The 52,216-nt window shown below is 43.5% G+C and overlaps 2 protein-coding genes across 4 annotated transcripts; both read left to right on the top strand.

The window, feature by feature from the left end:
• Positions 1-1,991: 1,991 nt before the first annotated feature.
• notch1a (notch receptor 1a) lies at positions 1,992-25,565 on the top strand. Of its 2 annotated transcripts, XM_085792972.1 has the most exons (34): positions 1,992-2,271; positions 3,513-3,594; positions 10,838-11,100; positions 11,201-11,539; positions 12,551-12,673; positions 12,762-12,995; positions 13,107-13,262; positions 13,375-13,560; positions 13,691-13,804; positions 14,394-14,507; positions 14,596-14,829; positions 14,929-15,039; positions 16,303-16,495; positions 16,582-16,727; positions 16,849-16,962; positions 17,512-17,631; positions 17,733-17,885; positions 17,981-18,209; positions 18,329-18,530; positions 18,647-18,800; positions 18,925-19,109; positions 19,227-19,359; positions 19,466-19,723; positions 19,824-19,936; positions 20,026-20,597; positions 20,681-21,121; positions 21,230-21,375; positions 21,494-21,707; positions 21,790-21,874; positions 21,978-22,140; positions 22,252-22,550; positions 22,660-22,807; positions 22,921-23,018; positions 23,132-25,565. In XM_085792972.1, exons 1-34 carry the CDS (start codon positions 2,214-2,216, stop codon positions 24,392-24,394), a joined length of 7,443 nt encoding a protein of 2,480 aa, XP_085649098.1. In that variant the 5' UTR covers positions 1,992-2,213; the 3' UTR covers positions 24,395-25,565. The 2 variants fall into 2 exon arrangements, with proteins under 2 accessions (XP_085649098.1, XP_085649099.1); XM_085792973.1 differs by lacking the exon at positions 16,849-16,962 and having other exon boundaries at positions 1,994-2,271.
• Positions 25,566-26,880: 1,315 nt separating this feature from the next.
• On the top strand, positions 26,881-50,974 carry camsap1a (calmodulin regulated spectrin-associated protein 1a). Of its 2 annotated transcripts, XM_085792997.1 has the most exons (20): positions 26,881-27,253; positions 27,757-27,971; positions 34,586-34,848; positions 37,694-37,855; positions 38,529-38,609; positions 39,534-39,566; positions 41,278-41,419; positions 42,114-42,253; positions 42,345-42,441; positions 42,546-42,672; positions 42,820-42,905; positions 43,570-43,654; positions 43,806-46,179; positions 46,288-46,424; positions 47,014-47,222; positions 47,435-47,497; positions 47,788-47,875; positions 47,960-48,081; positions 48,749-48,867; positions 49,234-50,969. In XM_085792997.1, the coding sequence occupies exons 2-20, from the start codon at positions 27,758-27,760 to the stop codon at positions 49,522-49,524; spliced, it is 4,833 nt and encodes a 1,610-aa protein (XP_085649123.1). In that variant the 5' UTR covers positions 26,881-27,253; position 27,757; the 3' UTR covers positions 49,525-50,969. The 2 variants fall into 2 exon arrangements, with proteins under 2 accessions (XP_085649123.1, XP_085649124.1); XM_085792998.1 differs by lacking the exon at positions 47,435-47,497 and having other exon boundaries at positions 49,234-50,974.
• The last annotated feature ends 1,242 nt before the right edge of the window (positions 50,975-52,216 follow it).

Consider the following 52,216-nt stretch of genomic DNA (forward strand, 5'->3'; position numbering starts at 1 on the left):
CACTGCAGAGGGCAGTCGTATTTATATTTAATCTCAAAGAAATTATGCTGTTTTCTTGCACTTTGCGTCGACCTCCTTGAGTTTTGTTTCTATATTAAGCCCCCTGATATAGTTTGTTTTCCTAGCTTTGGGTCTTCCCCTCTCCTCTCTTCAACCTTGTGAATCCATTGCAGAGCGTTTTCTCAGGGCCTTCAATTTTGGCCCTAAACAAACAAAGTATCTCACGTCAAAGAGAGCCTTGCAAGCAAAAACACAGGCTCCGATTTCATGACAGATAAAAAGACAACGCTCTGTGCCAGCAGCGCGAGTGAAGAATCAGCACTTTGTGATTCAGAGACCGGGCCACACCTTACTACAAGTGGTGAGGATGCAGGGCATGTGTTGACAGTGCGCCGGGGCTTGAGCTGAGCGTGTGCCTGACAGTTACTACATTTCTCACGGTGGGGTCAGGTGCTTTCCTACTATCACACTGCATGCCCGTACACATTTTTACTTCATACACCCAACACTTACGCAATAAATATTGTAGCTGATTGATCACACTCTCACTTTTTTTTTTTCCTCCTCTGGTTTTCCCAGTGTTTCCCACACTGCATATGCACCTCAAGAGACACATAGCCCCTTTTGGCGTTGCTCCATTTGGCAGTCACACCAACAGAAGGACCAGCATGTGCGTGGGCTTCATAATAAAATAATCTTTGCCCTGGGGCGCTGAAACTCTGCAGCTACTCCCTGACAGTTTCACTCGCCCCGAGAGAGGGAGAAAGGGAATAACAGGAATTTGGCCCAGACATGTGCTCTGAGTGTCAGTACTACTGTTGTACATGGTGGCCGAGACGTTATTGAAATATAAATCACGCGCTGCTTGTTGAAAGGCTTACAAGCTGCTGTGAGTTTCGGGATCCATAAAGTGAGTTGTGGATGACATAATGAAACTGTAACAGGAACTGAAATGTATCCTCATTTCATGAAAAAAAGGACTTTGAGGTTTTAGTACCAGAAATATCGAGTTTCAGGCGGATTTTTGGAGAACGGGCCGCTCAGAACAGAAATACAAATGTGAAGTGACAGTGATCTGACCTCTCTGGTTGTACAGTAAATATCATGTTTTAGTGGAGGAAGAACTATTCAGAACTTTCACTCTAATAAAAGCAGCACTGGTGTAAGGTACAAAAGTTCAAGTCCTTCATTCAAAACTATATTAAAGTAAATATTCTCAGCAAAATAGTTGTTATACAGCTGCTGTCAGAACTGCATTATTACATTATCTTTATTATAGTAGCTGATTCACAAATATGTCAGGGGAGAGGCTCAGTCATGGCTGAGCTGATTCTAACAACATGTTGTTTGATTGGATCAGTGAAAACAGATCATATCTTAGATTAGGATTTACCTTGTAATGTAAGCTTTAATAAATGTAGTAAGATATGTGGAAATGTCACTAATCACTAGATTGTGGTTAAGTGTGCTGGTTACTTTCAGTGGGGGAGAAAGTAAAGAGGTTGTACCAATAGCCTAGATTTCTTCACAGGTGCATGCATTTTTCAATAGACTTTTCTACTATTTATCCAGTTTAAGCTATTCAGTATGATATTTAGTGAGTACATGTATAAGAATTCATCATATCTTATAAATTACCAATATGTGCAGTCTTAAACTCTAAATTTAAGATACATTTATATCCCTCTCTGGTGTCTTTTAAAGCAGACAGTGGACCAAATGGAGTCAAGTGTCTCTAAATTTTACCAAAGTAACTGGATCACTTGAGTAAATGTGTTTATTTTCTACCAAGGTCTAGTGTTAATAATCTTTCCACACTCTTAAGTTGGACAGTGAGAGGGCAGTGAGTGTTTGTTCCTATGACTGCAGGAGGAGAGAGAGAGAGGCAGCTTTTATCTGGCCTGAGGGGGAGGATAGAGGGGGGAGGAACGGAGGGGGGGTGGGGGTGGGAGGAGGAGGAGGAGGAACTTGTAGAGTTGCCTCTAGATTTCATTGAGAACTCAGAAAGCACCAGGTTAACATCTACGAGCTGATTCCCCCTTGATGACTGGAGACTTTTTTCTTCCTCTCTTTCTCTCCTCTCCTTCTCTGGTGGATTTACCTTTCCTGACAAGGGATATTTATTTCAAGCAAACATCTGGAGTACACCCCACTGTGGATCTATGAGAACCCTACGTGGGATTCAGCGGCATTTGTGAAGTTGAAGAGGAGGAATGTATCGTTTCTTTGTGAGACTAACATTTCTGATTCCTGCAATCGTCATCTCACAAGGTAAAGTGTCTCAATTTGTATTTAGTTGCATGGTGGTGCAGGCTGCAGATGCATGAACGAGAGTCAGGGGAGGGAAAGTCGATCAGTTAAAAAAAAACAAAAAACTCCGAAGTTGGTGAAAGATCAATGGATGCACAAACTGTGTCTGTTTGATCAGCGCGTAAACTGAGCAGAAGATCAGACTCTTCCTGAATGAATTCCAGCGAATCCTTTTGAAATCTTTATTGACTCACTCGTTTTTAGGAGCTTTTTCTTGGTCGTGGGAATGAATTCACTTCAAGTGCAGTGCAGGAGCCAAGAGCTGCGGTGCGGTGCGCGTGTCTGCTGACTTCACGGAGCTCGCTTGTGAAAGTTAACTGTTTATTTTGTCTGAACGGGCACAACACCATGCAGTCACAGTCACAGTGGTGTAATCTCCCACATACTTTGAATGCAACATTTAATTACTCCAAAACGTATTTAGTATAAGGAGTTCAACTCGTATTTTAAAAAAAAAAACACCTTCTAGTTTTGCTTTTTATTCCCATAAAGTCACTTTTTGGTTTCATTTCACTGCATAAAAATGTTCTTAAAGGTTTAAATGTCCACTTTTTAAGAACCGGTTTTAAATAACATGGGAGATAATAGAGGCTGGTGCGTGTGTTGGGGCAGGGGGACGCTAGTGGGTGGGGGGTGGAGGAGGAGGGATACCTTTTGTCTGCATGTGTGGGAGAGTGTTGTGAGTGCCGGGTGGAGGGTGGGGGGGATGGAGGAGGAGGAGGAGGTGCTGTTATTCCCGTCTGCCGGTAAACAATGCCTCGAGGAGAGTGTTTTATGGCTCGTGCTGGACTCTGATTTCTTTTGTTCCGCATCTGAGCCCCGCAGCTGCTGCGCTTTCCCCCGCAAAAAAAAAAAAAGCCACGCACCACACACTCCGTGGCCTCACCGGTGTCCTGTCCACAACAGGCTTCCCGATAGGCTATCCCCCACGGACAACTGTGTAACAAATCAATTAAAAGATCAGGATGTGCAAGCAAGCGCGTGTGCATTAAAAAAAATCCCTGTGAATAAAGTTGTATTAAAAATCTCACTGATGAATAATTTCCCGCTAATAATTTCAACTCTGGCTAATCCCTGTTAATCCCAACAGCTACTGTAACAGTATACATTTCACATATTACTCTGATGAGTGTGTGAGTGTGAGTTCATGTTGGGTAACAGATGTGTTTTAATGTTTTTGTGTGTGTGTGTGCACTCAACAGGTCTAAAATGCTCCCTACCCACTGAATCTTGCCTGAATGGAGGAAGATGTGAAGCCACCTCCAATGGAAATGGAGAATGCAAGTAAGTGATGAAGAAAAAGCAGCAACATGTGAAGCCCCAGATGTTGCAGAGCAGAGCAGAGTAGACCACTATTTTCTCTTGTGCCATTTGTTGGGGTGTTTTGGAATTTGTGCCGTTTTTGGAGGTGCAGCGTAGCGTAGTGTAGTGTAATTTTGCCACTTGAAAGGGCTTTTTTTTTTTGGGTTGGAAAGAAAAGGGGCCACATATTCCCCCCTTTTCATTCCAGCCTTTGAGCGGGGCCCTGTGCCCGGCAACCAGAGGAGGCCCTTGAGTTTCCTCCTCTGGGCCGGTGTGCTTCTATGTGTAGGCCTAACCCTCCATGCAGGAGCCACATCGCTCCGTGAGGCTGCACACATTCCCCAAAAAGAAAGGAGTTGAAGAAGTGAAGAAATGAAAAGAGAGTGCAATTCCAGAGTGATGCAGAGGTGAGAGAGGGGGGCTCTAGACAAAAGCTGCCCACCGCCCCCCTCTCCATCAGTACTAGGCCCGTTAATGAATGCAAGACCCCTTCGCCAGCAAAGTGAGAGGACGCGTCCAGTCTTAAATCTTGTTTTTCTGCTCTTTCATGGGCGACAGCTGGGGCTCGCCTGCCGCCCGTCACCTATTGTCCTGCAGTCAGAATAATGCTGTGTGACTAATCTGAGTGGGCCTTCCCATCATGCCACAGCCACCCCAAACACCACAACACACACCAAACCCCTGCCACAACCCCCACTAACCTTAAAAATCCCCCTCCCGCTTTTTGAATGGATAACCCCCCCCCCACCACCAGCCTCCAACTCCACTGCAACCCCTCCCCACCTCACCCACCGGCTTGTGATCTCTACTAGATAGCCAGATGGCTGTGAAATGTAATTGGATTGGATGTCGAGAGAGTGAGATTAATTGGAATAAAGTGCAGAAATTTGATGGCAAACAAGTGGGAACAGACAAAGGGGCAGATTGCGGGCTGTTTGTTTAGACTACGGACTGATATTAGCAGTTTGTGGGGTGTGATACTTAATACGCTGACGCTCCCTTAAGCTGACCTGGATGTTCATCTGTGTGTTTGGCTGATTCAGTCTTGAATTTTCTTGTGCAAGAATACAAAAGATAAGGCGAATAGACTGAGGATGTCAGTTTTGAGGTTTAACGCATGGATAGTCCTGAAAGAGACAAAGAAGTTTTTTTGTTTTTTTTTTAACTTTATTGAAAAAGTGTGTGATTTTCACTTATGGATGCTCAAGGGGTGGCCTGGTTTACCCCCAGGACATGTGGTCATGGCAGGCGCTTCTCTGGTCTGCTGGGACAAGGAAGAATTATTGAATAGCCCACGCTGCTAGCCCAGGGCCACCAATTTACAATATCTAATCTGCACACTCCATACACACACACACACACGCGTGCACACACACACGCGCAGACCACTGCACGTGTGCCCAGAGAAGCGCTCCCTCCACCCTCCGCCTCCACAAAGCTGTTATTGTGGTCCCCATCTCTGCCCGGTCCAATTAAAAACAGACAGGATAAGAGCATCACTTTATCCACCCGCACTCTCTCTTCCTCCTAGCTTTTCCTCTCATTAATCATTCATCCCTGCTGAGCCGAGCAGCCCCCGGTCACGGGGGTGCACGGGGAGATTCAGCGTCAGTACTCCGGGGTCAGAGTGTAGCGTCTCTATGGGAGTGTGTGTGTGTCTCTGTGAAGGGGGGGGGGGGGCTTCCAATAATGGCACATCTTGTGTTCTTTATCATCTTCATTTGAATTTTGTGCCACACACTGGCTGGCAATTCTTTTTGATTACTGTAGTTGATGACATTTGGAAAGTCCACAAAAGGAAAGTGATCTCTGACACAGTGATTGAAGAGAAGACGAGCCTGGCACAGTGACGACTGCTCCCTATTCAAAGTAGTTTTGGTTGCGTGAGGTTGAAATGTGCTTTCCAACGATCAAATGGTAAAAGCAAGGTTAAAGGTTCAAATGTTCAAAAACGCTTGAAACCCACACAACCCTGGAAGTGAGTCATCTTATGCGATGTGGTTTTTTGCAGCAGTGTGTATAAGCATATGGTGACACAGATTTGAGTGGTAGGACAGAATTAAATCCTCTTTTATCACAGTTCCCACGAATGTGAGAATAGCGATTGAAATCACATGGTGGCATAGAAACTGTGGTAATCACATGTCTCAAGGGTTTAGTGGATTTGCACCGGTGTTGGGACAAAATTGATATCCCATTTCCCTATTTCACACAGAGAGGATGTTTTCTGTCCTTCCTGGTTTTAAAAATAGCTTCCTTTTAATTTAAATCTTTTCATGACGTATATCAACCCCCAAATAGGCCCTGGCTCGTTTTCCTGTTTATCTGAGTGTTGTGTATTTACTACTCATTTGTGTGGGAGTACCATTGTTAGATGTATCTGCCTAAAAAGGCAGACTGTTTTTTTTTTTTTAAAGAATTATAGCCACAACAAACCACTAGTGTTAGATTCTGAGATTGGAAGTCACCATTGCTTTTATAAGCTAGGCTAGTTATCTTTTAGCACAGGAAGCTTTGGTTTTCTGAATTACTGAACTACTGGCTCATTTATTAGCATTTTTATTGATCAGAAACTATTTAACTATATTGCTAACATTAGTTTTAGCCATTGCTAGCTTTAACAGTCTCACTGGCTACTTTCAAAGAAATGTAATACACAAACTTTACCAAATTTCGTGATTCAGTTATGAAATACATTTTGACTTTGTTGGAGTGCTTTCATTTGTAGAAGTTGAGACTTGTGACTCAAAGAAGACCACATATTCAATCAATCATGAAACTTGCTCAAAATCATATACCCACTACACAGATTAATTCATTATGAGAAAAGCTTTAAGTTCAGAGAAAATCTGCCGTATAAAAGTGTGTTTCATTTTGCGGTGGTACATGACACGCGGAAACAAAAACAAGCCACTGCAATGGGGAAGCACTCAGTCGTGATTCTGAAAAGAAGAGGTTATCTGAAGGTCTTCAGCTTCCTGTTTCCCATGGAGCTAGTCGTCGTGCTGTATGCCGCTCAAAACATGTAGGGGCACTGTGTCGTTTGAGTCAAATTTAGTTTTCCATTTGCGAGACAGTAATGAGGGCATGGCGAGGTTGAAAGGTTGTTGCCCTCCACCCCTCCCTTTTGCGTGTCTGACTGACTGTCAATGCTGCTTTGCTGAAATAGACACTGTTTTGGTCTGAGGTGACTGTTAATAATAAACACAGAAAACATCTCAACTGCCTCGCTACATGTCTCAAATACTGCAAAAGTCTGACAGAAATAGACACGAGACTGAAAATTGACTGAAAGTCTGCTGGGGTTGGTGTGATCACACCTCCCCGACCTTGCATAGAGCTGCCTGGTGTTGCATATTGATGATAAAATGTCTCACCCATAAAGACTGTCTAGAGTGAGTCCAGGACCACTACAGAGAGAGATGTTCCACTCTCTCTTAAGGAATGCATGCTCTTCATTTGTCCTCCTATAGGATTACCCAGCAGGTCTCTGTTAAAGCTCAGCTCCATGTGGGCTTAAATGAATAAGGAGCATGTAAGTGCATGGCTGGGTCAAGTGTGCCTGCTGGTGTTAGAGGGTAAAGCCCAATAAAAGCCAAAGACGGCCACTCCCCTGGTTGGGCCCATTCCCTAGATGCCATCCTCCTCTGATACAGCAGTGAATGAGGTTGATGGTTGATGGGTCACTGTGGGAAAGTGGTCCAATCTCATTTACCCCATGTAGAAACAACTTCAGTGCTTTATAGCAATGGGGAACTAATGACCAACAACACTCCATATTTAGTGTTTAGAGTTGACATGGCCACAGTGAAACACATTGAGACTGGGTAGTGATCAGGATCCTGGGAGTCTGGAGATCCTCAGAGCGGGGTGATCAAAGCTGTGCTGTCAGGGCACAGAGATAAGAAGCTATTTGACTCTAGTGGGTGCTGAAAGTTCCCATGCACCAGCAAAGGTTGACAAATGTAGAAACACGAATTCTTCTGGCAGGTCAGTGTCACACCCTACAAGGGGAGCAAACAGGTTAAATGCCAACATGTTTGTGTGTACATGTTTCTTTATCAGCATTTTAACTGAATGCATCAACAGAAATGATAGCAGTTAGGAGAGTCAGTTACTCCACATTGTAGCCTACTTAATGTTGCCATAGTAGAAATTGAAAAAAGTTGTCTAATATTGGCTCCAGATCAGTATTACACCCAGCATGTTGTGGTTTCATGTTGTGTATGCACCAGAGTCAAGGACTCCAGGCAAAATGTGCTTTAGCAGATGTGTTGTGACTGATAACCATCATAAGAGGTGGAGGGGCAGGCAGGTGTTTTTCCTTGTTGGACTGTGACAAGGGGCGCCTCTATGGTGTCGGGAGAGTAACTGAAATCAACCTGACATCACAGGCAGGCACTGTGGAGGATACTTCTGACCCCGCTGTTTGTTATCTGGTATTTTGTGCATGAAAGTGATTTAGCAGTCATTAGCCAGCAGGTGCTCAGTCTCCGCCAATGTGAGCGACCCCCATAAATCTCCCCACTTCCCTCCTTGTGGAGAGTGAGACAGGAAATAGCTTAATTACCGTCAAAATGATCTATTTATGGGCTTTTTTTAAATGACGCATTGTAACGTGTTGAAACCATTCGTGTTAACGTTGTTATTTCTTGCGGTTTCATTTGGCTCACTCTAAGTCTCAGTTTCAGTGTTGTTTTAAAGGAGGTGAACTTTGCAAGATCTTAATCTGTTTGGCCAGCATGATATTTGAAATTCAATCCAATTCCTCCCGAGGGTGTCTCAGTTTAATGGTGTTTTTGGAATTAGTTGTTTTATAAATTTCATATTGTTAGAGGAGCAGCTTCGGAAAGTCTGTGGTTTAATATGAGAGCTCTTAAAATCATTTGATTGAATAATTCCACTTATTGTATGTATAGCTTCCTCGCTGCAGTATTAAACTCAGTGATCCCAGTAGAGTGCAGATCATTCTCTGTGGTTGGAGTTCAGGTCTTTCCAAGCTGAGTACATTTCTCATTTCCTCTAACGATACATTGCGGTTCTGTTCTCAGTCTTACCAACAGATGTGAACCCCAAAGGTCAGACCATGGCTAATTATTAGACACATCCAAAGGGACATTAGCAAACTAGACAGAATGAATGGGGAGGATTAGGACAGAAACAAATGGTCACTCAGAGAGAACACGGGGGAGGTGAGAGTCGAGGAGAGCACAAAAAGAAAATATCATGATTGTGTAATACTTTCTTGAAGAGCTCTAAGGGAAACGACTACAGTGTATTCTCACAGACATGGTTACTGACTGTACAACCGCCCACAGTCATTTACATAACATTTTCCTCAGCGGTGGCATTTCCACCACACAGTGGGGCTGGTTTTTGTGTCTGAGGATAAAGTCACCCCCAGAGTGGCAGATGGTAGATCAGGCCCAGCGGGGTGAGAGGAGAGAGGGGAGAGAAGGCAAAGAGGCCATCCCACAGTCACAAAAGTGTTCGAGGTCAGAGGTCGGGGAAGCATCTGCTCCGGCCTGAGGGGACATTACATCGCTGGGAGAGACCTGTTGCCGTGGTGTGTGCTGCTGAGCTTTTCAGCATGTGGGTGGATCTTTATCTCAGACTGGACTGACTTCAGGACAAAGAGGATCTATTACAGTTAGTTAGCATGGGGTGACACACACACACGAGTTCACAGACACACACACACACACATGCACACACACACCATTAATTACATCTCAGTTTCATTATGCCTGACAATACTGAGTGAGGATTTTTATATTGAAACAGTGATTTCCCTAAGTGATGATCCCGTGTGTTTTTATGGTAAAGACAAACTTCAAAGCCACCCCCAAAAGCTTTTACGATCTTCTGCCAATTGTGACTGTCTGGACTCCTTGTGGGACACATGTGACTGTGAAAAACTCCCTGATTTGGTCTCACCTAACTAAGTCAACAGGGGAGTTTTCAGCAGTCCCGTGTGACAAAAGGGAAACGCTGTAAAAAGCAAACTGTGGGGAGCTGTAAAAAGTCCACACTGGAGAGAAATTAGAAAACAGGGCAATGAAAAGCATGAGTGCGAGTTGAAGCAGAGACACTGAAGACAAGAGGGACAGAGGAGTCAGTCCTGTGTAGAGAAAAAAAAGGAAACTAAAGGAGGAACAGGTAGGGAAGAGAGGAATTAAGAATGTGTGTGGTGGTTGAGAGATGGGGGGGGGGGGGGGTGTCGAAGAGACAGAAGTTGCAACAGCTGACTTCACATGGGTTCTTTATGTCCCTGGAGGAGAGGTTGGCTTGTCAGCACCCCCATCTGACAAGGGGACAGAGGGGAAGAACGGAGGGAGGAGGGGGGGTGGATAAGGGGAGAGGAGGAGGAGGAGGAGGAGAAAATGGGAGGGGGGAGGAGGAGGAGTCCTGTCCAACAGCTGCCTTCATTAACATGCGCACCTGCTCCCTGTGGAGATACTAGGAGGCCAACAGATGCCCTCCCTTGCACATAAACACTCATGCTCGTGTGCACAACTACACACTCTCACACAAGCCCCAATTCAAACAAAAACACTTTTTTTGCTGACTTTAAATGCTTCTACACGTGACCGACAGGACTTTACTGTTGTGTATAAGCTGCATATCAAATAATAATTTTTCAGTAAAAGTGAAATCTTGTTGATTTATCTTTTCTTTTGGTGAAGAATTAATTTCAACTTTCACTTTTCATTGCCAAAAAAGCTGGTCTGTCCTTGTCTTTGTCCAACGTTTCAAAATCTTCACTTCTCATAATCAGCCAGTTTGAGCTATGTGACTGTAGCAGCATCTGTCCTTGGTGTGGATGGGAGGGAAGCCACCCAGGGGCTTAGGGTGTGAATGCGGTGCTTCATATAGGACATCCAGAGCCGGCACAGTCCCCTTGATCTCTACGATCATTCAGGATGAGTGCGGACAGCGTGGGGGCGAAAGGTAGATGGGAACGGGCCATGAGGGCTTGGACTATTTTGTGGCGTCTGTTGTCCCAGCAGAATGTGTTTTCAAGGTTCTGAGGGAGTCTAATCCAGAGAGACACACTAGAACAACATGCTGTCCCTGTCCTACTGCAGTGGGACTACTGAGCGGGAAATTTTTTCTGCCTCCCCATTCCCCTTTTGTTTAGATAATTGTTCCCATGATTTGACAAAAAAAAAGAGATCTTCATTCTCTAATCATAACCGCTTCCTCTCTCACTCTCTGCTCTCAGGTGTCCCAGTGACTATGTAGGCAATCGGTGCCAGTACCCAAGCCCCTGCAGCCCATCGCCCTGCCGCAATGGTGGCGAATGTCGCCCCATTTCCCATGGCAACACATTTGATTTCCGCTGCATGTGCCGGCTGGGTTTCACCGACCGGTTATGCCTGACCCCGACCAACCATGCCTGCATGAGCTCCCCTTGTCGCAATGGAGGAACCTGTGATCTCATTACCCTGTCTGCCTACCGCTGCCGCTGCCCACCTGGGTGGTCAGGTATGGAGCTCAAATCTTCTTACCACAATAAGCCTTTTTATACTCTCCTTTTAAAGTAAACCATAATTACTAAAACTCTCCTTTGCTGTGTTTCCTCTAGGAAAATCGTGCCAGCTTGCCAACCCATGTGCTTCCAATCCATGCGCAAACGGCGGCCAGTGCTCGGCCTTTGATTCCACCTACATCTGCACCTGCCCCCCTGCTTTCCACGGTCAAACCTGTAAACAAGACGTCAATGAGTGCGCTCAGGCTCCCTCCCCGTGTCTTAATGGTGGTGTGTGCGTGAATGAGGTTGGCTCGTACCACTGCCGCTGTCCCCAGGAGTACACCGGCCAACACTGTGAGACCCCTTACATGCCATGCAGCCCCTCTCCGTGCCAGAATGGAGGGACCTGCGTGCAGAAGGGCGACACCATCTATGATTGCAGCTGCCTGCCAGGTACTGCACAAACAACATACATCTACACATTAATAGGCAGAACAATAGCAGTTAATTTTTTTTCTGTTGACATATAGAGTCATATCTGGCACACACACACTCTTGTTTTTCTATTACATCAGTTGACCTATAAACCAGTCTGTTGTTGTAGTAAAAATCTGATTGGGTGGAATGAGTGCCCCCCCTCCCCTCTCTCTGCCAGCCTTCACTGGCAGGATGCAGTCACACAGACGTTTCCTTCAGATAACCACCAACAAGCCCGACACAACACCAGGGGCCGCACATACAGATAAACGTATAGATATACACACCCTATTCATGAGGTCAAACACACACCCACACAAAAGTATCTTGTTTTTCAGCTAAAAACAGCCAGTCTAGTTGGTATCTTTATTGTGCTGGAACCCACAACCATTGCAGTCTGGCGCAAAACTTTGACTAATCTTGCATAGGTTGTAGTTACTACTGTTAAAGTCTAGACAGCAGCTTTCTCCTCCAAACCACCCCATACCCAGCACTGCTGTACTCTCTTGAAAGCTTTAATACTTTAGGCCTATACTTTATTGCCTGATGGTGCTCTTATGACCAGAGCAGAGCAAGTTGTTTAGATATGCAGATGAATGAGGGATATTGTGGGCTTGTGTGTTAAAGTTTAACCCATGCTGTGTGTCTCTCGCGGGTGTCCGTGCTGGAATGCGTTTAGATAGCGAAGCTGCACAGACACCTGCAGAGCTGTGGGTTGATAGTTACTCACTACTCAGGCTATCGTGGCTGTAAAACACCCACTCAAGCCTTTGATGTCTAAGGAGGAGAGGAGCTGCTCTGTCATCTACAGGGCATTAAAACAAATCTGCTATGAGGATACATGAGGCGTTATCTTTCACATAAGTCACAGTGATAGCAAGAGGAAGGAGTCATCTTGATTATTAACTAGGAGCAAATGTTTCCAGGTGTTTTTATGTGTCTCTTGACAAATCATTATTTTTCACATCATATCTTTCTGTTCACCAGGCTTCACAGGTCAGCACTGTGAGCATAACATCGACGACTGTCCAGGCCACAACTGCCAGAATAGTGGTGTGTGTGTAGATGGTGTGAACACCTACAACTGCCGGTGCCCACCTCATTACACAGGTAACCTTTTGCTAAAAGAAGTTCTTTTTCTTCCATCTATAATTAAATCATGAAAATATTTCTAACACTCTTACTCTCATCTTTTTAGGTCAGTACTGCACAGAAAATGTGGACGAGTGTGAGCTGATGCCCAATGCGTGCCAGAATGGAGGAACCTGCCATGACACTCATGGCAGCTATCACTGTGTCTGTGTCAACGGTTGGACGGGCGACGACTGTAGCGAGAACATCGACGACTGTGCCAGTGCGGCTTGTTACCATGGTGCAACCTGCCATGACCGCGTTGCTTCCTTCTTCTGCGAGTGTCCTCACGGGCGCACAGGTATGACTTCTTCAGACATAATGCACACACAGATCATGATTGCAGTGATGAGTGATTAAATCCTAATGTACAATCCATCATGATGAAAATTTATATTTTTTGTCCTCACAGGTTTGCTGTGCCACCTGGATGATGCCTGCATTAGCAACCCTTGTCAAAAGGGCTCGAACTGTGACACCAACCCAGTCAATGGCAAGGCAATCTGCACCTGCCCCCCTGGTTACGCTGGCTCAGCTTGCAACCTTGACATTGATGAGTGCTCCCTTGGTAAGCAACAAAGCCAACTGTTTCTCTCTCTTCTGGTTTGGTTTAGAAATCCAATCCTTTAGTTATTGTGCATAAATGACCTCATAAATGTCTTTTAACTTCGATGCTTTAGGTGCTAACCCTTGTGAACATGGTGGTCGCTGCCTCAACACCAAAGGCTCTTTCCAGTGCAAATGTCTTCAAGGATATGAAGGTCCTCGTTGTGAGATGGACGTCAATGAATGCATGTCTAATCCTTGCCACAATGATGCAACCTGTCTGGACCAGATTGGAGGGTTCCACTGCATCTGCATGCCAGGTGGGATAATTTTCTTACACCAATGCAAGAGGAGAAAAGAATCTTTTACATAGCTTTTTTGGAGCATTAATAAACACTTGGACAGTGCACAGGGTAAAAACAATTTCACTAATAACTTTATCACTTTCAGGATATGAGGGTGTGTTCTGCCACATCAACACCGATGAGTGTGCCAGCCAGCCATGTCTCAACAACGGAAAGTGCGTTGACAAGATCAACTCCTTCCACTGCGAGTGCCCCAAAGGTAAGAGCACATCAGGAAATGTGGAATAAGATGAAGTAAAAGAAATAGGTTCTTCAATCCTTTGGGGGCTCCTTTAACCCCCTTTTTAGTCAGACAATGGGAGCACTGAAGAGGCTATAACGGAGTGGATCATTAACGTATCTGTCAATGATTAGAGCTCGCGTGGTTCTCAGATTGAACGTAAATGATCTACCTCTTCTAATAGTGTCAAAGAAGGGTTTGTGGGTGAGCAGGGCAGAGTATATCAGATTGCAGAAACATTAGCATTTTTCGCGGGCATGAGAGTTTGTGTTAGAGCTTAGCGCCAAAATTGGGGGGCAGGGATTGGTTTATACCGGGTAAGCTGGAGGCTATTGTGTTGTGGTTTGAAAGAAAGATTTCACTGCACAGTAAGAGCTCAGGAGTGGAGGTGGGGAGGGGGAGGGGGTGGCAGTGGTGGCAGCAATGGTGGAGTGAGCGGTCAGGAATGGTTCATTAGGGCCTTCAGTGTCTTCCAAAACTACTTTGTAATTAGTTCTGGAAAATCCACACATTTGAAGCATAATCTGAAGAAAAGTTCAAATCTGTATTTTGTCCAATCCGCATGCAGGTTTTTCAGGGAGTCTTTGCCAAGTGGACACTGATGAATGTGCGAGTACCCCCTGCAAGAATGGAGCAAAATGCACAGATGGTCCTAACAAGTACACCTGTGAATGTGCTGAAGGTAAACCACACTGTTGTATATTTTTCAAATTTCATCATCATCCCCATTGTTCTCTTTGATTCTCACTTTTTTCTCTCGTCTTTTCCAGGTTACACAGGGCAGCATTGTGAGATTGACATCAATGAGTGCTACTCTGACCCCTGCCACTATGGTATCTGTAAGGATGGCCTGGCCTCCTTCACTTGCTACTGCCACCCTGGCTACACTGGCCGCCTGTGTGAGACCAACATAAACGAGTGTCTGAGCCAGCCATGCAAAAACGGTGGTACTTGCCAGGACAGGGAGAACACATATATCTGCTCATGCCCCAAAGGCACTACAGGTGAGACCAGAAACATCCATATTTAACTAAAACAAACTCTAGATGAAAAATGTCTAGACCCTCCTCATCATTTCTGCTCATTTGTGCCCTGATCTATAGGTTTCAACTGTGAGGTGAACCTGGATGACTGCAAGAGCAAACCCTGTGACTATGGGAGATGCATCGACAAAATCAACGGCTACGAGTGTGCGTGTGAGCCGGGTTACACAGGTGAGCGCTGGGTGTAGTTTACAGGTGCAGTGGGATGGTCCACTGAGCTTTGGGAGGGGCTGGTACGACAGGTGGCTGGCGGGTCCACTCCTGCAGAACAATGGTGTCAGATTTCCTGTGTGTGATTGGGGGGGTCGGGGGTAATAGAGAAAGGAACACAGTCTCCAACCTGATCCACACACAAACACACACACACACACACACACACACACACACAAAGCACTAACTTTGCCAACCATTTGAAAAGACAGTGACGCTGAGCCTGGAAAGGGTCTGTAAGGTGATACTTTAAAAGGAAAACAGCCTGGCCTTTAATCACACATGTGATGTTTAGTAGTGTGCAACTGCATTACAAATCCCACTGGTAACTCATATTCAAGTGTTTTCACTTAAATTACTATGGTACTCGACTCCCTGTAAGACGGGTACATAAAGTTTAGTGACAAATTCTCATCCCAGCAAGTGGACCACTCTTGTCTTCCTCCCTCTCATGACCCAAATGAGCCGGTTCTGACTGGTAATGGCTGTGTCATTGTGCTAAAAGGGGGGCAGGGAGGGACAAGTGTGTGTGTGCAGGCTGCTGTGCATCCCTCCTCCCGTTCATCTTTTTGTGATATGGGGTGAGTGTGGAGGGCACGGCGGGACTGAGACACAGAGGGACAGAGGACTATTGTAACTGAAGATCAGGCAGTTGGGCCCTCCCTTCCTGATTGATGAAGAACAGAAGAGGAGGGAGTTGGGTGGGGGATCAGAGGGGGGTTTAATTGTTACTCGGCCGTGTGTGAAATGGGTCTGGCCTTCTGTCCCTGTAAACAGCCCTGGGTGAGGTTACTTCTCCCTGGACAGGGGGGTTGTGTGTGTTTTTTGAATAGGGTGAGTAGCTACAACCCCCCCCACTCCTTTTCTGGCAGCACCTCCCCCGCTCAGATCCAGCTGAAACCCTCCTTCTGCCTATTCAACAGGCCCCCATTCAATCAATGAAGGAGATGCAAAAGGGCCTCCAGGGGCCGCCAGGCTAGGCACACATTGGAGCTGCTACAGCTTCTGCCTGTTGAATGTTGAGTCTTTAGTGTTAGTTCGCTCTATTGTCCAAAAGCCACACAATGCGCCTCAGCTAGCAGCTTCTGAAAGCTCAAAGAATACCACAACAGAGTGATGTCCATCTCCAAGGCCTTCAAAATGGCCAGTGGAGATATTTATCAGTTAACATGTCTGAAAAAGGTTCGCTACATTGTCCTTAATTTACACCTTGCTGTCTTTCAGGCACAATGTGCAACATCAACATCGATGAATGTGCCATCAACCCCTGTCACAACGGGGGCACATGCGTTGACGGCATCAACAGCTTCACTTGCCTTTGCCCAGAGGGGTACAACGACGCCACCTGTATGTCTCAGGTGGATGAGTGCGGCAGTAACCCATGCATCCATGGCCGATGCCAGGACCTCATCAATGGGTAAGCAAAGATCGAATGTTGAGATGAAAGTCAAAAACAGAAATCAAGCAAACAACATCGCTGACCTGTCTTTTCTTTGTTTTTAGCTATAAATGTACCTGTGACTCCGGATGGAGCGGGCCAAACTGTGACATCAATAACAATGAGTGCGAGTCCAACCCATGCATGAATGGGGGAACATGCAAGGACATGACCAGCGGATACCACTGCACATGCAGAGCTGGCTTCACTGGTCAGTTCTAATTCTTGTAACCTCTCGTTCTACCATTCTTTCCCTTTGCTCATTGAGACTCAGTGTGTGTCTTATTAGCCTATCTCTAACCCACATGCAATCTCTAATCCTGCCACTGTAGGACCTAACTGCCAAACTAACATCAACGAGTGTGCCTCCAACCCCTGCCTCAACCAGGGCACCTGCATCGATGATGTGGCTGGATACAAGTGCAACTGTTTGCTGCCCTACACTGGTAGGACACATAGCTGCTTGTTTTTATAATCCTATTTTATTTTGCTTATCTTTACCTTACTTATCTGCTGACTCGGCTGTTTGCACAGGTCTCAAAATGTAAAGGCAATTTCCCACTTTCCACATAGAAGGATAATCCTATCCTATCATATGTTGTTTTAGAAAACATCAGCCAGTGGCCAATAACAGGGATGTCTTTTTTTGGTGTCTCTGTGTGGAAAGTCCTGCTTGTCTGCTTTGTGAGGATAACAGTGTGTGTGTGTTTTGGAATAACATTCCGAAGTGGTTAATACAAGTTGAGAGTACTGGAGCCAGCTCCAAGCCCTATTCCCACTTCCACCCCGTCCTGTTTCCTGTCTGAGATCATACAATAGCAGGAAACAGGAAGTCCCTTCCTGTTTGGCAAAGTCGTCATGGAAATGGATAGGGAAATGGGATGGAAACTAGGATTTAGAAATTACACATTTAATAGTATCTGTTATAGATGTCTAAGTTTTTCTATATTCACAGTAAAAGGCAAACACTGATGTTATCTTCTCTCTGCCCCCAGGTGAAAACTGTGAGATCCTGCTGGCCCCCTGCAGCCCCAGACCGTGTAAAAATGGTGGTGTATGCAAGGAGTCTGAAGACTACCAGAGCTTCTCCTGCATCTGCCCTGAAGGATGGCAAGGTAACCATCCATCCATGTTACATTTACTGTCCACTAATCTTTCCATCTCCTGGACAATGAAACAAATATTCATTGAAACATCTTTTTTTTTTAATTTCAAGGTCAAACATGTGAAATCGACATCAATGAATGTGTGAAAAGCCCATGCCGTAATGGTGCTCTTTGCGTTAACACTATGGGTGGCTACCAGTGCAAGTGTCAGCCTGGTTACTCTGGACAGAAGTGTGAGACGGACAATGATGACTGCAGACCAAGTAAGGAAGAGATTTGCATCTTTGCAAGTTCCCACCGTGTTTACATTTTAAAACTAGGAAATGATAAACTCACATCCCCTTTTTCTGTCTTTCAGATCCGTGCAGTAATGGTGGTCTGTGCCACGATGGGATCAACAGTTTCACATGTACCTGTCTGCCTGGTTTCCGTGGTGGCAGATGTGAGCAGGACATAAACGAGTGTGAGAGCAACCCCTGTAAAAATGGAGCCAATTGCACGGATTGTGTCAACAGCTACACCTGCACCTGTCCGTCTGGCTTCAGTGGCATCAACTGCGAGATCAACACCAACGACTGCACTGACAGGTACTTCCCCTACTCAAAATATTGTCTGTTCTTATGTAAGATCGACAAGTGTCAAAACGTTGCTGCATTATTAGCCCATAGTGAGAATGGTAGTAACATTTTTTTAAATATTTCTACAGCTCCTGCTTTAATGGTGGCACTTGCGTGGATGGAATCAATGCATTCACCTGCCTGTGTCTCCCGGGATTCACTGGCAGCTACTGCCAGTACGATATCAACGAGTGTGACTCTAAACCCTGCCTTAACGGAGGAACCTGTCTTGACAGTTATGGGACGTACAAGTGTACATGTCCTCATGGCTACACAGGAGTCAACTGTCAGGTAGGGAAAAGTCTTCTTCGTCAGGATAACCATGTCCGGCTTTGTGTTGATTTAATGCAATGACTCAATGCATACATAATAATATGTAATATTTTCTCTCCTTGTTTGATTGTTAGAATCTTGTGCGCTGGTGTGACTCTTCCCCCTGTAAAAACGGAGGTTCCTGCTGGCAGCAGGGAGCCTCTTATACCTGCCAATGTCAGACTGGCTGGACTGGCCTCTACTGTGACATCCCCAGTGTGTCCTGCGAGGTAGCAGCCAAACAGCAAGGTATGATAGTCAGCCAAGACTTACTTCATATCATATCATAGAACCAACTGTCATTACATCTGTTGAACCTTCAAGTCCAGAGAGTGCTTTGGAAATTGTGTAACTCCGTCCTTGATTATTTCAGGTGTGGAGGTGAGTCACCTGTGTAGGAACTCAGGTCAGTGTCTGGATGCTGGAAACACACATTACTGCCGCTGCCAGGCTGGCTACACCGGGAGTTACTGCCAGGAGCAAGTTGATGAGTGCTCACCCAATCCATGCCAGAATGGAGCCGCCTGTACTGACTATCTGGGAGGCTACAGTTGTGAGGTAGGGAATATAGGAATGAGAAATAAAATAGCAAATAAACTGTTGGATTGTTTTAATATAATAAAAATCTGTTAAAATAATGCTTTACAATAATGCTTTTGTCATTTTCTTTCTCAGTGTGTCCCTGGCTACCACGGTGTAAACTGCTCCAAAGAGATCAATGAGTGTCAATCTCAGCCCTGTCAGAATGGAGGCACCTGCATTGACCTCATCAACACGTACAAGTGCTCCTGCCCCAGAGGAACACAGGGTAAATATTGCACATTCATATCCACACACTGAAAAAAACAACAAATAGATGCCCAGAAGAAATGAGAGTATGGATTCGTCCTCACCAAAGTTTCTGTTTCCCATAGGTGTCCACTGTGAGATCAATTTGGATGACTGCACCCCTTCCAGTGACCCACTGACCAACGAGCCCAAGTGCTTCAACAATGGAAAGTGTGTAGACCGCATTGGAGGTTACCAGTGCGTGTGCCCAGCAGGTTACGTAGGCGAGCGATGTGAAGGTGACGTCAACGAGTGTTTGTCTGACCCCTGTGACCCCAGAGGCTCCTACAATTGCATCCAGCTCACCAACAGCTATCGCTGCGAATGCCGCACCGGATATACAGGTACTGCCTATCTAATGGCTCATGACAAAAAATCAAAATACCCACAGTTGATGATTAAATGTATGTAACTAACACTTACATTTGGCCTTTCATTCTCCAGGTCAGCGTTGTGACAAAGTGTTTGATGGCTGCAAAGGAAGACCCTGCAGAAACGGGGGGACATGTGCTGTTGCCAGTAACACACCTCATGGTTTCATCTGTAAATGCCCACCTGTGAGTACAACTATGAGATCTACTGTGACCAGTGCTTTTATTACCCTTTTTTATAGTACAATAATCATTTACCATTTCTGTCCCTTCAGGGCTTCACTGGCTCTTCCTGTGAGTACGATTCTCGTTCCTGTGGGAGTCTGAATTGCAGGAATGGAGGTACTTGTGTGTCAGGCCATTTGGGCCCACGCTGCTTGTGTCCACCCGCCTTCACTGGACCAGAGTGCCAGACCCCCACCGACAGCCTCTGCATCTCCAACCCCTGCTACAATGGTGGAACGTGCCAGATCACCCCAGAGGCGCCTTTCTTCCAGTGCAGCTGCCCAAGCAACTTCAATGGCCTGCTGTGTCACATCCTGGACTATTCCTTTGTCGGAGGTTTCGGGCGGGACATCACGCCACCTCCGGAAGTGGAGGTGAGCTGTGAGATTCCTCAGTGCGACGAGTGGGCAGGCAACCACATCTGCGATTCCCTGTGCAACAACCATGCTTGTGGCTGGGATGGAGGAGACTGCTCTCTGAATTTTGATGATCCGTGGCAAAACTGCTCAGCTGCTCTGCAGTGCTGGCGATACTTCAATGATGGGAAGTGTGACGGCCAGTGCAACAGCCCTGGATGTCTTTATGATGGCTTTGATTGCCAAGGACAGGAAGGGCAATGCAAGTAAGTATAGAAGGCAGAAAAGGAAGCTCTGTGCTCTTGCAGAAATTTTTAGAATACTAACCTCATCTTGTTCTTTTTTTCAGTCCACTGTATGACCAGTACTGTAAAGACTACTACGCTGATGGACACTGTGACCAGGGCTGCAACAATGCAGAATGTGAATGGGACGGTCTGGACTGCGCTGACAACATGCCAGAGAAGCTGGCAGATGGGCACTTAGTTCTGGTGGTCCACATCCCCCCAGAACAACTTAAGAATCGCTCTTCAGCTTTTCTCAGAGAGCTCAGCAGTGTCCTCCACACCAATGTCGTGTTCCGCCGTGATGCCAAAGGAGAACCTATGATCTTCCCTTACTATGGCAACGAGCAGGACCTGGTCAAGCATAATGTGCTGAAGCGTTCTGCAGATGGCTGGCCCGAGTGGGCTTCAATGCCGGCCAATGTTTTGGGTCAGGTGAAGGAGCGTGTGTCCGCCATGGTCAGCCCACGGAAACGCAGAGAACTGGATAATGTGCAGGTCAAAGGGTGGGTACCACAAAAAACAAGTATAACATTTTAAGTAATAAAATTCCATGTATTTAATTTAATAAAAATTATATGTCTGTTAACATTTTCATCCATTTATGCGTGTAGGTCTGTGGTGTACTTGGAGATTGACAACCGCCAGTGTTACCAGCAGTCTACAGAATGTTTCCAGAGTGCCACAGATGTGGCTGCCTTCCTTGGAGCACTAGCTTCCAGTGGGAATCTCAATGTTCCCTACATTGAAGCTGTCACAAGTATGTTACCTGATTTCAGCCCTTAAATATACTATGGAGGAGGTGTGTTAAATTAAGTGTGGACTGATTTTAAATCATAAGTATCATAAGTAACACACCATGACTTTTATCTTTTCAGGTGTGAGACCCACTCCATCGTCTTCAGAGCTCTACCCCATGTACGTCGTCTTCCTGGGCCTGGCTGCTTTGGGTTTTGTGTGCCTGGGTGTTCTTGTGTCTCGAAAGAGGCGACGAGAGCACGGTCAGCTCTGGTTTCCAGAGGGATTCAAAGTGTCAGAGCCCAGCAAAAAGAAACGCAGAGAGCCGTTGGGAGAGGATTCTGTAGGACTAAAGTACGTAGACTTTAAAGGTTGAATATGAAGCGTTTTGTCTTTGGTTTGATGTATGTGGTCTAATCTGTCCCTTTTTCAACAGACCTATGAAGAACTCAGACATCAATCTTATGGATGACAATCAAAATGAATGGGGCGATGAGGATCCAGACTGCAGGCGCTTCCGGGTAAGATTAGCAATTTGATACAACATTCCTTGTCTAAATAAACTACATTTTGCCAAACTGTCTATACACTACCTACGAATGCTGACCATGTTATGTCCTTCAGTTTGAGGAGCAGGCTATGTTGGATTTAAGCGACAACACCGACCACAGAAAATGGACACAGCAGCACCTGGACGCAGCCGACCTACGTATTCCATCTATTGCTCCTACACCTCCTCAGGGAGAGATAGAAAATGACTGCATGGATGTCAATGTCAGAGGACCAGGTGCGTACAAAAAAGATTGAACATTGTGTATCATGAAATCTGCAAACTACTGTAAACAACAGAAGACACATGCTTGGGAACTCATTACAATCCTCGCTCTTCCTCTTTCAGATGGTTTCACTCCCCTCATGATCGCCTCCTGTAGCGGTGGAGGACTGGAGACTGGTATCAGTGAAGAGGAAGAAGATCCCTCAGCAGAAATCATCACTGACTTCATTTACCAGGGCGCAAACCTCCACAACCAGACTGACCGCACAGGCGAAACTGCCCTTCACCTCGCTGCTCGGTATGCCCGCTCCGATGCTGCCAAACGTCTCCTGGAATCCAGTGCTGATGCTAATGTTCAAGACAACATGGGGCGCACTCCTCTTCACGCTGCTGTGGCTGCAGATGCACAGGGAGTGTTCCAGGTAACCACTTCCTCCACAAAAGTCTCATGTCTCTCCAGGCCTTGATTTTTGATAAAGTTTGTCCAACAGCTTGGAAGCACTTAAACTAAACAAATCTATGTTCATGCAGATTTTGATCCGAAACCGCGCCACTGATCTTGATGCCCGCATGCATGATGGAACGACGCCGCTGATTCTGGCTGCCCGCTTGGCGGTTGATGGAATGGTGGACGAGCTTATCAACTGCCACGCCGATGCTAACGCCACAGATGATTCTGGTAGCTAACGTTTTATCAATCCATCATCTCCACAGTCAATAAAGACTCCTCAAGGCTCAATGTGTTGAGCTGTTGTAATAACCAACCCCCTACCTCCTTCACTATCTCTGCAGGTAAATCTGCTCTTCACTGGGCGGCAGCTGTAAACAATGTAGAGGCTGCTATGGTGCTGCTGAAAAAAGGTGCCAACAAAGACATGCAAGACAACAAGGTATGTGACATTATGAGACCATGAAGTCTGACATGTATTTTGATCATTATATCCACATTAATATACCTTCTTTATTACCTGTTTTTAACCTGTTTATTTGTCTGTTGTTTTAGGAAGAGACACCACTTTTCCTTGCAGCCCGTGAAGGCAGCTATGAGACAGCTAAGGTTCTTCTGGAGCACTTTGCCAATCGGGAGATCACTGACCATCTCGATCAGCTACCCAGAGATATCGCCCAGGAACGCATGCATCATGACATTGTTCGCCTCCTGGATGAGTACAACCTGGTTAGGAGCCCCGGGCTTCACAGTGCCCCCCTAAGCGCCTCCAGCCTCTCTCCACCTCTCTGCTCACCCAATGACTACCTAAGCAACCTCAAGCCTACCCTTTCTGCCAAGAAGGTTCGCAAAATTAGCAATGGGGGAAAGGGCGGGAAAGATGGAGGCAAAGATAATAGAATGAAAAAGAAAAAGTCTCTGGATGGGAAGGGTAATTTGTTGGACACGTCAGCTGTCCTTTCTCCGGTTGATTCCCTCGAGTCACCACATGGCTATTTGTCTGATGTGGCCTCCCCTCCCATGACATCACCCTTCCAGCAGTCCCCACCTATGTCTCTAAATCACCTACAAGGCAATGGTGACTCCCATATGGGTCAGATGGGCATGGGTAAGGATATGAGCTGTATGTCTTTTGACCCTAACCCACCCCGTCTCTCTCACCTGCCTGTGTCCAGTCCCAGTAGTCAGGGTACAACATCCATAGGTGGAAGTAGAGGTGGCCAGTGCGACTGGGTCTCAAGGATGCACCCAAGTGTAGGCCAGCAAGCAAACTTCACACAGGCACCACCTATTTCCCACAACATGATGGGGCCTCTGCACGGCGTAAGCACTGCCACTCTCTCTCAGATCATGGGCTACCAGAATCTGCAGACCAGCCACCTTAGCTCACCTGCACACATGATGCAGCAGGCTCATTCTCGGCAGCTCCAGCACCAGAACTCCAACTCCACCACAGCCGGTCAGGCTCTCAACCAGAGCTTTCCTAATGTTGAGCTGAACGGCCCAGACATGCAGCAAAACAACAGCTCGGGCCGCTCTATGCCCATCCACACTGTAATGCCACAGGAGACGCAGATCCTCGGCACCCAGTTTCTCACCCCTCCCTCCCAGCACAGCTATTCTGGCCCCATGGACAACACACCTAACCACCAGCTACAGGTCCCTGACCACCCATTTCTAACTCCCTCCCCCGGCTCCCCCGACCAGTGGTCCAGCTCATCCCCACATTCTAATATGTCAGATTGGTCAGAAGGCATCTCCAGCCCGCCTACAAGTATCCATTCACAGATGAATCTGATCCCAGAACAGTTTAAGTAGAGACTTGTCAAATTGACAAACTGAACTCTGTACTTTGAAAATGAAATCTCTAAAAACACAGTTCAAACGGAAAGAGAGTGACAAACCTGTCTCAAGACTGAAGATGCTCCTTTTTAAATATCAGTTTTTATACTAACGATAAGAACCGTTTTAGTAATTTTGTATTTATTTATGTGCTTTTTTTTGACCTGAAATATAAAGAAGATGCTTTTATATTTATGCTTTTTTTATTTCTTTGATTTGTTATCTATGGGAAGATTAGAAACCATTTAAAAGGAGTGTATAACAGAAAAAGACTCCTTGACGTGTACACTGGCTATTTATTTGTGTCTTGTGTTGCTATATTCACTGGATTTATTTTAATCTTTTGGTGCATTGGTCTTTGCAAAATTTTTATTTTTGGGATTTGCATTACATTATGTTTGTACAGATTTTTTTTTCAACTTTTTATAGATTATTTTTAAAATATTTCAGTATTAATTAATTATATTTTAACCTCTTTTGTCTTTTCAAGTGACACAGGTTTTGTTACTGAACTACGTTTCACTAAGTCTTATCACTGAGTTAGATGCTGATCAGATTTATATATATATATATACAGTGTCACCTTTCATGATGTTGCTTACTACACTATGCTCCTTTGTCAAAGTGTAAGAGAGCAACAGAGATACTTTGGAGATTTGGGACCTTAAAGCACAGAACAAACATCTCTTATACGTTAAGAGATGCTTTTCAAAATGAGTGGAAAATGCATCTAAATCAACATGAGCCTATTTTTCTAGAACAACGGTCTGGGGAGGTGCCGAGTAATTGATTTGTGATCATTTATGATGCAAGGACTGTTTCTGTATTTCATATTGTGTCTCAGATCAGTGATTATGGTTACCATGTTTAACCTGTTAAGTGTTAAATTGCAGACCTGAAAGTTGAAATGTTACATTCGCCACAGATTAAAATAGTGCCAGTGTGATTTTTGTTTTTCCTAAGAAAAGCAATGTATTTGTGAGATTTCTTGTAAAAAAAAAAAATGTCTTCACGGTGGAGAACATTGTTTGTGAAAGAAATGGGGACCTTTGTGTGTTTAATGACATCACCTGCACTTTGTAGAAGAGTGTGGTTCAAGGTGTCTAAATGTCACGTTTTATAAACTAATCCAGAGATAAAGATGTTTTTAAGAAAAGATGTAATTCAAAATCAATGTTCATGCAAAGTTGTAGTTTGCAAAGTATTTCCTGATTAAAAATGTTTTGTAAAAATTGTCTTGATTCAATAAAAGCTGCTGACAAGCTTAAAAATATCTTCCTTTCTTGATTTCATTGTCTGAAATATTATGTGGTTGAAAGTATGACTGCCTCATCTGTAGTTCCTTAAATTCAACACATCAATCCATGTCCCTCCATCGCTTCAGGAGCTGGTGTCTGTCGCCCTCCAGTGACGATACACTGACACTGAAAATGGGGATCTGGGAAGAAGACATCACTGCTGTTGCTGAAAATCATTCCAGTTCATCTCAGGTCAAAATTTAGAGTTTAATAATGGTTGGATGCCGCCGTAAAAAACAGGTTATCAGAGAGGCAATTGCCACTATTCTTTTGCAAAGATATTCTAATTGCTTCAGTGAATATTTAACAGTTTGAATAACGTGTGTTGGATCTTTGGAAAAAGATGCAATAAGAAGTTGGTTAAGACTGATGTGGAGGAGAAAAATAGGGCTCCAGTCCAGACTGCCCCTAAATGGGTGCATTTTGCCCCCAAAATTTGAGACTTTTTCATCTACTTGCACATGTGCAACCAGTAAATTTGCCAATTTTTTCTTTTAACACTGGTTAAAGTTAGTCTGGAGCCCTGGTAATTAGTTTTTCACATGAATGTTTATTGATTCAACTGTCAAGGTGATAACTAATATGGTAATATTTAATATTAGTCTAGGGGTGTTCTGATAACTATGGATCTCAGCCATATTTATTTGTGCCATATGTGGCTAATGCTCCAAGGCACTAATTTCATCCTGCATGTCTCTTCTTATAAATGTTATATGCTAAAATGCATATGGATATGATAAGCTTGTGACATACTATATACAAGTTTTACATTTTTTTATGGGAGCACTTGTTAGCAAGCTTGGATCAAAATCCTACACTACAACATTAACAGTCTTCACATATGTAGGCTACTTGGTGAATTTTACCTTGGGGTCTGGTGGTTGCAGTATGGGGACTGTATCCAGGGTCTTTGGAGCCACATTTGAGAATTACAAATCCGGATATCTCTCCTTGTGTTGTCTTCTTTCTGATTATTCTCTATTTTTAAACTAGCTAACTTTAGCTGGAGCAGCTATCCCTTTAAGCACAGATGCAGCATCATGCTCAGCTCAGCCAGTCAGTCCTCTGCTCTGCTGTGCTCTGCACGTGCCCACAGCGCCCTCGGCTGGCCCTCACGTGCATCACAGCTCGAGCTCATTGAAGACAGATACCCCCCGTCCCCATAGAGACAGGCTCCTACAACAGGGCTGCCCGTTAGAGCTGCCAGTCCGTGTCTCAGAGGCGATGACAGCCTGCCGCCGCCTCGGTGTGAAACCATCGGCTTTTGGACGTTGATAATTCCCTCGAAAACGGTCTTCCGGATGGTTGCCAGTCAGATTTTTATTATTGGATTAACGACCATCAGCCGCCAGCCGCAGCTTTATCCTGAGAGGCCGGAGATTTGTGTCGCTGTGCAGGGAGGAGTCCTGTGTTATTTCACCGTCAGCTGAAGGCAGACCAGACCAGGCCAGCAGCAGCAGCAGCAGCAGCAGCATGTCGGTGCTTTAACAGCGCGTTCATCTCGAGGCTGCGGAGAGGAACCGATGCGCTCTTAGAGGTGAGCCTTTGTTGTGTTTTTTTTTTAGGTGTGTGCGTGCCGTTTGGTTTGAGCCACATAACCTATGATAGACTGAAGTCAACGGTGCGATAGGTTAATGTTAGGTCACATTCATTGGCCACCATGACCAGCGTCGACCGGAACAAGCTGGAAAAATAACAAAGGTGCTAATTATACTCAATCTTTAAGATAATGAACGTCTATAATAGAGAGGAGTGCTCTGCAACATAGCTCATCCCCAGCTGTTCATCAGCTGTAACAATATGCACATCATTGATATTATAGATTGGATGCAAAAATGTAAATATATATGGTCATATGGTAGCCTATGCATTATGATTGACAGCACACCTACAGCACCAGCAGGTTGGACAAGGTGAGTCAGTGAGTGATCACATGCAGGTGATGCCAGGCCCAGCATTATATACTTGTTGTTCTTAGCATCGATGATGTAATGCAGTCGGCTGGGACTGGCAATAATGTCTCTGTGTCTCTGCGTGCAGGATGGATGTGGAGGTGAGTGCTGGCAGGGACAGCACCTGGAGGAGAGCAGCAGCAGCAGCAGCAGCAACAGCGGATGATGATGAGGAGGATGCAGGTGGAGGAGGAAGAGGAGGAGGTGTGGAGGCTCAGGTTGTACCGCTGGAGCTCTACGACTCTGCCAGAGCCAAAATAGACGCAAATCTCCGCTGGTTGTTTGCCAAGGCCTATGGTATAGGTAAGGCTTTCTCCTGTGTTCTCCTGGCACGACTGAGACAGTGAATGGTGTGGTTGTGTCATGTTGGTTACTGTAGTTGTTTTCCTGTTTCATCAGAGCAACTGTCCATTGTGCATAAGCTGCAGATGTTATTATTAATGCACATGTTAATGAGTGAAATTAAAATTTTTCTGGTATGCAACAACAAACCCAACGATCAATGATTAGTTTAGTTCAACAGAGCTTGTCTTGAGTTTTTTTGCTGATATAATAATAGGCATAAAACATAGTTTGATATCAACCTAAATATCAAAAGATTATAGAACATAATGCAGTAAAATACACTCACTAGAATATGCACGAACATCGCTGTATGTTTACTTTCAGTTACAGTGGGCAGGCATTAAACATAGGGCAACAAACATGACTGTATGACATAAAACAAACCTGTCATTGTTTGTCATCTTGCAGCTGAAACTACTTGTAGGTTAATCATTAGGAAGTCAAGAGAAAACCAATCAACAATCCATAATTTAAGTCACTTTTCAACCATAAATACCATTTGTGGTATATTTTTTGTTGTGTATGATAGGATTTTGTTTTAAATGTAACCACAGGCTTTGATGGGGATGTGGTTACCAGTTAATTTATGATCTTATTGACATTGATAATGAGAATGATCACTATTTGTCGTCATATTACTAAGCCTCAGTCCTCTTCCCATTCAAGCCACCCATATCTTTACACATCTTCCCACAGGGCCAGTTTATTTAGTAGATGACTGGCCTCACAACAGCCTCACTGATTCAATTTGTCATTTGGTCTGTGGGAAAAGTTAATGTTTTATGTCACAAGATTGTAGTGGTCGTGACGCATCTCTACTAAAACCACTGCATAAAAACCCCGCTGTCAGCATGTAACAACAGACAGTACGGTCAGATACATGAAATGCAACTCTGCATAAAAATAATGTTGACATTATGTAGTTTATATCAGTATTTAATCCAAAAAGACAGTGAGTATATGCTGTGTAACACCTCCCTCTACTTTAAGTGTTGACAAGCTTCCTGTTTACACTGATTTATCGATTGTCTCACAGTTTTTGAGTGTAACTCAGACTGTCATCTGTTTTGCTGTCTGGCAACTTTCACTTATAGCAACGTGTAAATAAACAAAGTTCCTGCATGTCAGCAGCACACCAACAGCCAGCCCAGACCTTCGTGCTCATGGATGAATACTTAGAACGACATCTCTTGATCAGGCTTTTATACCCAGGTCACTAGCCAGCCTTGCCAGCTCTGATGAGCTCTACTAAAACATTAAAAATGATTGCTCTACATTGGCAGGCTGTGAGTAAATGTCTGGAAATTACTCCCTGAATGTGGGTTTTTGTGTCACTCTGGCTGCTCGCTCTCTCGCTCTCTCTTGAGAGTGTGAGCAGGAGGTCAGCTGTGCTGTTCGTGCGATAGTCTCTGTGATTTTATTATCAGTATGACAATGAGGCGTTTGGTAGGAGACACAGAGACACAGTCATTCAGTAAAGGAAAAAAATCTTTGCCCTCATATCCGGTTTATGAGCCAGGCCTATACCGTAGGCTAGTGTAAGTGCTTCCTTCCCTTCAGTGCTATCTCCTGTGATGACTCAGTGAATCAACTTGGAGAAAGAAACAAGAGATGGAAACAAAAACTAAGAATGAAACATAGATATGATAAAGAAATATTGAAAAATCTGCTTCCAGGATAGTTACATCTCATCATGACTGATCATATTAATCTCTGGAGCTATACAAATAACAGAGGCTTTGTTTCGCTGATTAATCTTTACCGCTCTGTTACCCAACATTGTTTTACCAGGGCACAGATCAGACGCCCATAATAAACACCAAACCATTACGCTGCCTTCCCTCTATCAAGCTTCCTGCTTCCCCTAATCTGATTGGCTCCTCCTGACGTCAGTGTGCCAGGGACACTAAGGAGCCCTTTCAACATGACACTAAACTGTCTTTAAACTTCTCCTTTTTTTTTTTTTTTTACCCAGATTGGACACTGCTAGTGTAATAGGATTTCACATTTATTTTAACTTTTACATTCATACAGAACAGCAGCAGCACATGTGAGTTTGTACTCAAATTGAAGCAGGTGTCAGTTGAAGCACTCAAGTTTTTCTTTGCTTCCTTTATTCCTGCTGCAGCCTGGATAAAACGAGCAGCCATTCAGTCCTTCCTGTTTCACACTCCTCCCGTTTATTCACAGTGTAACACTCACCGTGATTTCCTTTGGTGGTGCCACTGATGAGAGTCAGGCTTTCTGCCCGGCCCGCTGAGCTTAATGTTGTGTGGGGCTGCTGCTGCAACTGGCTGTTATTTTCAGTATCAATCAATGTGCCAATTACTTTCTTGATTGCTCCACAAAAAGTATAGCACAATGTTCATCACAATTTCTCAGAGCCTCAGATAGACTCTTAATTGATTATCAGGAAAATTAGAATATAATATCTCATTGCTAGCCAGTAGGGAAGCACTGAGCCATTTACTTAATAAGTCACAACAAATGATTATTATCATTATTGGTTTAAACCTGGTGTTTATTTTTGCAGTGAACTGTCACAAAATAGTGAAAAATGCCCATCACCTCACATTCTCACTGTCTAAGACCGACGACATTATTGAAATGAATGAATAACACAAACAATATACACACATAAGACAAAGAAACTTTTGGTTATTAAATTACAGAGACAGTAGATGTATTATTGAACTAGCTGCTGACTCATTATCTGTAGATTGGTCATCATGTCAGCTGTAGATCCCATCTTTCTCTGCTGATACCAATTTCGATTGCTCAGCTCAGAGTTTCTGCTGGTGTTAAATGTATTTCTCTGACATTTAAAAACCCATAAACGTCACTGCAAATAACAAATAATGAATCATTGTCTATGAGTTCACATTTGGCCGTACAAAAATCCCTCATGACTGAATATATAAGTAGAGACAGTGAATTGTATCATGCATTTTGTTTTTTGGCTAGTCAGGCCTGGTACCATCGAGATGCATCTCAGTTGTGTGTTTTCAGGTTTAGAAAGCAGACTTGGATGTCAGGACTGGGGCAAGAAATAAATATTTGATTAACAGTCTGCGATACAGCAGGACAGCTAACTGTCTGTAACTTATGAATATATGATAGTTTTACACAGTCTGAAACAACATCTCGTATCGAGGAGCAAAATGTTTGTTGTGTTTTGTTTTGTTGATAATCTGTGATGCAGTCGCTGCTTATTTATTGCCAGTGCGTCCGTCAGAAGAACCAAAACATTCTTATGAGATTAGAGTACAGACCGAGCCACACGGCAGCGCTGCGAGTGCTGTGTTGTCTGTGTGTGCTGGTGTGAAAGTCAGCACAGCCAGTCACATGGTTAAGTGTTTAATGGGATTGAACCTGAAGGCTTGAGTCTGTGTTCAACACAGCCTGTTTGTTTAGACTCATGACAGTTTTACTAATGGCCTTTGGGGGAAGCACACAAATGTTTTCTAAATGTTATTCCTTCTTCGAAGAGTGTTGTTTTTTTCTTTATTGTAATTCTACCATATTATGACCAGAGGCATTCATTCTTTCTTATATTATAAAGTTTATATTTGCATAGCTTTCAATTAGCTACTTTCATTCATAAAAACAAAAAGACTTTCTAATGTTAAAAATAATATTGAATTGCATCACCATCACTGTTTTCACTGCACACTTTTTCTGAACTGCTGTGTTTTTGTAATTGTTGTTACTGTTACACTTATATCTTTAAGACGTGCAATGCACATGTGACCAAGAGCAGATAGTGAGAGTGAGCAGAGCTGCTAAAACAAAAAACAAAATGTTGTCCTTGGGAATTTTGTACATCAGTCTTGTCTTACGTACAGTATACAACAGATATACAGTGTCTGCAATTAGCTTATTGTGGGATGTAAACAAGACGTGCAATTACAATTTTGCAGAACTGCTGATGTCCTCAGAATAGTGTTGACTGACATTTGTAATTATGTCACATCATGCAAAGTAGTGCCAGCACCAATTGAGTGTGAAAAATGGCTTAAAATATTTCTTTGTACTCAGTTTAGTGAGTAGATATAAATTGCACAAGAGAAAAACTGAAGAGCTGCACATCAGACTGAAATGTTGACAGATTGGTTCCATGCATCAGCTTTTTTTTTTTAAATTTTCCCTCTCCGAGGTCAGACTTCCAAGTGACTCTTCAGGGTGCATCGGCTTGAAGGCTGTGTTTTCCCAACATACCGTCGACGGGAGGATTCTCCATTAAGCCTCTTTCTTCTCTTATTGGAGAGAATAGTTGAGTCTTTCCCGTGCAGAGCCCAGACTCTGACAGGCCGGCGGCCCTCACCGTCAGCAAGATCTCTGCTGATCAATCCGACCTTGTGTCTCCTAGAATAGGAACAAAGACTTTCCCTGCACACTCCCTCTTCCTCCCCTCCTCTTGATTTCCCACATGCACACCAGGGTGGGCTTTAACACATGGATCAGGTGGATAATAAATATCTAAGGAGTATTAACAATGAGGATTAGAGAAGAGCTCCTGCCCACCCCCCACCCCCTCCTCCTCCTCCTGATGTCAGGGAGCATAAAACGACCCAATGAGCAGGCCTTGGTGATGAGAAGGGACAGCAGCCCAGCCCCCCACCTCCGGCCATGCTGGCATTCCCCATCACCGTCTCCACGGCAACCGGGGAGGATGAGGGGGCATTCTGGGACAGCTGAGACGGTGGAAGTGGCAGGGTAATAGAGGTGTCTTTGGAAAGGCGCTGGCAGAGAGGACTCGCAAGATTTACTTTGGAAACACAAATGAGGCAGATGAAGACAGAAGTGGAGGGAGAGTGCATAATAAGAAGTGTTTTTCTCTCATTATGTATACATACGGCAGCAGCACCGGGCAGCAACGCAGAGTGAGATGAATACTACAGTGGCACAGACAGTGCAGAGCAAGCAGTCTGTTATGAAAGACACAGTTGAGGTTTTCACAGTGTGACGTATCCTAATCTGAACCTGCTGTGTTTGTGTGTGTGAGAGAGAGAGAGAGTGGTTATGAGTATTTTCCATTTGCAGATGTCTTACTTTATCTGTTTATCTCAGTCAGCACTGCCTTTAATGTGATGTGTCAAAATGAGTTAGATGTTATGTTAGCTCCTGCCAATTTAATGGTTTGTGTGGAGTGTGGTGAAGTATTATTGTTTATCCTCTTTTTTTTATTATTATTCTCCTAGTTTTGGTTTGTGTTATTATCATTTAAAGTACATTTTTATCTCATCATGTGGAAACTTCATTGACAGTGACAGACAGGGAGCTAACACGTCCATAAACCACATATTTAATAGAGAGAACAAAAGGTGCATGTTTACAAAATAACCATCATTATCTCTGACTGCATTGTCCGACCGTGTTTGTGCACAACTACAGTTGTTATGGCTCCCCAGAAAGTGGCACAGCACAATCTAATCAAGGGAACGTCAAGGGAATTTGGGGAAATATGCTTACTCACTGTCTGCTGAGAATAATATGTGAAGATCAATATCACTCATATCTGTAAATTGAGTAAGGAGAAGGAGATACAGCTCTTAGAGACTTGCATGCATACCATAATGGCTTCCAACAGTTGCCCTGACTCATCTCCAGGACAGGGAGCTCCAGGAATTCATGGCACAAAACCACAAGTTTTCTTGTTTCTCTTTCGGTTTTGTACAGATTTGCCAACTCTCTCCGGGCTACAATGTAATATTTAACAGAGTGATGTGAGAGTGCTAACAAGCTACTTATCTGATTCCTGGAAATGAAGTGAATAAACAAAGTGTCAGATGTCTCCTTTAAGGCATGTTTAAGTACACGGTATCTTCCTGTAGCAGTACACCTTGTTTGGAAAGAAAAATGTCATCATAACTGACCAAGGTGGTGGACAAAAGAAAGACAAGTTCTTTCTAAAGAGAGGTCTTTTTCATCAAACAATTAATTTAGATGATATTTATTAAGAAGCAATCCTGCATCCCATTTTGATTCCATGTTATTTTTCTCTTTTGTCATCATAAAATAACCATACCAGCTCCTAACTCCACCATCCAACACTCTCTCCATCTCCTCCTGTCCAAGTCACTCCAGAAAACACTGGAAGCTAAATTTCGTGAGTGCCTCAGGCCTTAACTCTGGATTAACATGTCCAACTCATATAAAAATAGCCGCCCCATGTCTGCGTCCATGAGCAGGACAACACCAGGCTGGCTGCGACAGCACCATCAGCTTAAGTATCACCACTAAGTCCCGTTAGCTCATTGGCTTTAAGTCTCCGGTCCACCTATCAGCCTTCAGGGCCGCTACCTGGCACGCTGTTTAACCGTTGGCTTGGTCTCACTGCTCTCTCTTTGCGCTGGTTTCCTCTGAGACAGTCTTAATACCATGAAAGTCTGTGTGTCCTCACTGAGCTTTTCTGTTACATAACATGGCAACACATTCGTGGACACATGTCTGTGCAGGAATAGTTTTGGATTGTGGATGCATGGTGTGATTTGTGGCTTAAAACAGCTGGAGTAGGTTAAAAACTAACCTTCACTGTCTCATCAAAGTGTTTTCATCGTCCCTCTTTACAGACAACATCCCTGTAGACCTGCGAGACCCCTTCTACACCGACCAGTATGAGCAGGAACACATCAAGCCCCCCATCATCCGCCTGCTGCTGTCTGGAGAGCTCTACTGCCGGGTGTGTGGCTTCATCCTGCACGCTGAGCAGGCGGCCTCGCTCCAGAACCACCAGTCTGTCATCCAGGCCCTGTCCAGGAAAGGCATCTATGTCCTAGAGAGCGACAACACGCCTGTCTCCGACATGGACCTCAGCTCAGCCCCAATAAAGATGGTGTGTATCTTCACCTTTTGTCCAGTCATGATATTGTTATTATTATTATTATTATTATTAGTTTATTCACTGTAAAAACTCAAAATCTTACCAAGAATATTTGTCTTATTTCTAGTCAAAATGTAATTTGTAGTCAAAACAAATCTCATTCTACTTAAAGTACGACTCTTCACATTAAAAAGCAGCTTGTTTTTAGACACTTTTTACTTCTTTCAAGCATATTTTCACTTGAAATCATCTGATAGCGGGGCAAGTTTTTCTTTCTTATTACAAGCACAAAAACTTCCTTTCACTGGCAGATTTTTCTACTTATTTCAAGTGAAAATGTGTTTGAAACAAGTGAAAATTATCTAAAAACAAGTTAATATTTAGGTGATGAGTCTTATTTTAAGTGGAAAGAGATTAGTTTTGTCCAGAAATTAGACATTTTGACAAGAAATAAGACAAATATTCTTGGAAAGATTTTGAGTTTTTTCAGTGTTTAGGGGACATTATGCATCATTTACAGAAAATGAAGAGATGGTTGCACCAGATTTAGCTCACAGCTAATTTCCATCTGCAGTCCCAACATGTAACATATAACAAATACACGGGAAACGCAGACCACAAACTACTATACAAGAGTGATACACAAATAGACAGTAGACAACACATAGACAATACAAAAACAACAGTTTCCACATCTAAAAAGACCAGGTCAAGTGCAACACACCTGAGAAAGGTGTACCCTTATCCTATATACAAAATAACAATTAAGTAATAATGTAATAATATTACAAAATACAAATATACATAAAATATTTTAAAATTCCACAATTCATATTCAATAAGATTTTAAGATAATTCCATTAATTGAGTGTGTTAAGAAGTACTAAGATACATTTTTTAAGAGACTAACTGAGTAGCAAATGCCCTGCCCTGCCCTGTTTACAAACAGCAAAACAGCAAGACTGTTAATAGGTACCATCGTTTTGCACTTGCATTTCCCTTTCTAACCTTTGGGATTCACTCTCTACACAGTGATGCACATTAATACCTGGAATCTGCTTTGTAGGACAAACACTGTCTGATCTACTCTGCAGGATCATAAAAGGTCTTAAAGTCACCTCAGTGGTGCCAATAAGGGAGGAGCAAGTGCTGCACTTTCAAATTCCCCACCCAGATTTATCTTGTCTCAAAGCTACCACCTCCTACTTCTTATGTTGTCATCCCTGTGTAACATTTCGAACAGTCAACATCAATGGTAATTAATGATAAAACAATTTGGTTAAGTGTCTCCTGGCAGTGTAGGTACGCATTAAACCTAAAGTTTTGTCTACTCTCGTCTTGTCAATAGCTGTAATTACTAAGCTTCTGTTCACGCTTCTAAAAAAAAAAAACAATCAAGTGTCTGGTAGAAATAAGGCAGGTTTTGTTTTTCTTTTCTTTCATTTCTAGGCTGTAGTGTTGCTGTTCAAATCACATGTTTCACAAGAGCTTCTGGGGGGTCAAACATGAGAGAAATAAACACAGTGTTTATGTTGTAGCTAAAGCAGCAGTAATCAATATTTTCATATCAACAATGGATCAGATGACAGCGTGTAAAGTGAGACAAATTTGTTCCAAGGAGGAGCCCCATGAATCTTCATCATGCAGCTGTGATTCTGTCACTTAAATATGAAAAAATATAAATATGAATATGAATAAATACATGAAAGATTATATGTGAAAAAGAGCTAAAAGAGGAGTAGATATTGGATTAATTGTTATTGTTTATAAGGTGGTACTCTATCAATTATTCTGCTGCCTCCAAGTGGCGAAAACAATCAATTATTCCTGCTTTAATAATTATCAAGTCAAATTAGGGAGCGTTCTCTGCAGTAGTATAACCTAGTGAACTGGCAGCCCACGCTTACCATCTGTCCACACAAGCTTATGTGACTTTGCTCTCCAGAGCCAAATGTGAGCCCAGAGTATGGGAATAATAAATAATGCACCAGTGGATGTGACAGTTTTTGTGGGTTTTAGTGTATGCAGCTAAAATATTCATGAAGCAAAAATGGACCAAAGGATCAGCGTTTGAACCCACTCTCAGGAGTTATTAGCCATCTGTCCCACAGGTGTGGACATGTAAGAGGAAACAAGATGGCAGTAGTTTATGTTGCATTCATCAGAGATATGAAAGTGTCCGTATATGAATGCAACGGAATAAAGGTGTCAGATTTTAGTGTATTTTTTGATGCAATTGAAGAATATGTCATAGAATAATGTCACAGCAACTGTCTCATGTGTAAACAGATAGCTGCAAGTTTTAGCCTAGAAGTTCTGCCTGTTCTGTCTCCATGGGAACTCACCTACTACAGGTGCATCTCAATAAGTTAGACTATTATAGAAAAGTTTATTTATGTCAGAAATTGAATTCAATAAGTGAAACTAATACATTAATTACAAACAGAATGAAACATTTCATGTCTTTATTTATTTAATTTCTTTTAATTGCAATGATTATGGCTTACATTTAATGAAGACCTAAAATCAGTATCTCAAACAAGTTGAATATTACAAAATACCTATTAAAAAAAGCATTTTTAATATGGAAAAATTGACCTTCTGAAAAGTATGTCCATCTATATGCACTTAATTCTTGGTTGGGGCTATTTGACTTGAACTACTAGAAGTGGACTTTTACACGATAGCTATTCTAATTTATTGAGATGCACCTGTACATTTTATTTATTATGATCTACTGTATATTATAAACATACCTGTGATTCTACAACAGATTACACATTAGAGATATTTCTCAATGGATGTGTTATTTATCATGATGTTTATGTCCAACTGCTACAAACCTGTGTTCCTCCAGAGCTCCCACATCCACCTCATCGACGCGCTGATGATGGCCTACATCGTGGAGATGATCAGCACGGAGAAGGTTCTGTCCAGTGTCAAGCGCTTCTCGAACTTCAGTGCCTCCAAGGAGCTGCCTTTTGACCTGGAGGACGCAATGGTCTTTTGGATCAACAAGGTAAAGAACCAAACACGTGGGATAGTTCAACATTTTTGAACAACATTTTTAATTGTTAGTGCAAGCTATTTTTAGAACGGCGGAGCAGAGCCGTGAGCTACTCAGAGCTACGCTACGGAGGCTAATTGGATTTCTTGGTTTCGCTCATCAAACTCATCAAATACACAATCCAACAACTCCAAAACGCTCTGGTGGACAAGTTGTGACCTGCACATTCACCACACTATGAGATAATAACAGAACATTAAAAGACAGAGTTGTTTTAGAGGTAAATTCATGCAAAACCGCTGATGCGTGTTGCCTTAAGGGACAGTTTTTCAGCAAGCAGTCTCTGCATTTACTTCTAAAACAACTCTGTCTGGTAACGTTCTGTTATTATCTCATAGCGTGGTGAATGTGCAGGTCACAACTTGTCCACCAGAGCGTTTTGGAGTTGTTGAATTGTGTATTTGATGAGTTTGATGAGCGAAACCAAGAAATCCCATTAGCCTCCGTAGCGTAGCTCTGAGCGGCTCACGGCTGCGCTTACACCGACAAATAAAGGTAACGAACCTACTGCTATGACTATAGGGATTATGGCAGTAGGGCAATTTGCCAAAATGTTGAACTATCCCTTTAATGGCTGGATGTGTTTTAGTCTTTCTCTGACACTAGTCTATATCTGTCGTTTCAGGTGAACATAAAGATGAGGGAGATCACAGAAAAAGAACTGAAAATGAAACAACATCTGCTGGAGCCGTCGAGTCACCAGAAGGTAAAACACTGTCTGTCTCTGTCAGGTTTAATTCCCTTGTCTCTCACGCTCTTTGTCGGTCACTTTGTCTGTTTCTCTTTCTGTTTCAGAAAAAAAAAAGCTTTCACTTTGTTGAATAGTGTCTTTCTTTAATAATGTTGTTGTCTTTGTCTACTGTCCCTCTCTCTGGCTGTGTTTTTATACACAAGCATCTTGTAGCTTCTCACTACTGGGCACATCAGCTGTCAGGTGTGTAGGTTGTTGTCATCAGATTTTGCTTGCATTATAATCTGATGGACACCTCACACCGACCTCTGATGAAGAGATTCAAACACATGTTTTGTGTTTTTCCACTGAGGGTCCCCCACAAATTAAAAATTCATATGACATCATTGCAAATCAGACACATTAGTAATTAGCTGCTCAGAAGAAAAGGTGATAAATTTACTAGAGTTATAAGGATTTCGCACATTCTGTGTTATGATTGGTTATAGTGATGAAAAATGTAAGTCACGCTGTATCTAAAAATATGAGTATCACACCTCTCTGTGTGGTTAAATCCCTCACTGCACTATGCCAACTTAGCTTTGTTCCTGTCAACCAGTCAGAAAAGCCATATTGTTCAAAGACAAGTGTAAGATCAGCAGCATCTGTTAGAAGAAATGGAGCTAAATTGGTCTGAAATAATGTGACAACACAAAAGTGAAATCATATAAACACCTCTCTCTGGTCTTTTCCTCATTTGCCTGTTCTCTGTAAAACTAAACATTCTTGACTCTTTCTGCCTAACCCCTCTCCAGTTGTCTTTAAGATCAGATCTGTCTCCATGGTGACATGGGATAATCTGATTTCTCGTCAGTGTATCTGACCCATGACTTGTCTGCTGCTCTTCCTGTTTGTGTCTCCCCCACAAATCCTGTCCCCATCCCGCCTCTTGGATATTAGTCCCCCTCCAAATGGTACTGGAAGCTTGTACCTGTAAGTCCAACCTTTAGAAATCTCCCGTGTGATTGTATCCGTATCTGTCTGTGTGTGTGTATGTGTGTTTGCGTGACTGTGTGTCAGGCTGATGAGATTATAGCAAAAATGAGGAGCCTAACCCAAAATGATGGCAAATTATACAGACAGCAAAAAGCCAGATATGAAATTAAAACAAATTTTACAGAGAACACAGTGATGTGTACAATAAAGATGACACAGTGCCCCTTGGTGGCAAATGAGGAAACTGCTTCCTTCCACGTCATTACACATTTTTCTCTGCACATTTTCTTTTACTCTCCATGAAACCCTTTAGTAATTCCTTCACTTTTCCACCACCCACTGCACCTCTCTTCACTTTCTCCTTTCTTGTCATCCAGCTAAGCCTAGATGAGCCACCAGGCATTTCCAACTCACTTTAATTTAAAGGGATAGTTCAACATTTTGGCAAATTGGCCCATTGCCATAATCCCTATAGTCATAGCAGTAGGTTCGTTACCTTTAATTGTCGGTGCAAGATATTTTTAGAACGGCGGAGCAGAGCCGCAAGCTGCTCAGAGCTATGCTACGGAGGCTGATGGGATTTCTTGGTTTCCCTCATCAAACTCATCAAATACACAATCCAACAACTCCAAAACACTCTCGTGGACAAGTTGTGACCTGCACATTCACCACGCTATGAGATAACAGAAACATTAGACAGAGTTGTTTTAGAGGTAAATTCATGCAAAACCGCTCATGTGCGTTGCCTTCAGGGACAGTTTTTCAGCAAGCAGTCTCTGCATTTACCTCGAAAACAACTCTGTCTCGTAACGTTCTGTTATTATCTCATAGCGTGGTGAATGTGCAGGTCACAACTTGTCCACCAGAGCATTTTGGAGTTGTTGGATTGTGTATTTGATGAGTTTGATGAGAGAAACCAAGAAATCCCATTAGCCTCCGTAGTGTAGCTCTGAGCAGCTTGCGGCTCGGCGACAATTAAAGGTAACGAACCTACTGGCAATAGACCAATTTGCCAAAATGTTGAACTACCCCTTTAACATGTTCAGAGTCCAGTCTTTAAATGGCTCAATTCCTGTCACCCACTCATGCCTTACATCATTTCATTAACTTCCTCCCAATCATTTCTCTCCTTCCTCATCAGCCCGATATATTGCATGCTCTGGCCCATTGCTTATTGGAGCCTGTGGAGTTCTCTCGTGTGGTAATGTACCCACCTTTGACCCTTTTCTTTTTTTGTCAGTCAGACCTTTACCCTTCCCCTACATGTACATGACACACACGCATGAAACACACCTCTAGTTTTAGTTTAGTTTGGGTTCAGAGTACGCAATGACCATCAACACATCCGCAACACCTGACAGCACCCTGACAAAAGAACTAAAGATCTATGAATGTTAGTCACACAATTGTAAACATGTTGAAGGAAAAGACGTGTAATGTTAGTGCTGCTGGGTGAAACAGTATCAACCTTTTCTTTCTTTTTCACACCACTTCAGCTGCCAACTTGTAGTCTATCACATCTCACAGCCAACTCTTAGCATATTACCACATTAGACCTTATCTGATGCAGATAAATAAATACGTATCGGAAAAAATAAATATAGGGAAAGTTATTTGTGTGTGATAAGTGAGCATGTGACCTGGTGTTTTTATCGCATACATCTGTATACTTAATGCAAAAACGTGGCTCGTCTCTCTTTCTGTGTAGGTTCGTTACCGTAGAGATCACCTGTCGGGTCGGACACTTCAGCACTTCCCCCTGTTGGACGACTTGTTGAAGGACGTGTGTGACGGCACGGCGCTGCTGGCTGTGATCCACTTCTACTGCCCAGAGCTCGTGAGACTGGAAGGTACGGTGACACCGAACCACTAAATCCACTGAGGAAAGATCGTTGGACACTGAATATGAAGCTCAAGCCAAAAGACTGACCTTACTCCTTTAAAGGGATAGTTCAACATTTTATCAAATTGGCCCATTGCCATAATCTCTATAGTCATAGCAGTACATTCGTTAAGTTTAATTGTTGGTGCAAGCTATTTTTAGAACGGCGGAGCAGAGTTGCGAGCTGCTCAGAGCTACGCTACGGAGGCTAATGGGATTTCTTGGATTCCCTCATCATGTGCGTTCCCGTCGGGGGCAGTTTTCCGGCAAGCAGTCTCTGCATTTGCCTCTAAAACAACTCTGTCTCGTAACATTCTGTTATTATCTCATAGCGTGGTGAATGTGCAGGTCACAACTTGTCCACGAGAGCGTTTTGGAGTTGTTGGATTGTGTATTTGATGAGTTTGATGAGGGAAACCAAGAAATCCCATTAGCCTCCGTAGCGTAGCTCTGAGCAGCTTGCGGCTCTGCTCCGCCGTTCTAAAAATAGCTTGCACCGACAATTAAAGGTAACGAACCTACACCTAAAACTATAGGGATTATGGCGATGGGCCAATTTGTTGAACTACCCCTTTAAGGTGTCTCAGGACAAAAAATTAAAAAGGTTCTTTATCAGCCACTGCTTTCTTACAGTGTTAACCTAATCATCCTGTTGTGTGCAGATATCTGCCTGAAGGAGGTTCCTTCCATAGCAGACAGTGTGTACAACATCCAGCTACTGAAGGAGTTTTCTGACGAGTACCTGAACAAATGCTTCTACCTGAAGCCTGAGGACATGCTGTATTCTCCACCAGTATTGAAGGTGAGTCTAAAATCACAGCCAAAAAAAACCAAAAAAACCCCACAATGACAACGACAGACTTGTGTTTCATCTTGATCTCTCTGTCTTGCAGAATAACGTAATGGTTTTCATTGCTGAGCTTTTCTGGTGGTTTGAGAGTGTGAAGCCAGACTTCGTCCAGCCCAGGGACCTTCAAGAAATCAGAGATGGTACAACACACTCACTTTTTTCTTTCCTCTTTCCTTTTTGTAGCTCTTGTAAACATGGAGTCTCTTATAATGGTTTCATGTCCCTTCAACTATTTTTTTTACAGTGCGATTGCTGCTGCAGCCTAAAGGTTCTCGATCCCATGTGCCCATCTCCAACGTCACAAAGCGCAGTTTCATGACATCATCGAACTCTGCTGATGTCTTGACCACGCCCCCGAGCCCCGACCTCAGGTGTTTTACAGAATCTCTGTTCCTATGACACTACACAGACCAGTGATCAATGTACCGGTGTTGTTTTTGACATTAGAGTAATGTGTGTTTAATGTAGATAACTAGATTTAACTTTCAAACTCAGACCTCTCTGTCTTTCTCTTGCAGCACTAAACAAAGCTCAGTGAGCCCATCTCACTCTTTACTGCCCCTGAGGCAGAGGCAACAGAAAGCGTTGGAGGAGAGCACGACAGGTAATATGAAAAGATTACTCAGGCTCTGGTGCAGAGTTTAATCCCTAAAGTAACAAAACAACAATATTTAAACAAAGAGAATGAAGAGGGAAGATAGAGAGCAGGAAATTCAAATGTAATGTAAGATTTGTCGTTGCATCTTTCCTTGTTTGACAGAGCATAATTTAACCTGAATGAGTATCTAATATTTCAGTCAGTTTTATTTCCTATTATATGTTAACTGCAGGGTTCCTACGCAAGTTTGGAAAGTATGGAAAAGTATGAAATTTGATTTTACACATTTCCAGGTCTGGAAATGTATGGAAAATGGAAACTATTGTATGGAAATATATTTATCTTAATACTTATCTGGGTTTGGTCTTATCTGAAGTTATTTGGGTTAATTATTTTGTATGTGCTATTGTACCTCGCTACATTCACATTCATGGAAATTATTTGGTTACATAATGGCATATGCATTCAGAATAATGAAAACAAATGATTAATTGCATTTTTTATTTACATGATACACATCTATTTACTCAAATAATCACAAATTATTAGAATTTTTTTTGTCTGGAAATTAGGTTCTGGAAAAAGTACGGAATTTGGAAATTTCAAATGTGTAGGAACCCTGTAACTGTGAAGACATTTTTCTGATGTGAATCATATTTTCTCTGTACAGAGCTGAGAAATAGATCCAACTCCCTGACACGTGCAGATGGACAGCACCCGGGCCCGATACTGGCCTGGCCAGAGCGGAGGCAAAGGTGAGTAGTTATTACAATTACAGCCGCTAATTCTGTGCTGATTACATGCACTTACATGCATGTTTCATGCATCAGCAGCAGCAGGTACAGATATAATGGACAATTTGTGTTGTTGCATTACTCTAAATTGCAATCTTCCCTCTTTGTCCAGGCCTTTGTCCGTGCCCTATGCCCTACATTTTCCCATGGAGGACGACGCCGACAGTATCAGCCTCGCTCGCTCCATCAGCAAGGATAGCCTCGCTTCCAACATCATGAGCATGACCCCCAAGCACATGCTGGGGTCGGGCCCCCCCCATCTGCCACAGCACAGGCTCAGCGGTCAAAGCCTGCTGAGTCACATGCGCATAGAAGACGAAGAGGAGGAAATAGAAGAGGAGGAGCTGGTTGCTGTTATCCATCCTTATGCATATTCCAGACAGGGACGTGGGAGCGACATGGAGCAGGATGAGCTGGAAACGCAGAGTGCAGCCTGCGCCTCAAGGGTTTCTAACGCCCGACGCTCTCCTCGCCTCGACGCGGGTCCCTTTACCGCGGACCGCCAGGCAGAGAGCTACTATCTGGAGCCTTTGATGCCTACTATTCCTAAACCAGCCAAAGAGAAGAGCATCAGTCTGAACAAGCAGGAGGAGAGCGGGGAGAGTCGCTGTAGACCGACCAGGAAAGCGGCCGCTAACGTCCCTAGCACCTCACAGAGGAAAACGCCTGCAGCTGAGTCAAATAGAAACACCTTTACACCCATACACGTTGCAGAATCAGTGCCTAGCTCTCTCAGGCCGCTCACAGAGGGGTCGGTAGACACCTCTCCATCTGGGAAGAAGTCCGAAGGCTTTTTCCTTCACATGTCAGGAGAGCCGGAGCACCAGAGTCCCTACTCCTCCACACTGGAGCTCGGGCATGACTCCGACTCAGACATCGCGGACCTGGAGGACGATGAGGAGGAGGAAGATCAGATGGAGCTGACTAGAGAAGCGATCAGGAGAGGAAAGGGAAAATTATTCTTAGAGGAGGGGGAGATATGCGAATTCGGAGAGGGCGAGTCGGCAAAGCTGAGAGAGGACTCGAAGGTGAGCGAGCGGGACGACAAGGAAGACGGCAGCGGACGCTCGAGCCCCTGCCTCAGCACCGCATCCTGGGCGAGCAGCTGCAGCGCTTCGGGCAGCGCCAGCGTCAAGATGACCAGCTTTGCGGAGAGAAAGCTCCTTAAACTTGGCCTCCGCGATGGATTTTCGAGTACCAGTAGCTCCCAAAAGACCACGCCAGATGGCTCTGAGATCAACCCCTGCCCCCCCTGGGCGCTGAGGAGCGACTGCAATTGGCTCGGCAAGGAGCCCGGCTCTGTGTTGGGCAGTAACATAATGGGGAGTTCCCCCGTAGTGCCTTCAGAGCTGCTGCAGCTTCACATGCAGCTGGAAGAGCAAAGACGTGCAATAGAGTATCAGAAGAAGAAGATGGAGACGCTCTCGGCCCGGCAGAGACTAAAACTGGGGAAAGCTGCGTTCCTGAACATCGTCAAGAAGGGTGGAGGGAAGAGCGACACGCTTCCCCTCCCGCTGAAACACTCCCAGGAATCGTCCGAACTAGCCGAGAGGAATAAAGCGAAGATCCAGTCCTGCAAAGACGACTCCTGTCTCGAGGCTCTGAAGGTCCAGGCGAAGGCGGATCAACCAGAGGGAGGACAGATGAACAGGGACAACAGACTGAGCAGACTGGCTCAAGACAGCGGCTCCGAGCCCGGCTTGAACGAGTGTTCCCGCTCCATAGATCTACTCAACGAAGCGATCAGCTCCATCCAGCAGCAGATGATGCAGCTCTCCTTACAGCAAGACTTCCTGATGAAGCAGAACGTGGTCTCTCCTCCAGAACGTGCAGAATCGGGCCCAAGCACAACCCCCACATCTACCCCTACCCCTACCCCGACCCCCACATCCACCCCCACCCCCACCCCCAACACGACACAAACAGCATCCTCTACCTCAGCAGAGTCCAGATCATTTGCGGTCCACTTTGTAGATATCGGCGGCAGCAATTCTTTCCCTTCCCGCCGCCCTCCCAAGCTCAGCTCCAGCCAGCGCAGCAAGACCTCGGACAGAACGCCGAAGAAAGAAAACAGCAAGATGGCCTCTACCAAGTCGAACGCTCAGTCCCCGCCGGAGTCTCTGAGAGAAAGTATCAGCGGAGACCAGGAAACGGGCACAGCTGCTGCGGAGAGCGCTAAGCTAGAGAGATGTGTTCAGAGAAACACCACATTCAGAGTCCACGATGGAGCCGGAGAAGTGACTGTGCGCTCCCCAGACAAACCACAGTCACAGGACCCGCCGGTCATCGCCAACACGACAGAAGAGCACAAAGCTGACAACTCAGGAAAAGAGGCTTTGGGTGGAGATGAGAGCTCCAGGGCCAAAGGCCAACTGATTGAGGTCGACTTGTCGGAGCTTAAGGATCCACTGGAAGATGGAAGTACAGATGTTGCAGACTGCACAGCAGACAGCGATCAGAAGAATGTATTAGGCTTCTTCTTCAAGGTAAAATTCATTTTCTACGTGCAGTTTTGTGATGTGGCATATCAAAAGGCCGGTGACTGAGAAGAAGCTGTTACTAAGTGAATAATTATCACCCTTTTTATCTTCCAGGATGATGAGAAGGCAGAGGATGAAATGGCAAAGCGTCGCGCCGCCTTCCTCCTCAAACAGCAGCGCAAAGCTGAAGAGGCGAGACTACGCAAACTGCAACAAGAAGCAGAGAGTGAGCTCAAACGTGATGAGTTCAGGTACATTTTTTTTTTTAACGTACAAAGGTATTGTATTGTATTTTATTAGCACATAAAAGATATATAAAACAGCATATTAAAAAGTGGAATAACAACCAAAAAAACATACAAAGTATACAGTAGATAGTGGCCCTCCTAAAGATAAACATACAACATAAAACAATTAGAAAAGAGAAAGAGAGAGAAAAAGAAAATCAATATTGTGTGGTGATTCAAGATAAACATTCAAGATAAATTTAATTTACAATAATGTGAAGAACAACATAAAACAATTAGAAAAGAAAATCAATATTGTGAAAAAATATGTGGATTATGCGTTGCTCAATTTGGCCAATAGAAAGTGAATTATTTGTTTCTTAAATGAATTTATGCTTGTGCAGTTTCTAAGGTGGATTGGTAATGAAGTTCAAAAGTGCGGACCTCTAAATCTAATTGAGAACTGAGAGAAAGTAGACTTGAAAAAAGTGGGATGAAGATTATTTGCTGACCTAGTGTTGAAATTATGAATCTGGGAATTGAACTGAAGGTATATTTTTGTCACAGAGTGAAATTCTGCCTGTGTTAATTTTCCACCTTCCTTTTCCACAAGGCGTAAGGCAGAGGAGGATCGTGTTCGTAAGGAGGAAGAGAAGGCGCGGCGGGAGCTGATTAAGCAGGAGTACCTGCGGAGGAAGCAGCAGGCGCTGATGGAGGAGCAGGGTCTGGTCAAACCTCGACCGAGGACGAAATCCCGCAGGAACAGGCCGAAATCTCTGCACAGAGAAGAGTCCAACAGCCTCTCTAAAGGATCCACCACACGTAAGAACGGCTTTGACATTTACATCACAGCACATCATACGGTATATTCCCAGTGTGCACCATGTCATCTGGATGTCATACTGTCTTGTTTGTGTGTTGTTGTTTAATCTTGATAGCCTGCTGTGTGTCTGTGTGTGTTGTATATGTGTCAGTTATGTTCACTTGTGTACATTTGTTGTCGTGCTCTGAGTGTATACATGTGTGTTGTGCAGGTAATTCTCTGAAGGTGTCCATGTTGATCAAAGCCCAGGGCTCAGCAGCAGGCTGCAGGGGAGGTGAAGCTTCTAACCTGCTCTGCATGATGAGACACCAGACATACACATCTGATAAGAAACAGTGGAGTCAGCTACAGTATTTAGAGTAGCTGATTCTAACTAATTATAATTTTTCATTTTCTTATTTTGCTTCTTGTGTAGATTTCTCTCTTGTTTGAATCACAGGGTTTTATAAATGTTGCTTTGTGTTGCTGCTTTTCTTATGGGAATGAAACAGGGGCGTTATTAGGCAAATTGTTTCATTTGATAACGTAACAGGTAGTAAATCCTTCTGTCTGTGTCATTTTCAGCCGATCTGAGCTGCAGTCATCGAGGATCAACTCTGTCTTTGGCGACTGAGGCGGACAGTGTCATCTCCGGAGGTGCAGAGTCACAAAGGTGAGAATTTGCGTGTTGTCGTGTTCAGAGGTGATGCAGATTTAGTTTGTCCACATATGATTGACCCACAAGTTTGTGTTTCAGGGCTGGATCTGTGTGCTCCATGGAGTCGTTCCCTATGCTGAGCAGAGCATCCAGCAGGAACATGGAGAGGGACTGGGAGAACGGCTCCATCGCTTCCTCCATCACTTCAACAGAGTACAACGGTGAGCACAAATGTAGATTTATTCCTATTGATTTATTGTTACAATTACACAGAATCCATTTGTGCAGAACATTTTCAAGCCAATGTTCAAGATAAAGAATGTATTTGAGCTTGTCTTGTTCCATTAAAGAGACTGTTTTGAGAAATGTGCTTATCTGCTCTTTTGGCCGGAGGTGGATGAAAAGGTCGATACTGTTATGGACTCATTATATCTGCTCTGTAAATGTGAAGCCAGCCAGAGAAAAACTGAAATGTAAAAGGAACAGTTTGTGGTTTTATGAAAGGACATGTTGAGTAATAACGTCTTTAAAAGAAATTTAAAACTATGGTTGGGAGATGGTCAAGTATGTGACCATCTGCTCTGAAACTGTAATGTATGTATTTTATTGTATGCACTGTAATATATTGTATTGTAATGTATTGTATACTATGTATTTTATAAGTAGGCCTAGTACTGTTTTGTTTTTGTTTTGTTTTGTTTCTTTTTTAATGCATTGTAATTATTGTAGTGCTCAAGTCACCTGCCCCAGAGACTACGGTTGAAAATTAGCCAACTTGGCTAAACCGGCATGTTTACAGAAATGTTTATTAATGTGCATTGTCTCTGTATATTTAAACCAATAAACTAAACTAAACTAATATATTTCTCTACTTCTGTCTTGTAAAAGGTCCTAAACTCTTCAAGGAGCCGAGCTCCAAGTCCAACAAGCCAATCATCATCAACGCCATCGCTCACTGCTGCCTAGCTGGAAAAGTCAACGAGACTCAGAAAAATGTTGTTCTGGAGGTCAGTGAAGTTTTTCCCACAGTACAGTATATAACTATTGTATTTTTTATTCATTACTCTCACAGTTATATTTTTATACCTCTGTTAAGTTGCTTTTGGGTTGTCTGTTCCAATCTTGTGACTGCAACAGCTTTAGAAATGCAGTGAGGGAAATGTAAATGTACTTTATTTATACAGCCCTTTACAACAACCCTTTCTGTGAACCAAAGTGCTTTACAATGGATAATAAATAAAAGGAATAAGTAAAGACAATTAAAAATAATGAAAGCAATAAAATAGAACAAAAACAAAAAACTAACTTCTTGGAAATAGTTCACATAGCAATTTATCACAATATTTCAGAAATGTCTCGTGTGTGTTTCACAGGAGCTGGAAAAGTGTGAATCAAACCACTTGATCATCCTCTTCCGCGACGGCGGGTGTCAGTTCCGCGCCATTTATTCATACTCACCCGACACCGAGGAGATCGTCAAGTTCATGGGCACCGGGCCGCGCAGCATCACCCGGAAGATGATCGACAAGCTCTACAAGTACAGCTCGGACCGCAAGCAGTTCAACGTCATCCCCGCCAAGAGCGTGTCGGTCAGCGTGGACGCCCTGACCATCCACAATCAACTGTGGCAGGTCAAGAGGCCGGGGAGTGCACGGAGGAAGTGAGAAAGACAAAGAGAAAGAGAAAGAGAAAGAGGAGGAGAGAAAATGTGACAGCTTCTGATTTGTCTACGACTGTTGGGCAGGACCCGACAATCTTGGAGATCATTGACACGAGATCATGTGATGAACACGACGTCATGAGAAAAAGGAGGAGTTAGATGTTCTCTGTGTGGGGCAGCCTGCCAGGAGGTGAATGCACTCCCTTTTTTTTCTTTTTTAGCTTTTTATCCTGCATGTCACACTATTATGTTTTATTTTGTGGCAACATCCTACAGTACATTGACTAGGCACTATGGATGATGGATTCCTATGTAGCAATGGACCCTGTGGTGGAAAGCTACCGAATCTACTCACAGTAGCCAACATGCTACTGATACCAAGTGCAACTACAGTACAGTACAGACAGGCAGTGGTCAACAATCACTTGATAATGTCTTGTAAAGTTTGCTATTTCAGCTTGGCAAAAAAACAAAAAAAACATATATATATATTACCCTACTGCTGTGATTAATCCAGGCTCCACGTCCAGAGAAAACCTGTTTATTCACCAGTAAACTCCTACTGTTCAGTGCTTTTGTGACGAGGGAGCTTTGAACAACCTTTTTTTATCTAAGTACGGGATGGATGTTAGTGAGTGGTAATAATGTCCAGTCTTGTTTTCTATTGAGTGTGTTTGGGGAGGTGTGTGAGTATATTTGTGTTTGGGAAGTGGAGAGCTGAATGCACCACTTGTGCATCATCCACCTCTGAATGTTTACTCTCCTGATTATGCTTTAAAAACTTCTGTCATGCAAACAGAACAACAGAGCAAAGCAACAAAACAGTTTTTTTCTTTTGTTTTTTTTTGTTTTTCTTAGTTTGGAAGCTGCTGTTCCGGTGGAGGAGAAATAATGTTTTTACTGGAGGGGGAAATTGTACTAGTATTTATTCCAAACAGGAAGCGCTTTGAGACTCAGTGCATTATAATCAGTAGTGCATTATATTGTATTAACCTAGTACTTGTATTCCACCACCTGTATGAGCCATCTGAGATCCCTGACCGGCTCCTCCTGCTGAACCAAAATAAACTGAGTTATGCCACTGAGATGTTTGCTGCTCATTAACCGCTCACTGGATTCTGGTGAGCGTTGTTAGATTTTAATGTAGCTTCTTCTGGCGTTCAACACTAGTTAAATATCCCTGTAATGACTGACTGTCAGCAGCTGGTACGATGTGAGGAGGGAGAAACTGCACAATACTTGATATTTGTTTGCTGCATTTGTACATTTTTTGAGTAGTATTTTTTGTACATTATGTACAAGTTATGTTTACTAAAAAAAGAACAGGCACTATTTTGAGGTTTATTCTGTCACAGGCTTTCAGAGATGTTATCAGTCTTATTTCATTGTGTTATGCTGTTTATTTATTTTGAAGAATTATAATAAATCGCAACTAGGTACATTTTCTTGTTAAATTTGCTATGGTCTGTGTGTCTTTTTGTGTTTCTTTGCTGCTGTGTATTTCCCTTTCTTGTGTTGGAGGTTTACAGTACTCTGCAAAAAACTCAAAATCTTACCAAGAACATTTGTCTTATTTCTAGTCAAAATGTAATTTCTAGTCAAAACAAATCTCATTATACTTAAAATAAGACTCATCACATTAAAAAGTAGCTTGTTTTTAGACACTTTTTTACTTCTTTCAAGCAGATTTTCACTTGAAATAAGTAGAAAAATCTGACAGTGGGGCAAGTTTTTCTTCCTTATTACGAGCACAAAAATCTTGCTTTCACTGGCAGATTTTCTACTTATTTCAAGTGAAAATACGTTTGAAACAAATGAAAATTATCTAAAAACAAGTTCATTTAAGTGAAAAGAGTTTATTTTAACTAGAAATGAGACATTTTGACAAGAAATAAGACAACTATTCTTGGAAAGATTTTGAGTTTTTGCAGTGTACTGGATAGAACTATTTAATTAGTATACAGTATATAATAATATATAGCCTACTCTTTTCCGGAAAATCATCTCAAACTCACTAACTGTCAACTTGCCCCCCACAGCCGCAGCTCTTGTAAAAACCTCAACTTGTTGTCACACTTTGGTGCTTCTACAAATTTGATTAGACAAAATTTGCATGTTTATTAGCAGAAAATCTTCAAAAAACTGTCTTCATTAGTTGATCTGTGCTGTGTTTGTCTCCCACGCTGCTCATCAAGTCCCACGCGCTGCCACAGTAAAAACCACACAGGTGTTTCCACTTGTTGCTTGATTAGACTTCATTTCCAGTCTGACTGTCAGCTCTGTGGCTGTGGCTGCCTCCCCCCTTCTTTTATGTCCTTCCCTTCCTCCTTTTTCTTACTTTACTTTTTCTCTTTTTTCCTTCTTTCTTTCCTTTCCATCCCTAACATAACTGCTTCCTTCCTTTCTTTTCTTTGCACCTTTCCCTTGCCACCCCTGTTTGATATTGTCTTCTGCCCTTCATTTACTGTATATTGTTGACTTGTTCATTTCCCATTTCTGAGTTAAAGGAGACATTTTATGCCCCTTTTCCACAAATAAAAATAGTTCCCAGGAGTCTTAAAGACATGTCTGTGACATGCTTCGGTCAAAATACCCCAAGGATCAAACATCACAGCTCTTTTCTTCCACTCAAAACAGCCTTGTTCAGAACGGCTGGTTTCAGAGCCTGTCCCTTTGAATGCAAATGAGCCACTGCT

The sequence above is a fragment of the Trachurus japonicus genome, chromosome 12 (genome assembly GCF_045865225.1).
Source record: "Trachurus japonicus isolate A0001 chromosome 12, Traja_1.0".
Classification (NCBI taxonomy): domain Eukaryota; kingdom Metazoa; phylum Chordata; class Actinopteri; order Carangiformes; family Carangidae; genus Trachurus; species Trachurus japonicus.

Bases quoted from the DNA above. Each gene is read 5' to 3' on its own strand.
- notch1a (XM_085792972.1), top strand. From the start codon at position 2,214: ATGTATCGTTTCTTTGTGAGACTAACATTTCTGATTCCTGCAATCGTC. The intron at 17,632-17,732 runs GTAACCATCCAT...TTTAATTTCAAG, and splicing joins CTGCCCTGAAGGATGGCAAG to GTCAAACATGTGAAATCGAC. The intron at 19,110-19,226 runs GTAGGGAATATA...TTTCTTTCTCAG, and splicing joins TGGGAGGCTACAGTTGTGAG to TGTGTCCCTGGCTACCACGG.
- camsap1a (XM_085792997.1), top strand. From the start codon at position 27,758: ATGGATGTGGAGGTGAGTGCTGGCAGGGACAGCACCTGGAGGAGAGCA. The intron at 38,610-39,533 runs GTAAAACACTGT...CTTGGATATTAG, and splicing joins AGCCGTCGAGTCACCAGAAG to TCCCCCTCCAAATGGTACTG. The intron at 42,673-42,819 runs GTGTTTTACAGA...TTTCTCTTGCAG, and splicing joins CCCCCGAGCCCCGACCTCAG to CACTAAACAAAGCTCAGTGA.